The sequence below is a fragment of the Nannobrachium achirus genome, assembly GCF_963921795.1.
Source record: "Nannobrachium achirus genome assembly, chromosome: 2".
NCBI lineage: Eukaryota > Metazoa > Chordata > Actinopteri > Myctophiformes > Myctophidae > Nannobrachium > Nannobrachium achirus.
Genome location: NC_137811.1, coordinates 50153635 through 50214582, shown reverse-complemented (window position 1 = coordinate 50214582; position 60948 = coordinate 50153635). Strand labels below are relative to the sequence as shown.

The window sequence follows — 60948 nt, the reverse complement described above, 5'->3', positions numbered from 1 at the left end:
CTGATTACGACAAGGAAGGAGACGAGGAAAGGTTGAATCTTGGTGACAAAGAGTGAGACAATGAGCCTGTGATGTCTTAAGCCCAGCAAACAACCAACATCAAAGTCTTGGTGAAGATATAAAGCTTCTAAAAGAGTTTTAACCTTTTTTTTTATTATTATTATATTTAAAGTCAATGACGAGCTTGAGTCTGGACAGTGTTTGTATTTTATCGCACTCAGACAATCATTTTTATTTTTTTAGTTTATTTTTTAAAGGTGAATTTTTACTTGGTTGAATATAACTCAAGAATACAGTTGCAGGCTCCTGTAATACTAACTCCTTGAATAAGTACTGCTTTGTCACAATAATGTTTGCTAGTTGCTGAGGCAAGGGAAAATATAATTCATTAGCATTTATTTCAAAGTTATCAATAATGTTTTGGATTAAAGACAAAGGGCACTTGAAAATATAACGTTACTGCTGATACTTTTTATATAGGTTGGGTATTAAATTGTTTTGCAATACTCACAAAACATTCATAATTTGTACAGAATATAGGCCATCGTGAAGTTTCATTGATCAATGAAACTTTGCCATATTTCACCTTTTCACATCTTTTGTTTCAACTCAGATTTCTCGCAGACGTTTGTTTAGTTCAATCTGTTGGTTAATTCCCATACCAAAAAGTCAAAAAGATGACTCTAAAAAAATGTCATGCTTACATCTAGGACCCTGTGGACTTGAGAATACCAATAAATACATTTTCACACACACACACACACACACACACACACACACACACACACACACACACACACACACACACAAATAGTTGGGTAATCCTTTCTTTTCAGTTAATATATTGACATGACGTTCTATCCAGACTTTGAGGCTGGCTTGTTTTTACAAGGTGTTTGTTGCGTATGTATGTATATATGTTGAAAACAAAAGTTTATTTTTTAACTGGGGACTTTTGAATGATCTGCTGTTAAATGCTGTGTTGACTGTGTGGGTCCTTCTGAGGTCAGTCTGAGGTCAAGTCAGTGCTTTCATTGAGTCTTTTATTGTTTAGAACGTGTGCGTGCAACTGCATAAGAATTTGTGTGTTCCATTGACCCCCTTTGAGATTTTCTGTTATGACTCAGTGATTTACTAAAAATGGTAGGCTAATGACTTTCTAGCTTTAAAGAACCTGGCCTAAAAACAAATGAGCGAGGATGGAAGAGGTACCCGACAAAATCCTCAATGCCCATTTAACTGAGTGTAAAATGTAAACCTTATTGTTCATTTATACACAGTTCAACGCTTAGGATTTTGCTGTGGCGAGGGGAATGGGGATACACTTTAAGGGCATTGGCAATAAGCTATACAGTATGTTGCAGCTATCTGTACATAAACTTTTACTTTTTTCTTTTTTTTTTTTTACTTTTTTTTTCACTTTTTTTTTTCATTGTTCTATTTCAAACCTGTGCAGCCTTAAAACGGCCACATCAGACTGAAAAGAGAAAACAAAGGAGAAAGCTATCTTTTAAAGATTTTATTTTATTATTTTTCCCTTGTCTTTGATTTTACTTTTTAAAAATGAAATGTGTGTAAATAGAGTTGTAAATATGGTGCTCTTTCTCTGTATCTAGAACAGCGGAGTGAACCTTTTGGTGCATAGCTGTACAGTAATATAGCCTTATTAGTAATATGGTTGTCTCTGAGATAAAAAAAAAATAAAACTGAGAAAAACAACATGAATTTATTCATAACGTCAAGTCTCTTGACTGTTGTCTTACTCAACTGTATCCAGGTGAATGACAAGTGCATGTGTTTCAATGTTTGACATTATCGCTCCATTGGCACTGAGATGGGATGAGATGAGAAAGAATCACCTACTGAAACAATGTTACTGGACCAAAACCGTGTACTGGCTTGAAATGGGGAAGGAGACGGTGAGAAAAGAAACAAAAGATGAGTTTGAAATGACAGAATTATTCAGTGTATTATTCTGTAGTTGATTCCTGTTGTCAGACGTTAACATATAGCTATATGGTAATATCCCAAATAAAATGTTGTGGAAAACTGTCTGATAATCTTGTCTTCCCGAGTATTTTTTTTTGTCATGGTTTACTAAGAACAATGACTGATGCTTTCTGTGGAATAACCATTTGAGTAACACTTGGTATGCATTCCATGTCTATAATGCTTTACATCTGCGATCTGCTTATAACCCTGCATAATTATAGTCATAAGCACTCATAAGTGTTATATTACAATATAACACCATTTTTACAATATAACACACCATTTTATTATAATAGTTCCCATTTTGGGGGGGCATGGATCATAGTGGCAACAAAATAATCTGGCAGAATTGGCTGGGCATGTATGGTGAGTGAGAAGGAATCCAGGGGGAAAAAATATTTTGGTTCAAGAGTTATTGGCTAAAACATTAAGTGGGCTGTTGTAGCGACATCATGAGGCAGATGTGAAACATTTGCGGTGGAGGAAATTCTTTGGCCTACTGTGAGTGCAAATATGGCAGCTTTGGCCCTCCATCCTTTCATGATTTTGGATTTGTGTCATTTTGTGCAAAACAAGCCACTCCTGCAATTTGCTGCAAAATTTGGATGGAAATCATAGCCAATTGGAATAGAATATGATATATGATCTGACACGTCTTGATCACATGCCTACAGGGATAAGGTGTACCAAATTGTGTGGGGTTTGGACAATCTGTCGGAATAGTAACAAAAGATGTTAACCAAAAATCTGTTTGTGGCATTTTGTGCAAAATGGGCCCCTCCAGCAAACTCCAGCAAACTTAGATCTAACAGAAAAATCTAACAAAACCATATTGACTATAGAGATAATATGTACCAATTTGTGTGATGTTCACCAAAATCTGTACTAGTAATATCAACAACTGTGTTTTGCACAAATTGGCCTCCTGGTGGCGCTATAACAGGTGCATACAAAGTTTCATGCCGATCGGTTCAACAGTGCCAGAGATTAGCTGCTCACAGACTGACACATGCACTTACGGACCGACAGGGGTGAAATCATAGTCTTTGTACATGGCCTGGCGGAGACTGAACTGAAATATATGAATAACAACCGGAAATAAATATACAGAAATGTATTTTACGTTAATGGAGAAGAACTTTCAATCTGGATACATTGTTGAAGACAGATTGAGATGTGTGATTTGAACCAGTTGAACTGAACCTTGTCTGTTGAGACACGGTCGGCCAGCCATCCACAGTACAGTAGCTACTTTAAATATATGTCCACAGAACGTGTTGAAATGTAGTCAGTCGTGATTGACGAGCCACCCAACACCCGAGATGTTACACTCTATGCTCTACACACTGAACTCTTAAAGCGGTTCCACTCAAATTACTGGCAAGCATCCAGACCGAAGCCTGGAGTACATAATATATTTACATCTGAATCTTTCTCTGAACTCAACTTTCTCTTACAAAATAGTTTGGTTCCCAAATTAATGCAGAATAACTTAGATTTTGAATGGGTAAAACCCTGGCCAGAAATACATAAGATACAGTAGAGTGGCCTATTTAACTATTTTTGGCCTGGATATTGGGTGGGCAGATTTTACAGAACAAGGGCCGTGCCAAGTGTTCCAACAGATCTGAAAGCAGTCTTGAGAAGAAGCTCACCCTGCCAACAACTTGCACACCTATACTACTCCTGGCTCTACTGTATGTGCAATGCCCAAAGACAGGCAGTGTAGCAAAAATAAAGCGTGCACGCTGCGAACAGACCAGAAAGATCTTGGCAGGGAACCCTCAAAGTCGATTTATGGTGGCAGTAAACGAGTTAACAAAATCAATAACCAGGACCTTCCAGGACCCATGATCAATTCCCAAACGTTTCCAGTACTAGAAAAATGTTTCTAATTTCAAAATATTTCCAGGAATTTCATGACCGTGGGAACCCTGCATCCTTGCTGCCTTGAGTCAGCATTTGACAACATGCAAGGATGGGAAAAGTATGCAGTGAAATGTGACATGCTATTTGTAGTCAGCTGGTTTTGAGTTAAGACACATATTACCGCGTTATCTTAATGACACGTGCATGTTTAATGGCCTACATTCACACACTAATGCAAGGTGGTGCCAACCTGCTCATCAGGAGCAGTTATAGGACAACTTTGTTTTTTTTACAAGGGTTCATATTTTAGACTGTAATTAGAGAAAAGAAAAAGCTAGTGTTAAAATGTTTTCATTTGCTTCGTTCTATTGTTTTATCGCGTTTACTGTGCTAAAATGTGGGGCATGCGTACAAGTGGCTAAATATGTATTTTTAGACACAATAAGCCAGCAGTTTCTTTATTGCTATTTACAGTAACACTTCTAGCCCCCATAAGTCACATCCAACCTTGAAAGGTTGCGTTGTATCTTGGGAATGGGCTTATTCTGTGTAAAATGACATATTTAGCCACTTGTACGCACTCATCTTTTATATTCTTTAATTACAATCTAAAATATGAACCCTTGTTGTAAAAAACTAAAGTTGTCCTTTAAGGTAAGGGTTCGGTGTCTTGCTCGTGGACACTTTGCCAGGGGGAGATGGTGAACTGTGTGTGAACCTTCTAATTCTCAGATTAGCATTCTTCCTCCTGGTGCTATTGCCAGTGGCTCCCTACAGCTGCGCATCCACTGAGTTGCAATTAAACAGACAAGTCAAGTTTGTTTTCAGAAATGGTATTGGGGGCCCTCACATAGGTGTGCAGATGGTTGGATAAATTGCACCTGGTTATGGCTAAGAGCACCAGAGCCCTGTAATAAGAAAGTCAAAAAATAAGTATGTTCAGTTCATATACCGTATTAGATATACTGTAGAACAAGCAGAAACAGTTCACTGTCTTGAAGATAGATTTATTAGAGTAGAGAGATGCAATTCAGTCTGCATCCTCCAGTTTCATAATGCTTTATAACAGTTTCAATACACTTTGTAACATTGCAAACAAAGGAGGGTAGTCTGTGTGTAGCGGGGGAAAAAAGTCACTGTAGGCAACGTGTTTGAAGGCACAACGGAGTGTTCTAAGATTGCATGGTCTAAAGTCCTTAAACACAGTCAAGTTTCCCATTCCACACATGAAAAGCATTAACACACTCATTTTAATCCATCAGAGGATGGATTACCTTGTATCATAAATACAATGTAATTTTACCATCAGATATGTCTTAATCAGAGAATACCCTGTCTATGACATGCAAACATAAAATGCCAAAACACGTCTAATCTAATCATCTCGCCTGGTTTTGTCATGTTGTGATGGACCAGAGAATCTGGTTCGTCACAACACACATGATTCAGACCTCTGCATTTGTGTTTTCATGTTTCAATTCCTATTTAATACTGGCCTTAGGGTGACAATTTATGATACCAGAACACCTAATGCTTGATTTAGTCGTACAATGGAGTTGTCAAAAAAGCAGATCTACAAGCTCACAATGCGTAGTGCTGCATTCTGAGTTTGCAGATCAGCTATTTCCAGGGCACACCACCAGCGTGCAGCCAAGCATAAATTGGCCTTTAGAAACGGCAAATAGCCTACATTTTCCTGAACACCTCAATTTTGAAATCTGTTTGAATACTGTAAATAAACTGTGTTTTTGAGATACATACTGTATATGCATCTGTTGTTCTAGTACTGGATGAAATCCTACTCTAATTACTTCCTACTTCATTATGAATGGGTAGGCAGCTAAGGTAATTTATAATATACCTAAAAAGTGCTGTGTTCCTTATATTCTACCCTATGCATAATCCCACACATTCATTATTGATTAAACCCAACCCCAAAAGTGACTTCAGTGGTTGTAAATAACACACATAAACCATTTTGCCTAACAGTGTTGAATGTCAGGTCAATATTTGTGATAGCTAGCCCCATGTAAACCTTTTTTTGTTTGTTTTTTTGTTGCCATAACATTAAGCATTGCTGTATTGCTTTTCCAAACCCTTCACCAATAGCTTTTAAATATAAACACTTATACAGCACACCACCCACTTACAGTACATTTGTCTTATAAACCATGTAAAATGTATTTGGATGTATTCTTGAAACAGTAAGGGCAATACCATAGTATTGTGGTTTTCTATTGCTACCATTTTAGGTGTACCATTTGTCAGTTCATATTTTCACCCTGCAGAAAACATAGCGGGTTCTAAAAACTCAGCCACAGCAAACAACTGACACCTATTTGACAAGGCCAAGACTGACTCTTAAAGCCTGGTTTAACAGCCGTTCTCCTTTATAAATATATGCATGAATAAGCCTGAATAACGCCGTAAACAACAGTCTGAAGGGGTCTGCAGTGCTTCTCAGTGGTCAGACAGTCAGTATCTGGAGGGCTGTCCTCTCCTCTCGTCCTCAGTGGACAGCCTTGCTGAGCTCTGTGGCCTCCAGCATTTTCTGGAAAACATGGAAAAACAACACCAGATGAGCTTTTGCTATGAGAAGTTGCAGTGTCATAGCTGAGGCAGTTTGATGGCTGATGAGGTTGTAATGCACTGTATATTTCATGCTCCTTTGGTAAACTTGGACATCAGCCACTGATAACAGATAGATGTAAAATATAGCAGGTAGCTTAAGGAGGGAAGCATATGCTGCTTTTAAAACTGAATTGCTCTCATGGGATCAATAAAGGTCTATCTATAGTCACATAGGAAAATGTCTTATATATGTTACAGTTAGTTTGGGTAACTCAGTTAGATTGGGGTAAGAGCGCTCGTTTTGTATTTCAACACACCCCCCCTACCTGCCACCACCTGATGAATTCACTTTGATAGTCTCTTATCAACGCACCTGTGTATTCTGCATAATCGCCAAATGATGGTGACAACACAGCATTCACTGTGTCAGTGATGTCACTCGTATGCGTCTATGCTTACATTTCTTTCTGTTTACCTACCAGCCCAAGAGCTCAACCGTGTTTAGCCCTCTATGGTTTAGCCATTAGCTTACTATGCCTAACTCTAACCCTAACCCTAACCTTAACCTCAGTAAAACTATGCCTAACCCTAACCCTAACCTCCGTGGGGTGAGGCGCTATGCTGCCGACGCTACGTTGTCTCGTTGTCGTTGTTGTGGATCAAAGCGACCGCTTGTTTCCGTTCCGCTCCGCACCGCACAACGAGCGCTCCGGTTCTCGATTTCACTGAAAAAAAAACGTGACATATATATATAAACATATGTCACCACTAGATCGAGAAACAGTTAGATCGAGAACCGGAGCGCTCGTTGTGCGCCGCAGGGCGGAACAAGCGGTCGCTTTGATCCACAACAACAACAACAACGCAAAATCGGCAAGATAGCGCCTCACCCCACGGAGGTTAGGGTTATGGTTAAGGTTAGGTTTAGGCATAGTTTTACTGAGGTTAAGGTTAGGATTAGGGTTAGAGTTAGGCATATTAAGCTAATGGCTAAACACAGCTGAGCTAGCTAGTAGCTGATAAACAAAGAGAGAGGGGTCGCAAACGAGTGACGTCAGCGACTACACAAGTGAATGGCTGTTGTCGCCATCTCATGGTGAATACGCAGAATTACACAGGTGCGCTGATAAGAGACTATCAAAGTGAATTGATCCAGGTGGTGTTAGGGGTGTGTGGTGAACGACAAAACGAGTGCTCTTACCACGATCTAACTGAGTTACCCAAAATAACTGTAACATATATACACACACACACACACACACACACACACACACACACACACACACACACACACACACACACACACACACACACACACACACACACACACACACACACACACACACACACACACACACACACACACACACACACACACACACACACAGACACACACACTCTGATAACAATCTCTCAACTCCCCTGCTGTGAGACATAAACACAAAGAAAATGTGTCATGACGTTGAAGGATATGTGAGTTGACAAGAGAGGCAGGGGAAAAACCCATGCTATGCATGATTAATAATAGTCCATGTTTTTCATTTCTCAAAGCCGGCCCCTGAGGATATTATACTGTGTAGATGGCAAGCAAAGACCAGAAAGTTGTAAACAACAGTACACCGCCTGGTGATCTCCCTTTTATCATGGAGACGGCCTTCTCTCTCCTCATCCTAGCCTTTCTCCAACTCCTCTCTCTGCTTTAAATGACATTAGGTGCTCAGTCAGTACCAAGGGAAGCAGAGCTTTTAAAATAGCATTACATGTCAACAGGACACTCTGGTTCTTGTTGCAGGGGCCTGGAGACTCTCAGCCAGATTGAGTTTGTTATAGAGACCACATTCAAGCTCTGCGGGAGGAGAAGCAAGGTTTGTTTGGCTTACTGGGATGATCCACGGGCCTCGGGGTGACAGCCAGGTATTGTTTGTACCTCTTCCACTGACAGAACATATCTCCCCGTGGATCAAGGGTCACAGAACGGAACAGCAGAGCTCATCAGCATTTGACGTGTGCTGGAATTACTACACTGCCAGCCAAAACATGATCCAATATGGCACAGAGCTGATCGTCTCACAGCTGTCACACCTCCAGAGAATCGGATACCTTGGGACTCTTCTCTCGGGTCTAGATACCACTGAAAGGTCTGCGTCGTATAAGGAGGAAAGGAAATATGGTGGGGGGCGAAAACCTTGCAAGCATCTCTTGTTCTATGTTTGTCCTTTTCTGAAGGAAAAAAAAGACCTCTTCAACCTAAAGTTGGAGAGGGAAGACGTATCTTCAGTGAGGCCATCTGATCCTGCTCACCAAGTTTCATGAATGTCCGCCCATCCGTTCCCGAGTTTGAACTTGACCTTCGATCATTTCAATCCAAAATGAATCATCACTTTGAGCCAGCCTGTTGGTCATTCACACCAAGTTTCATCAAACTCCAAACATCATGTTATTTTGTTCACTGACACAGAGACAGGGGTGATTACACAATAGCACGCTTCATGTAAAGAGCTTTGCAACTCTGTTTCATGCATGACAGCGAGGTAAAACGCAGCTTTAAGGTGGATCTGAGAATACAAACGCTGTAGGCAGTTTCTGTGACCTAGTTTCACACCCAATATGGCCCACTGTAGTTGGTCACGAGGACTTCAGAGTAGCTTCTGATTGCTGCACAATAAATTAGATTCCAAGGCTTTACATCAAAGAAACTCTTTTCTTTCCCCTGGACAGTTATCCTGCCTGAGTTATATTTTAATCAATTAATTCCCTGTGCCTCGGGAGAGAGAGACCCAGAGCAAATTAATGTCCTGAGTGTAACGTTATTAAGGGTTCTGTCCCAGGGACTGATCAACAGCAGGGAGGTTTCTGCTGAGGTAGACAATGGCATTTCCTCAGGGGCAGCAGAGGGGTTAAATACATATGGTCTCCCTTTGGAATAGAAAAAGAGTGATTTAGGATGGTCTTTTCAATAGCAACCAAGAGGCAAAGTTTCTTCTTCTGCAGGAGGAGGATTCAAGCAGTACACATTAAAATATATTAAAATGTCTGGATAGTTAACAAATGGGGTGTCTGAACTGTATTTATACATGGTTCTTAGTAACTAACAGTAAGTCTACTTCAACAAGTAGAGGGGTGTCATGAGAGGAGGAAGTCAGCGGACAGAAAAAGAGCAGGAAGTAAAGAGAATGACAGAGACGGGTTGAGTGAGAAGGAGCAGAGCCAGTGAAGAACAGAGCAGGACAAAAGTCTGCTTTCACCAGAACTGGAACTTGGCGATAAGGAGACCAGCAGAATGACGTGCAGTAGTTAACAGGCATCTCCTAACGCCTATCCAATTCCTCTAACCCACATTCAAACGAATGTCCAGTCAAGAAAACCGCAAGCCCACGCTTAAAGGGGCATGAAACCCAAGGCTGATTTTGTAGTTGTTTTCCAGTTCAGGCTAAAAACTACAGAAGGGTAAAAACATGACAGGCTGCATGAGGCTTAAACCTTATAGTACACCCGTGATATAAGCAAAGCACAAGCAGCCAATACATTTTTTATTTAATTTGATTGCAGTGTGCTGCTCATGTGCAAGAATTGACAATACTGATTACAACTACAGTATCTATGCTTGCACATTGGTACAGCCATGGCTCTGGGTACACCTAAATCTAACACACCCATTATTAAGTTTATTAACTACAGCTGTATTGCAGTCTGCTATGTTTTTATGTAGTTTTTTACCTGTACAGGAAAACAAACTACAAAATCGGCCTAAGGTTGCATGCTCCTTTTGCAACCCAGTGATACCTCCTCCATCCTTGTCAAGCCTTAGGTATGTCGCAGTGCCCCCACCAGCAAATGCTTTCCCTTTAAGCATGCCCACTCCCCCCATCATACTGCCCCCAGGGCCTCATAAGTGAAACTAATGCCCCTGGTACTCCAGAAAGCTCTGGTGAACATGTCCAGCTAATTGCGTTGATATGTCACTATTGATCACAGCAGAGAGGAACCAGCACTGGGGCTTAGGGCTTTAACAGCTCATTGGAGCACACAAACGTAGACTCACACTATAGATGATGTTCACGCAAGCTCATAATGAACACATACTGTACAATACATGTTAACACTACACTCTTGGGGGTACAACATGCCTGCACACATAGATGTAAGTACTGTACTGTACATATTACACACATCCCCTAAAGCAACATCATTCTAGACTGTCTTTCAACCCTATGGGGTTTGAAGTCTATATCCTGTCCCCACTGTGATTGCGCTACACAGTACCACCATATTTACCACTACTACAAGCTAGACAATATACATCATCATTCCCTGTCAGAGTGTGCGTGTGTGTGTGTGTGTGTGTGGGTGTGTGTGTGTGTGTGTGCGTGTGTGTGTGTGTGTGCGTGCGTGTGTGCATGCGTGCGCGCACATGTGTGCGTGTGTTCATTTTATTTGACAAAGCCCAGCTGTAATGGCATGTCACAATCTTTGTTGTAGTCATGATGTTTTTGTGGGTGGGCAATACGTGCCTGCTGTACCAAACTGTGAAAGCAATCCATAGGTTATCAGGATGTGTGTGGGGCCATACGGTATATGGTGTGAAAGTGCATGTGTGTGTGTGTGTGTGTGTGTGTGTGTGTATGTACGCGCATTGTACTCGTATGTGCTTGTACAGTACAGTATTACAGTGATTCCCCCGGAACATTCGCCCGGGACCCAAACTAGTGAAAACAGCAGATCTACAAGCTCTCAACACGTCGCTTTGCGCCATGTTTTGAGCTTGCAGATCGGCTATTTTCACTACTTCTTTAAACATTTGTTTTCAAATTCATGGAATTTTAGATTTTTCATTTATTTATGAATGAAATTACTCCGAAAAATCATTGAATCTTTTTTTATTCATGAAAATCGACAAGAAAGTACAGTAGGAAACCCCAAATTAAGGGACCCATAAAAAATGTGTCCGCGACCCACACATGGGTCCCAACCCAGTGTTTGGGAACCAGTGCAGTATTACATATGTGTGTGTGTGTGTGTGTGTGTGTGTGTGTGTGTACTGTGTACCATTTCACCCTGTTCTATGCTCCAGTCATGACCTCCCCTCAGTGGTGCTGTGGAACAGCAGCATTTATCCCTGTCACAGCAATGAGTACCACTGCTGACACCGCATTATAGACTGATATAGGGATTGCTGGGAACACACACACACACACACACACACACACACACACACACACACACACACACACACACACACACACACACACACACACACACACACACACACACACACACACACACACACACACACACACACACACACACACACACACACACACACACACACAATATGCAATCTATAGTTGCAACTCTTTTGTTGTGTCATGCTTCAATATTCTTAACTATAGAAACCAAAACGACCTTTACCACAGTTGATATCATTGAGCTGAATATTTCATGTGACGGCAGCTGTATCTATCCGTATGCCTGAGGGGGTTTTCCCCGATGACCATTGGCCTGGCTCCCAGTCTTCCGTGGCGGAGGATCGGGACAGTCCCACTGCCTAATAAGCTGGCGGTGAACTGTGGCCTGATGCCATTGAGGTGTGTGACTGATCTGGTCAGATGCAGAGAGGCCGGGCCAGAGGCAGCTAGGTGACTGTACAGCGGCCAGCAGAGTCAGCTGACCGTCTGATCAAAAGACCCAGATCTGAGATCTCCTTACAGGTTGCTCTTTAAGTGATGGTAAACCCACATGATGGATGTCCGTCTAAGTTTGCTGCACTGATGGGATTTATCACCACTCGAACCCCAGCATCCCTATGCCGAGGGAAACATCAGCCAGAAATAGCAGATTTACAAGCACACAACGCAAAGGTATGCGGTGTGTAGAAGGGAAAAGGCGATCAAGTGTGCTTGATATGGGCAAGATTCCGATCATGTTCACCTGCGTCACATTTTATCCTAATCAAAACACATCTTGTTGAATGTCAAGATCCTCAAGTAGTTCCCGTCCACTGGTTTCTTTGTAGCAGCATACTGTAGCCATAACCAAATGGCTCATAGGTTACTGGTTTCTTATGTGTACTGTATGTACAGTATATACTGATTTCTAGCAGCATACTGCAGAGCAGAGCTGGTCATAGGTTACCAGTTTTCTTATCTGTATGCATGAGGCATTATAGTGAGATGCATCATCAATCAGCAAACTGCTGCATGAGACAGAGGGAAATGCATCATATGTGGAGCGTGCTCAACAGCCCAAACTCTACATGTATGGCCGATCTGTTCAATCAATCTTATCCCCTATAGGTTTACAGTCATGGACTGTCTCCGCCTATTTGGTTGCCAATATATCTACTTAAATACCTTTTGTGGTTGTCTTACTGATTGCACATTATGTACAGAACGTGAATATGGATACTTCAGATACTTCAGCTGCATACTAGTTCAGTCACTGAATCTCTCAACACTTGGACCTGTCCTGGACCCTGGACTCATTAGATTCACAACCTTTTTTAATTTCCAAGACCCACAGTTTGATTTGTTTTAGGGCACAGACATTATGGAGATCAATATAAAGTCGGGGATTCTGTAATGTATCGATGTCAAGCATTATTACTGATGTCCTGGATGTTTGGAATTACAGTATGAATGGATGTTGGTTATCATGATGGTGAGCTTTGGTGACATATTACAGAATAAGGATTAGGTCAAAGGGGTTCACACTTTCAGCTTAGAGGAATTAGTTCACATTTACAGCACACGCGCTGCGTTTGCATGGTTAGATCATTACACAATCTGTATTAATGAGTCTATTTTAATCCATTTAACTGAGCCACTCAGATGTGAAACATACAGTCATGGGAAAAACTACAGCAAACTGGAGTGACTGAACATTTTAGTATTGTAAATCTACAACCCAATGTTATCCAAACATTTGTGCACACACTATACTGAGAGTTCAGCCAGCCGCTTACCGTCCATGGAGGTGTCTCTGCACACAACCAAGAGATCACAGAACAAAACACGTCAACTCTTATTCTATTGATAATATACTGTATACACCAAGATTTCACCATGACTACACCCAATGTAAGATTGATTACACTGTGTAAAATGTTAATTCACCCATGTTTATCAACTCTTTTTTATTGTATTCCCAGAATACAGAATGGAAGTATGAAAGTCAAAATTGACCAATCAATGTTTTTACTGTTGAGAGTATACCAATGTAACCCATATGGTTACATCTGTATACTCTCAAAGTTAAATGAACATTGAGGACTACTTTACAGTGTATATATGTCAATAGGCTGATATGTAGTTTTCCTAAACAGGTTTTGTACTGTTAGGAGACCTGCACAAAGTGTGAACCCCCAAACTACGGTGGTTAAAAACTGCACCTGTCCTCATATTGTACAGCTATTGTGCATTAGTATTACAGGATTTTCCAAACAACGCCTCTTAAGGGTCAGCAGCATAAAATAGCAGCAGAAGCAGCTGCCAGTGAGTGAGTACAGTGTTTAAAATATTAATAATAAAATCAAGATAATTGGAAATGGCTAGATCTGTATGCCCTCATCAGGACCGTGGTTTATAGGGAGGCAAGCAGCACAGATGACATGAAAGACATGTCATGATAACTAAAATCCAAACAGCGAACGCAGAAGCACTCTGCCCTGTCATTAACAATCAAACAAATGGTGGTAGAGCACAGAGAGCTAATGCTTTACAGTAGAGCCATATCAATACTATTAACATAGGAGGACACACCATTCTTCTTCAGCAAAGTGCTCTGGGACATACATCACATTAAGGGTCTGCGCTGAATACAGAATGGAAAGCTATTAAGCAGATATGTTGCTGTGGATACGTGCATCAACTCTCTACGTTGTCCTCGTTGTCACATAGACAGAGGTTTTTATGAAAAGATCACTGTGTGTGTGTGTGTGTATGGGTGTGAGATGCACAGTAATACATCTCTGACAAAACAGTGGACCCCCATTAACCAAATGCAACACACGAGCAGAGAACAGTGTTCTCTGTTTGCTCGTTAGCAAAACAGCACTCCTGAGGTTGTGGGCTGTGTGGCTGTGGAGAAGCATGCTGTTGGGTCATTAAGCAATCAGGACTGGATAACAATATTGATGAGACAGGCAGATACACATGTACAAAGACACACACACGCATGCATGCGTGCGTGCATGCGTACTACAGACATGGATGGGTATGCAAGCACGCATTGTTCCATAACCACAGACAAACGCGCACACACATGCACTGCACTGCAATAATACCGATGAGCCTTCCATGGACTGCATCAGTGCAATCCGCAGTGCAGCTCACGTCCATTCCACTGAGCCATGAGTGATGCTGCCGCCTTGCTAATGGTGTTAGTCATGTCCTACTGTTGTCCATCATTAACAACACTATCGCTCCACCGCACTGACATGCATACGTCTTCTTAATGCGCTTTATTCACGCGAGGGTCGTGCGGGTTCTCGAGCCATCACTGCTTCTCATTATGAATCCTATTGTTTTAAATGATTTAACAGTTTGTGTGCCCCTGTGTCAATACGTATGTATATGGCTGTAATATGATATACCATATGTCTGTAAGGTGTTGTCATGCAGTGTTTGGAAAGCATCCCCATATTAATGTCAAATAAAAAGCAAATGAATTCCTCTCAGTCTCTAAAGTCTATAAAAAAAATAAAAAAAAACAATTATACATTGTAAATCTACAAAAGGTGAGGAAATGTATCAATTCTAAGATGCAAGCCTTTTACCTTTTTCTTCAGCGCCTCCAGGGATTCAAATTCCAGGCGGGCCAAGTTGGTCTGGATGTGTTTGGGAACATCAGGGATCACGAAGCACAGGATAAACTTGAAGGCCAGCAGCCCATGCTGAAATCACAGAGGCAAATGATTGAGAAGGACTATCACAATGTAGATATGCCTTTCTCAAACTATGGCTTATGGACCCTGCATGAGTTGCAGTCCAATGCATTCCCAAATGACAAGAGTAGGATATATATTAATGCTTTGGATGCGAGCACTACTGATAATGGATCTTCACATGGATATTAACCACTCAAACCCTATTTCATACTTCGTCCGACTTTGTCACACGGCAAAAATGGAAGTTGAACAGTACAAGCTCATCAAGTGAACATTGAAAATGTTCCCTTATAATGAAGGTTGAAATTGGTTAATGTGTTTTAATGATACTAAGAATACATCTCCTCAATGTAGGTCTTGTCTGAGAGTTCAAGAACCCCTGTTCCAAAAGGGCCGCTGAGAAACAGAAAACAACATAACTCAATTATGTTGTTCTTTTTTTGTAATGTCCTTTGTAGGACATTACAAACATACATAGGGGACAAAACGAGAGTGGAATAACAGAGTTGAACAGGAGCGCTTCTCCATTCATACGTACCCTTGAAAATGAGAACAACAAGTATAGCAGTCGGGGCATTTACATGCACCAACAACATTCCATAATCAATCAAACCATAAGCAATCATATGCAATGACCCTGCCATGATCCTATCCCACAATAGTAGGGGGAAATAAGGGCAAAAAATGGCCAAACCATTACGCGTTGGATACAAGCACCAAATTTGGTACACATGTCCCTTGGGTCATCCTAAAACATCCTAGAAGGGGTGCCCAAAAAAATCTTAAACAGGAAGTGAGATATGGACAAAATTCAAAATGGCCGCCTAAACTGTTGACCGTTGACCCAAAAGACACCAAAATAATCTCCAAAAAGCATGACATTTGGTACACATGTCCCTTTGGTCATCCTAAAACATCCTAGAAGGGGTGCCCAAAAAAATCTTAAACAGGAAGTGAGTTATGGACAAAATTCAAAATGGCCGTCTAAACTGTTGACCGTTGACTCAAAAGACATCAAAAGAATCTCCAAAAAGTATAAGATTTGGCACACATGTCCCTTGGGTCATCCTAAGACATCCTAGAAGGGGTGCCCAAAGAAATCTGAAACAGGAAGTGAGTTACTGACAAAATTGAAAATGGCCGCCTACAGTATTGGTGATTTACTCAAAAGACAACTAAAGAATCTCATAAAAGCATACAATTTGGCATACATGTCCCTTGGGTTATCCTAAGACATCCTAGAAGGGGTGCCCAAAATAATCTGAAACAGGAAGTGAGTTATTGACTAAATAAAAAAATGACCGCATACAGTGTTGACAGATGAAGCAAAGACACCTAAAGAATCTCATAAAAGCATGCAATGTGGTACAAATGTCCCTTGGGTGATCTCTACACATCCTACAAGGGTTGCCCAAAAAGGGACAACATAAAAGCCTATAAAAGTTGGTACATATTGAGTACTTCTTATTATCCTAGAAGGGGTTATTTATTTGTATGGTTAATCCTTTTGAAGCGTTCACCCAGAAATGAAACAGTTTTACTGTGCTTGAAATATAAACCTGTGTTCTGTATGACAAGACAACTGACATTGAAAATGTCAATGATAAGGAGGGACCTGTTAGCTCAAAATTGTCTCTCAATGGAAATCATTCCTACAGGTTGCACTGCTACAACATTCAAATCGAGCAGTTTATCAATCTGGCATTTGGTCCAGAAACCTGCAACCTCTACCATCTCCTGACAAATATGGATGCGTTGCTGATTCATGGACACCTATGGACGCTCTTGCTAGCTAGAGGCTGCCAAAGATGTAGGGTTCGATCATGTTTTGAAGGCATGGAGGATTGAAGGTGCCATACTTTTGGCTGCTTTGAAGGACAGCATCAGTGTACACAGAAAGTAGACTTGAAAATACACCAGGTTTATGCAGACTGTGCAGTTGTCAACTGTTTAAACAGCCAAATTTCTTCAATATGGTCCCTTCCCAAACAAATAAATAACCCCTTCTGGGATATAATAAGGAACACTTAATGTACAGTACATGCCAAATAATTTCCCTTTATGTTTTCTTTTGTGTCAACTACTTTAGGTGCATGGTCATGGTCAGACAAAAACTCATTTCCTGGTTAAAACTTATTTGGGCACCCCTTGTAGGATGCGTTAAGATCACTCAAGACTCAAGGGACATTTGTACCACATTTCATGCCTTTATGACATTCATTAAGGTGTCTTTGCTTCATCTGTCAGTAGGTGGCCATTTTAAATTAGTCAATAACTCACTTCCTGTTTCAGATTATTTTGGAAAACCCTACTAGTATGTGTTAGGATGACACAAGGGACATTTGTGCCCAGTTTTTTGCTTTTATGAGATTCTTAAGTTCTCTTTTGAGTAAATCGCCAATACTGTAGGTGGCCATTTTCAGTTTTGTCAGTAACTCACTTCCTGTTTCAGATTTCTTTGGGCACCCCTTCTAGGTTGTCTTAGGATGACCCAAGGGACACATATGCCAAAGTGTATGCCTCTATGAGATTCTATAGGTTTTTGAGGCAATAGCCAACACTGTAGGCGGCCATTTTCAATATTGTCATTAATTCACTTCCTGTTTAAGATTTCTTTGGGCACTCCTTCTAGGATGTTTTAGGATAACCCAAGGGACATGTGTACCAAATGTCATGCTTTTTGGAGATTCTTTTGGTGTCTTTTGAGTCAACGGTCAACAGTTTCGGCGGCCATTTTGAATTTTGTCCATAACTCACTTCCTGTTTAAGATTTTTTTGGGCACTCCTTCTAGGATGTTTTAGGATGACCCAAGGGACATGTGTACCAAATGTCATGCTTTTTGGAGATTATTTTGGTGTCTTTTGAGTCAACGGTCAACAGTTTAGACGGCCATTTTGAATTTTGTCCATAAATCACTTCCTGTTTAAGATTTTTTTGGGCACCCCTTCTAGGATGTTTTAGGATGACCCAAGGGACATGTGTACCAAATTTGGTGCTTGTATCCAACGCGTAATGGTTCAACCCTTATTTCCCCCTACTACAAGCTGTTCATTCTAAACATGCCACATACTGTAGAAGGATACTTGGATACTTGGAATATACAGTTATTTACCATTAGAAGGATTTATATCCCATTTGCCACTGTAAATGGGATTTGAAAAGCAATGTGTAAAGCTACGTATGTAAATCTGTTTCCATGGTAATAGAATATACTATGCATTCAATCATGTACAGAGGGATGTGAGTAGAACATGAAGACCCTGAATACACCATTAACCATTGTCAACTGCATTTCTTAACGTTCTCACTGAGGAAATAATCTGTTGGTCCTCTCTTCTCAAGGGCATGTGCTTATGAGAAACACTTGACTCACATAGAACTGAACCAGCTAGGTGAGAACCACCTGATTCACATAGAACTGAACCGGCTAGCTGAGAAACGCCCGACTCACGACAGAACTGAACCAGCTTGGTCACTGTGAGAAACATCTGATTCATAAAGAACTGACACAGCTAGCTTGCTGTTTTTTCATGAAACCTGAGGATCAGATGCATATTCACTCACACTTAAGTCGAGTAAAGATGCACGCAATGTGCCCCCCCCCCCCCCCCCCGCACCCCCACACACACACACTAGGCCATCTGGTGGAGCGCCTTGCCATCAGCTCCTTTGATTTAACAGAATTTTCTCATCAGAGTAATGCATTCATGTATACTGAGTGTAACAAATGGCGAGGAGTGAGAGTTGATCAGAGGACATAGATTATTCCAGAGAAATGTGCTCCATGTTTAGCTAAGTGGCTCAGGCTAGAAGGATGATCACAGGCTCTAGGTCACATCCTGGCAATGATTAGAGAAAGGTTTAAAAACTAAATTATTCTATTCTGTTCAACAGAATATTTGACTGAGGAAGGTAGGTGCTATTATAGTTATTTTGGGGTAGAGCAAAATTCCATCCTATTGACGGAATTGGACGGACAAGATTTCTGGCCAAAGAACTACAGACTAAGAGAAATGTTGTCGTTCTAGTGAGCAAAGCAGTTCTACTGCAAACCAAGCCAAACAAGCAAATAAATCCCTGGCCTCAGTAGCTTGTTGTCACATTGATTGAAATGGAACAATAAAATCTCTAGCTCTTAGCTGATTGCTAATACTATATGAAACAAATGTATATTTCTCTGTATTCAGCAGCACAGAGTTGGCATGAAGCTGAGAGATGCCAACACCTTTAAGTCAGCAAGGAGAATGTCATGTGTATTGCTGAAAAGTAACGGGAGCTATCTCTTGCTTCTTGAGGACAACCACTAAGTGGTCCATAAACTCCAGGCTAAAAGTATACTTCATCAAACATACAAAATAGGTTTCACACCATGATAGCATGAAACTCCCAGTTCTGCACTTTAATTGTGTTGTGCTACACAGAGTATAATGATGGCACTTGGAATATCCTTCCCATCTACAGTATACAACATCTATCAAAAACGCTCCTACTTTAGACACTAAATTGGTAATAGGACTCTTGCCAATGCCCAGTTCCAGGCTCGACTACTGCAACTTTCTCCTTGCTGGTCTGCCTACATACTCTCTTAAACCTCTACAACTGATCCAAAACGCTGCTGCATGTCTGGTCCTCAACCTCCTAAAATGTTCCCGGCTCTCACTCCTCTGGCTCTCACTCCTTTGGCGCTCGGTTGCTGCCTGCATCTAATTCAAAAGACCGGTGATGATCTACAAGTCTAAGGTGAACTACCTGCAAGGTTGATATATTGATAGATCAATACATTAGGTTAGGTATGTTATTTCAAGATATATGCTAGGTTTGATAACTACCTAGTACCTAGTACCCACTACCTAGTTACTGTACTTAAGTTTGTAGCACATAATGTAGGCTACTAATTAATATCCGTCTAACTATTCTAACACTTGCCCTGTTGTTTTTGGTTGACTAATGTTCACGCCACTCGCACTGCACTGTGTAAGCTGCTCTGAATATGAGCATCTGTGCCTAAACTATACATTTTAGTAGTAGCATGTATCTGATGTTCTAGTGCGGATCGATTTATTGCCCTCGCCACATCTAGAATATGACCTGGAGAGATGGGATCAGATGGGTCTTTCAGAGCAACTTATGGAATGCATGGTGACAAGATTGGCACAAATCAGAGCGTTCTGGTGCCACGTCTGTCCCAGCTGCTCAGTATTCAGTGCTCAATGCTGTTGCCATGGCACGACTTCACCACTAATTGGAAAATTAGCAATTCAATCCACCTCCAATCCAACTCAAGACGAACTACTACTACTTCCTGCCATTTCGTCTGCAAAGCTGCATAAACTGAATTTCTAAATTCAGTTTTCTTCAAACCCATGTACTGTGATACATATAATAATTAGTAGCCTTTAATGTATTTCTTGGCCTCTGCTCCTGGTGGAACTCATCAGACGTGCATAACTTTCAGGACGGAGGCGCACAAGAAGATCAAAATAGGTCTTGTGAGACACCAAAAGATTTGATGAATATGTGAAAAGTGCCAGGTTAATTGACATAAGGGTTAGGGTTAGCTAAAGACTCAGCTAACATATGATAAATGTATTTTTAATTGATTATGAATCAAGGTTGAGTGCTTCCATTACTGAGGAAATCTTAACCAGACTTTTACAGCATCTAACCTCAATACAAGAACAATAACGAGGACCCATTGTCAGGGCATAGCCCCTATATCCTACTAACAGTCCCATACAATGCCCACCCATTCAATGTTTAGTGAGGTGAAAAGACTACAATATCTTGGGCCAATGATGTCAGGTGAGGCAAGGTAGTGCAATCCAGTGCAATGCTGGAGCAGGTTGGGCTAGGCTAGGCTATTGGCAAGGCCAGGTCTGCTTCTTTGCTGTTGCCACTGGCTAAAGGCTAATCTGATTATCTGCAAACCTGTGTAATGAGATTGGTGGACTGCTGAAAATAACCTTAGAGAAAATGACAAAGTGGGGGACATCTGCTTATTTGTCTGTGATGAGGTTGTAAATATAGCTAGTTCTGTACCAGCTCAAAGCCCAGACTTAATTAAGTGCATTGGGCATTCAATCATTCACGCTAATTACATTTTAATTAAAAACTCACATGAAGTTACTGGAATGGTAATACACAGAACACTGTTGCTGTTAAGAGTCTTTTTGTGTGAAGCCAGAACAATATTCACATGAAAAACAATTAGTGTTGCATCTTGATAAATAGATAATCAGAGGTATTCTGGAATGAATTATGATAAGTCCTACTTTGAATGGGTTTTTCCAAGGAATTTCAAGTGCTATTTCTAGCATTCTTCTGAGTGGTTCCAATGAAACCAATTATCAAAGGTTTCAGATTAGCCAGCCGTCTAATGTCTGTACATCTGAAGAGCTTCAGACTGCCAATGATTCTGGGACAAGATTTGAAACCCTACACAGTATGCCTTTCTTACTGTGAAATTTAAATTGCCATGTTTGAAGCCATCATGATGTGGCCTTGTGCTGCTCTTTAGACAGGGTAGATGTCTGATAAAGTACAGACCTGTGACTGTGTGAGAGAAAGGGGAGGGGGGGGGGGGGGGGGGGAGTGGGACTGAGTTACTAGGGCCCAAGGCGGAGGGGCCTTAATTATTTTATACATTAGCCATAGAAAAATAGCAGATCTACTTTGCAAGCTCACAGCGCTCCGAGCTTGTAGATGCTATTTTTGAAAAGTCGCAAAAATGTGTGCAAATCTTTGATTATGTATATCTTTTAACATTTGTAACTCAAATTTTGCTTCTGGGGGGAGGGGGGGGGGGGGGGGGCTGGAACTAAATATTTTGAGATGGGGGTCCGTGGCCAAATACATATCATTTTGGGGGTCCTTCACATGAAAAGCCACCACTAACATTGAAACATACCGTACATAGGTTTTTCCAAAAAAAACAACCTTGAAATATTTTTGAAATATTCAAAGACAAATGTTCATGATTTTAAAAAAAAATAGCAGATCTACAAGCTCGCAGCACGGCACTCGGTGCCGCGCTGTGAGCTTGAATATCTGCTATTTTTCAATAGTTAAAGCACAAAATGCAAGTGAATCCTTGCTCTGTTTCTGTAGCAGCCTAGCCGGTTGCCAGGCTACTGCTCAGTGATGCATGTGAGCCCTATACAGTAATTACCCAGGTATCATAGCACCATAGCTGGAACACCACAAAGACCCCCACACACCCTCACGGCCATGAGAGATAAGGAGGGGATGAATGATCTCTTTAATCCTCCATTTCTTGATTCGTCTTTCTTCCTTACAGCCACCCCACCCACCCAACACATTGACTGAAGGAGAACCAAGGTTCATTTCTATATTGTGTTTTACACAACTGTTTGATAGAAGTGAGAGCCAGGGCTTCAGTGGTGCCCTTTGTGTGAGTGAGCACCCAGTGAGTGAATGAGATATTAAAGGAGTAGTTCACCCCCAAAATGACTTTTTTACTATTGATTAGTCACGCCATGGAGACTTGAGTTCAATGATATTTTTTTGTAGTTGTCGCATTCCTAACACAAAAAATATATATATTGTAGTACATTTGCCCCCTTTGATTCTGGATGGGGACCCAAATGCATGGCCCGGGATGGGGACCCAAATGCATGGCACTGGATGGGGAAACAATGGGGGTTAATTTACTCAAATTACTGTTTTAGGAATGCGAAAAATACAAAAGAAAAAGTCATTTTGTGTGTGTGTGTGTGTGTGTGTGTGTGTGTGTGTGTGTGTGTGTATTGACCATTATTTGACTATTTTTGGACAACATTGGTATCCATAATTTAAACCGCAGATCATGATCACGATCCCAATTTGTGTCCCTATTTTGGGTATGTCCTTATAAGCGAACATTTCTAAAAGTTCTCTAAAGTATTCAAAAACAGCTGATTGATTAGAATTGATTCACAGAAAAGTTGGAATTGGTCATAAGATCAGTAGTCGCCATCTTACGTTGTGTGCATTATTATGTGTTGTCATTTTAAAAGTTCTGGGCGGTGGGAAAAGAACATTATTTTAGGACTCTCCAAAATCGGGATCGGAACCAAAGATCTGGCGTTGGGTCAGCCTCTAATGTTGGACCTCTTTAGTATGCTGAACCTGGCCCTCATGGGTTTTGTTCCCCCCATCTTTTTTAATGAGCTGCCTGTTCCGTTCTAATGGAAAGACGGCGTCAGAAAGATAAATGGAGAACGACAACGAGAGAAGAGAGGTAAAGTAGCACAGAAAGACATGCATGGAGAATATGAGAGAGTGGAGAGAAGGGAGGAAAGGATGACAGAGAGAAATAGAGAAAGGAACGGAGGAGGAGAGACAGAAAGAGAGTTCTTTGCTGGTGAGAGAAAGGAATGTGCTGGATGGAAAGTACGTGCTTAGATGTACAATCAGCACGCACACATGCGTGCACGCGCATACACGGAAAAAAGGTTCTCTCTTCTCTCTCTCTCAATCTATCCCCCCTCTCCAACGCTCTCCATCCTTTTATTCCTGGCTAGCCCCCCCACCCTTATTTCATTAGACCAGGAGTCTTCAACGTTTTCAAGCCAAGGACCCCTTAGTCGAGAGAGAGATGAAGCACACAACCCACAGATATTATAGTTTCGTCGTTTGACAGCACAATCATCTGTCTATTTTGGGATCCAGATATTTAAACACTTGAACCGTCAATACTTAATAAACTTGACCTATCATCTGTATTTAGTGTGCTCTTTTTTCCCCCTCTACACCAAACCTCTTTGCCGAAAATAGCAGATCTACAGATCTACGCCAGCGCTGCGAGGGGTTGTGAGCTTGTAGATCTGCTATTTTTTGCCAAAGTTCTCAGAATAAGGACGTTAGGGTTCAAGTGGTTAATACAAAAGAGGAGAAAAAAAGTTTCTATCACACAAACATTTGGAGGACCCCCTGTAGTAACTATGAGGACCCCCTAGGGGTCCCGGACCCCCTGTTGAAGACTGCATAAGTCAGATGACACGTTTCCACATTTCACTCTCTTCCAATCTCTCACCTTTGATCCCCTCTAACCTCTCCTATTATCAAGGGTTCACACTATAAAATACATACATACATACATGTGCAGCACATTTCACTATGCCAAGTATTGTTGACCAACTACACTACGAAAGCCCTGAGTGTTCAATATGAGCTAGTTACTGGCTGGCTTTCACTGGTAGAGTCCAGTGTTATCATCAAATACAGCAGAGTTACAGTATACCTCATTTATACTTTTGTGTACATCGTCGTGCAGCAAAAACAGCAGGTCTACAAGCTCTGTAGATCTACTATTTTCCAGCATGTGACACCGTCGTACAACAAAGTACAAACCAGGCTGAACTGTAGCAGTGCACTGTTACAGATCGAGACTGAACTAGCTGCTAAGTTAAGTTCTCCCCCTCAGGAGCTTGTTAAGGCAGCAGAAAAAAAGAAAATGTATTCTCTGTGATGTGAACACGTTCTACTCTGCATCATTTTTAACTCAACTTTATCTACCCCAATGTTGCCATTTCTTTAATTGCATTGTTACTTTGAACTATTTATGCTCAAACATAGGCATCTATGTGTGTGTGTGTGTGTGTGTGTGTGTGTGTGTGTGTGTGTGTGTATGTATGTGTGTCTCTGTGTGTGTGTGTGTGGGGGGGGGGGGGGATGTGTGGGATGGCATCTGTGTTAATACTTTGTGTTTTCAGAGAAGAACACAGAGGAATGAGAAGCGCGTTATTGATTAGCCTAATTAGCAACGAAGTGGAAGGGAATCGGGGCAATGCGGAATTTAACACACGCACGCACACACAATGCAAACATGAACAAACTAGGGATGGGACGACATGAAGATATCATATCATGATTATTGTGACAAAAGAAATCGCGATTTATGATATTAACGCGATAATCAACATCTATCATCCTGGTGCCGAACATTTGCAGAAAAATAGCAGATCTACAAGCTCAGAGCGCGTCGCAACGAGACAAAAACATTTGATAGAGTGGCAAAGACATTTGATAGAGCGTATGTATATTCTGAGTACCTTTTACTAATTATAGAGGGTTTAAGTGGTACCGGATATGCAGCTTGGCAAATAAAAGGTGAATTGATCCCAGTGCATGACGGAGGACGATATCACGATAATTTTTTTATCACGATAAACGATGATATCGCTTATTGTCTCATCCTTAGAACAAACACAAAAGCACACAGAGACATGCAAACACCTCAAGCATCAATCACTAGCATCCTTACCTCGTGTTAACATACGCACGCAGAGTCGCAGACAATGTCACACACACACACACACACACACACACACACACACACACACACACACACACACACACACACACACACACACACACACACACACACACACACACACACACACACACACACACACACACACACACACCTCCTGGAGGCATTGCATTGAGTTAATCCATATTTCATCTGAGCTGTCATTATCCCTGTAATACAGATTTCTCAACCAATATTGCACAATGTACCGTATATACAGTACGGTGTATGTACAAATGTGTCTATGCACATGCCATGTCTTATTGCACTCTCTATAAATCCCCTACGCCCATTGTTGCAATAGGACTCCTCATGGGTCTTTATTATCTTATTATTATATATTTATTATTGTACAGTAGTTATTTTGTTATGTACAGTTTTGTGTACCTCGCCATGAGAAATAGACCCTCTAGATGTCTGTTCTGAAAATGTTTTGTTTTTATGGTAGAGTCCTTAATGATGTTTTAAATGTTTTTAATGTTGTTTACCGGTATGTTTTTACTTTTCTTTTCTGCTTTATTGTTAATCATGTGTACTTTTTCTGTTAAACGCTTCATTTTTGCACTGTAAAGCACTTTGAGATGCATGTCATGTCATGAAAGGCGCTATACAAATAAAGTTTATTTTTATTATTATTATTATTATTCCTTACCTCAGCAATAACCAATCTAACCCAAACACATACATGCATAACATTGACCATATAAATGCCTAACATGAACACTAACATGTCACATACATGCCTAACATTAAACCCTAACACTAACAGATACATGCCCAGTGTCCACACCTAACCCTTACTCTAACACTGTAAAACTGCATGGGGACACAAACTGGGTCTACACAATGTGACATGTAACCCTAAGTGACACAATCAAACATTTTCCCAAAATGTGAACACAGGCACACAAGCAGGCAGCCATACTTTGAGGAGACCTCATTTTGACTCTTTGGCTCCATCTGGTGTCTAAAAGCTATTTAGCACTCTGACAGGTGACAGATATGTGAGGCCCTGAGCAGGACTGGGTTCAGATATCGCTGTGTGAGTATGCATGTGTTGGTGCCCGTGTGAGTGTGTGTGTGTGTGTGTGTGTGTGTGTGTGTGTGTGTGTGTGTGTGTGTGTGTGTGTGTGTGTGTGTGTGTGTGTGTGTGTGAGTGTGTGTGTGTGTGAGTGTTGCTGTGTGCGTGCATGCGTGCGTGTGTGTGTGTTGTTGCAGTACCTCAATGGCCACCACCCAGAGTATGAGCTGCGTCTCCGACTCAGGGAAGTAGGATTTGACTTTTGGAGACATGCCAATTAGAGCACAGTTGGTCACCACTGCTATCACACTCATGGCCTCAAAAGCAAGCTGGAAGAGAAGAGGACAGCAGAACGTATCTGTGGGTAACATGCTAGGACAGAGACTACCACTGTTTATAGTCCAAAAATAGAAAAAGGGATAGCGAATGTCCAAAAAAGGCAAAGAAAGCGCTTGCACATAACATGGCCTTCTTAACTGGCCTTAGCAGTAATCTATCATGAAAAGTCATACCTAGATTACCTACCCACACTATATTTCTTCTAGGGAAGTGAAAAGTAGGCAAGCATATCATTGCTGTTGGGCAGAAACCTTGCATCTCTCTCCATATTTCAAATGTTGGTTTCTTTCATAAATGAATGCCCTAGTAGAGTGTTGCACAAAAGTAGTAAAAATAGCAGATCTACAAGTTCACAGACACAGAGCTTGTAGACTATTTTCACAATTAAATGTTTTTAAAATAATAATAAAAAAAGGAACGGTTTTAGACATACAAGGTTTCCACCCAACTGAAGACTGAACTGGACTACATTAAAAACGCTTGTGTCTGTACTTTACAGAGATATATTCAATATACTATTTAATACAGAAAACATCCATCACCTACAATTTACTGTATTGCTGTTCTGAAAGACAAATGTGCTACCAAATATTGGGGTTTAGTTTTTATTCACCATAACATTCTATGTTTAAAAGATTCATTCTTTTTAACACTAAAAGCATAAAAATCCTTTGATCCACACTGACCCCAAGTGACATTTAGACATTATTAAACATAATAGATAAGATAAAACATCCACATGCATCGAACTTTCCTATACATGTCAGAAAAGTATAAAAACAAGACAAAAAATCCATATCCAAATATACAACCATAACGAAATTACCTTCCAATTCCAAACATAATACCATGCAAAAATAATTCACTGCGAGAATTGTGTACTAAAGGGATTATAAACAGAGATTCAAACCAGGACAGTTCAGCAAGGTGCATTTCTCTGCTCACCTGCCAGACGCCTATGTTAGCAGCAGGGTCAGAGAAGGGCCGTTTGTACACGCGGCACATCTTGAAGGCATCAGAGTAGACCTCTGTGACGTTGTTCAGCACCACCAGAACCGCAGCCAGAGGGTAGACACAGGAGAACAAGCTGACGTAACCAAACAGCAGGAACAGCTCCAGGTAGTCATCAAATGTCCCCTAAACAGAGAAGCACATATAATACATACAGGTTAAACGACACACATACAGTACATTACTGTATGCTAAACACACTGACATGTAAGATGGAGTCCAAAGTCTGCCTGCAAATGATTTTGATAATCCATAATAAACCAGCAATATGTGTCCTGCTCAATGAATCAAACGTTTATCTTGATAATGTCCACTTGGTCAACATTGTTCTGCATGCTTGCGTCACCTTCTATTTGCACATCAGTTCATGCTTGACTCAAACCTCACTGTTATGCACATACAGATACATTACACCCACATCTACAAATATTTGTATGGGTTCACAACACTGCATATAGACACAGACACATATAGGGTGATAAGGCAATACCCAGGGCTTAGGGCAAAATGATTAGGCCCAAAATATGGACAGAGAGTGAAGGTGAGAGTGAGAGTGAGGTTGGAGGGAGCCCATTTCACCCAGAAAATCATCATCTGTTTTACGTTCGGAGACAAAATAACCAAATTTTATGTTCCTCAACCTAAAGACGCTGATTTGTGTGTTGTTAATAATTGTGTGTGTGTGTGTGTGTGTGTGTGTGTGTGTGCGTGCGTGCGTGTATGTATATATATATATATATATATATATATATATACTGTATATTCTGAAATAATTTTATGTTTAATATACCTAAGCAGAGTCCTACATGAGACATCTGTGCTACTGTAGATAGAGGCGTATTCCAGATAAAGGTAATTAATATAGAGAAGAACCTTACTAATTATGTCATTATCCATTCAAGTGTTCTGCTGTCGCTGTGCTGCCTTCCATCTCCTTGACACTAGAGAGCTCTCATATCAGGAGACTTCTATTACATTTTGTCCAGGTCTACATCGGCGCCTTATTGTCTCTGGCCCACATCATCCTCCTGACTATAATTCAATGATACGTTGTAGCCATGCCCTCACAGAGACTTCAGTAACAAGACACCTTTTCTTGTAGATAAAGTGAGAGTATGTCCAGAGGCAATGGCTAATATGTTAAAATGTACCAAGATAGATGATGGAGAGGTACAGGCTAATGTTTCTCCCTACTGTCTTTACTCTTTAGTAACTCAGAGGGGAAAAGAAAAAAGACAACATCTTATGTTTGTTGCTAATTTGATAGCAAGTGAAACAAACTATAGTAAATAAAACACATTTGGGTAAAGTTACACCTATTCTGGAACTGTACATTTTCCATGTCTTCCCTGCAAGCCAAATGACGTTATGGTAACGTCCTCCGGTGACTCCGGTGAAGTTCAGAACTAGGCCAGATCACAGCACATTTGGGGATGATCTTGACGTCATTACCAGGAAGTCATGGAGTGATATTGTTTGTAATGTTTGTTGAAATATGAGGATAAGGTTATATATATTCTGGGACATATCTGACTATTTATATTTATTTGGCCTTGATCGGACCCTCTCTGATTAATCCAGGACGTCCGTTTTCGTGGGCAGGATTTATGTTGGTTGAGATCAAGTGATCTGACTAGTCATGGTTTGAATTGATCTGGATTGGTCCAGGTCCTGACCGCTTGCTGGGTTAAGAATGTAAATGTTTTCAGTTGATTGAACTGTAAATGAAAATAACGTTGACCCACCAGGTAGCTGCTCATGTCAGCCTCCAGTCTGATCTGCTCAGCCAGAGGAAGCTCCTGGTCCCCCATGAGCCTCCTCTTCTGGGCTTTCCGGATCATCTTCTTGTTGCGTCTCCTCTGGAGCCAGTATGGGAGGAAGGCCTCCATGATCTGGTTCAGGATCTGACTGGTAATCAACAGGGTGGCCAAGCTCTGTACACAAACACACAAATAACAATGAAACCAAGAAAAGAACAAAGAAAGGAATGGAGAAGGAAGGAATGATAGAAAGAGGGAAATCTGGAAGGAGTGCTGCCCTACAGTACCTGTCGGAGAAGAGGCATATCTTGCATCACAAAAGCTATCCAGAACAATGATGCAAAGCAGTTGAAGAAGTTGAACTGAGGAGAGAGGACAATTGAAATGTTACTACAAAAACATGCAGTTGGGTGCAGACTGAAAATGCTCTGCAAATCACTGAGTCAAATCCTACGTATAAACACTCACCACCAAGACTTTAAGCACCAAGTGGTTTTGATAGGAAGACTCCAACCTGTGATTTTCTAAATGAAAGAAAAAGGATTTTGCAGTCACTAAGGCAAATTACAGTTTCACACCAGCCCAGTGACAAATCACTTTTCTCAGCCTATCAAATCTATGTTTGATCAGGGCATCTAAAGCTAAATGTAAAATATGCAGAGCCCAGGAATAACAAAGCTAAATAGCCATCTAAACCCATCTGCCCATTTATCAATGTCCATCTTTTAACCACTCACCCCATTCCGTGAGGTATTCAGCAGCGTATCTATAGATCAGGTTCATTACTTCTATCACCACGCCATAGATAATACTGGGGATGAACGACAAGACTGCCGTCCAGAAGTTGGGGTCCTCGTCATATATAGTGAGCGCCCAACCCTCCATGTCGAAGTAGATCTCCATGATGTAGAGCGACAGGTACAGGCAGAGGAGGACGAAAGGTACAGACACCAGATATATGCGGAGCTGCCGCTTGGTAGTGGGGTAGATGGGCTCCTCACGGCCCGTCACAGGGTTGAAGCCCAGGACACCGTGGAAGCCAGGCCGAGGTTCTTCAAAGGCCTTCTTCCTGCTCAGCGTTCCCCAGCCATAGGAGAGTGTGGCACTGCACCGCTTCCATAGCTAGCAGGTTAAAACAACAAGCAATCAATCATTAGACGATCAATCATATTTGCATGTGTCTGTATTCATTTTAAATCATGAAATGGCCACGTCATGAATACAATGAAATAAATAAAACAATCTAATTTAGATACACTATAGCTCATAAACTACGGGCTGCAGGCCTAGTTCAGTTCAATGAAATAATATTTTCACTTGTTTTCCTACCTCCAGGATAACAGTGCACCAGACCAAGTTGAAGACTGCAAAAATCACGTATTTATCATAGTCCTCCATGTCAAACAAATAGTAAGGCAACCCAACCAAAGCCATGGGCACCAGGGCCAAGGTAAAATACTCCAGGAAACCGAAGTACAGGGCCAGGCCCTCGCCATAATAATGTCGAATGTCATCTGCAGATATGGGATGAAATAGAGACAATGAAAGGAGAGAATGAAAAGAGCAAAGAACTCAAATTCCACTAAAGTTCATCAAAAGACGCAACACTATTTTAAACTAAAGTTACAAAAGACACGGTAGCAGTAATAAGACCCCTCCTCTATATATACTATATATCATACTGTATGGAGTGTTTACCCAGGCAGTATATTCTGTAAATCAGGGGTCTTCAACAGGGGGTCCAGGACCCCTCGGGGGTCCTCAGAGTTACTACAGAGGGGCTGCCAAATTTTTGCAATAGGATCATTCTTCCTATTCCTAATTTAACAACTTGAACCCTTGTATTCCTATTCTGAGGATAACTTAAGCCAAAAATAGCAGATCTACAAGCTCTGCGAGGCGCTGAGAGCTTGTAGATCGGCTATTTTCGGCAAATAGGCTTAAAAGAGCAGACCAAGTGCAGAGTGAAAGGTGAAGTTCACTAAAAACACAAATCCAACATAGACTGATGACAGTGCTGTCAAACAAGTATATGAATCTATCTATGAAATCGATGACAATCTGCATCACGCATTTAATGTTATTGTGTACACTGTGCATTACTGTAAAGTCAAATAAAAAGACAAGCTAGTGAGTGATGGGAACCTACCAAGTGGCTGCCAGGACAGCTTAACCTTTTGGTACCAGCTGGTAGAAAGTCTCTTCAGTTCCTCTTTCTCATGGAGAGGGAAAGTCTGGACCAGGATTCCCCTGGACACGAGTCTGCGAACTAAAGAGGCAATAAGGAAAATGTTATTTCATTTCCAATGTTACCACTGTCAAGTGCTGGTTTTATGGGTTTATTTGGCAAATGCTAAAGTAGTTGTACTTAAGTAGTTGTACTTAAGGCTGTTTGTTTTGGACGTTTTTTTGCGGCAGTCGTGGGTGGGTGCTTTACTGGTGGATGATTTTTCTATATTATTTAGTCATTTGTCTCTTTTCCAACATAAAGACGTGTATAGAATGACTGGGAACCCACTAACAATACTCTACAATGTGAGTTATCTACAACAGTAATTACTATTGTCTAGTATGGACTGGCTAAATATTTGTTGAAAACACTATTATTTCATCTGTCATTTCTTGAGTGCATCACTTCTTTTTAACAATTACATTATGCTTTCACAAGATTTGACAAACACTCTGAATACAAGCATTCTATCTGCACTGCAAGTTCATTGCTTTCTTATCTTGCTTTGGGACTAATTCATTACATTTGCATATTTATTGTCTCCATATTGCAACCAGTGATGAGTATGCTGTGATGCTATGATTGTGTGTGTGTGTGTGTGTGTGTGTGTGTGTGTGTGTGTGTGTGTGTGTGTGTGTGTGTGTGTGTGTGTGTGTGTGTGTGTGTGCGCGTGCGCGCGTGCGCGCGCGCACACAAACAAAACAAGGCCTACGTGTATGACAGACACATGGAGTGAGCGAGAGAGAGAGAGAGAGAGAGAGAGAGAGAGAGAGAGAGAGAGAGAGTGAGAGTAAGAGCAACGTATAATACTTGATATCACAAGATGAGAGTGAATAGCAAAGAGAACATTATACCGGAGGTGGAGATATAGCCACACTTTTTATAACTTAAATTACATGAATATCAGGACATACTAATCTCCTGAAAGTCCTGGCACAATAGATAGAATTCCCTACTAGCTACAAAAAACATCAATATCCAGACTGGGGGCACAGAAAAGGCAAAGTATGAATAATACATAATGGTGTTATTATTGACTGATTAGTCCACTGATTGATTTGCAGTTGCTTGAATGTGACCGATAATTAGTGAGCTGTCCCTTGATGTTACCGATATTAATCTGTAATATCAGGATTGCTTGTCATGAATACATTCAGCACAATAAAGGAGAGGGAAATATTGCAAAAATGATCTACTGTATACACCTCAGCAAGAGCGAGAAAGAATTAGTAACACAATGATGACAAACAGAAAATGGCATTCAGATAGTCTCTCAAGCCAGCTTATCTTTTTATTTTGTGCAGAAGCTCTTCAGACCAGAAACTATTTAGAGTTAGACCAATCACAATAATGTGAATGTGGCAAAAGCAGAGTTGAAAATACAGTAGCACTCTGGGATTCATACACTACTGTGACTCACCGATGGATTTTCCTGGGTAGAGTTTGGCCTGTGCGTATCCTGGTACATGGGTCTCGTCCTTGGCTCTCAGTTGGTCCAGCTCATGTTTTACGATGTACTGACACTCAGCCATGCTGAGGAAGCCATCTCCGTCCCCTGGACAAAGACAAGACGGTATTTAAAAGTAAACATTTCCAGAATGCTCAGAACAAGGGTGTGGTGGAGTGGACAGTGTAGAATTATAAGAGTTAAAATGTGAAACTAGAACTTATTGAAACAACGCATTAAGCGTTCTCCCTGCTTTCTTTCACTCAGAGCAAAATGTTGAGTTTTGATGATGAAAGCATATACTGTATAATGTGGTGATGCAACCAACTTCAAAATCTAGTAACAATACTGGCTTTGATGTGAGGCATTTTCTTGAATGTACCTTGAAAGTGTTTGAAATTGTGTTTGTTGACGCAGGTGAAACTCCTCATGGAGCCATCATGGAACTCTTTGAAGAGTCCCACATCCTCAGCCCCAGACAGCAGTCTTTGCCAGCTTCCCCCCACCAGGAATATATTGGGGTTCTCCTTCTCCGAACCCAAGTCTCCAGGGCTCAACTGCTCCACCAGCAGTTCAGAACCTGAGAGGAGAGATCAGAATACCTTCACTCAGCTGCTGAGTATGTTATCCAGTTCTTACTCCACCGTAAGATTACCTCATGCTATCTACCCTTGATTGATTCTAATTCGTAACACTAACCACAGTCTTACTCACAAGATTAACAGTAATTAAATTAACTAAGGAACCGTAACACTGCCCAACTTCTTCTATTGCAAGCTGATGGCCAAATTCTGCATCTGCCTGAGAGGAAATAACTCTCAATACCAGTAGATGGCATAGTCTCTATCACAGCATATCTAACAGAGCTAAGCTCTAAAGCAGAGATGACAAAGCCATTTCTCATTATAAGAAAACATTTTTGAAAAAAATCATGAAGATTTGTGCAAATCTTTATATACATATATTTGTTAAAGTAAACTCAAAAACTTTGCTTCTGGCAGTCCATGGCCCAAAGCATTTTCAGATGGGGGTCCGCAGCCAAATACATATCAATTTGGGGGTCCTTGGCACGAAAACATGAGAACCAGTGCTTTAAGAGACAGATTCGTCTCCATACCTCCATCATGTTGTTTGTCCTTTATCCGGCTAAGTAGCCATGCGATGGCTTCCTCCTTGGTGTCCGAGGCCAGCTCCAACACAACCAGAGGAGTGAATTTAGGGCCATTACTGCCATCTCTGGGTTCTTCCAGCATCTTCCTCCCTCCCAGGGAACCTGGTTGAGAAGTGACAGAGAAGATGAATGACTATTTGTGTCTTTTCTTGTCATACATTGTAGTATTGACTAGACAGTTTCTGCTCCTTGGAGATGATGGAAGAAGAAAGCGTTGAATTACAGAAATACTGTTTATTAGAAATACTGTTCCTACGAACCAGTGTGGGCTCGCTCGTGACTATATTCTGCAGCGTGCTAACTATCATGTGAAGCTCAACCAATACTCCAGCTAACACCACTCCCAGATTTTTCACACCTCAATTGCACCTCAAAATTGATAAATAAATAATGAAGATAACATAGTCTTCTCGCCTTTCAGGCGAGCCCACAATTATGAATGTCTTACTAAATGAAAAGGAAATGAGACAAGTTTTGATGGATTTTGGTGATGGATACAATGGTGCATCTTACAACGTTGTGTCCATGAATTAAAAACCAAGTACTTCCAACGTAAAAATTACCATAAAATGACTTATTTTGGATGTCCCTTTTAGGCAGGGTGTTTAACTGTATTTGTACTGTACAATGAAATGTTTGTCCTTGTTGTGTCATACAGTACATCATAGAAGCCTACTGTGCCCGTGAATTATCTGCAGTAATGTCTTATTTAATCCTATCCCATATCATCACTTTATTTATGCGGAGCTCATGCATGCAAAATATCAAGGTAAGAACATATTGCTACCAAGGAGGTACCAATCAATGTTAGTGGTGGCCTTCAGCCTAGTGTGGACAACACTTTGAGAGGACATGTACAGAACATGTACAGACATTTGTCCAAGAAAATTGGACAAACCGCTCCATTCCCATTGAAATACATTGGCAGAATCCGCCCTCATAGGTAGAATAAAAGTGTGTCTGACCGTGCCCTAAAGGGAAATACTATGTATGAACCTAGAATAAACTCCTGGGGCGAGTGGTTAAAAGCAAACATCCTGTAAGAACATTGCATAAGCTGTCAATGCTGCATTTACAATAGCACCTTTATCCAAAGCCCTTTACAATGTGCACCATATTCTCACACACAATGGTAGAGGAAACCATGAAAGGACAAGAAGGCAACAACCTGTGCATAGGGAAAGCAGTTATGGGGTTCAGTGTCTTGCTCAAGGACACTTCTACACTTCAGTAACCCAGGGTGTCTATAGTCAACTCCTATCAGAGACAGCAGTAGTTCATTCAAAGCAGTGGTGTGGTCCGGGGACCACCAGTGGTCCTTGAGGGGGTTCCAGGTGGTCCCCAGATAAATGATGAAGTGTTGGCAACCAAATGTACCCTTATAGATCTTTAACTCTTGATTTACAAGAAGTCTACACAATTAGAGAATGTAGAATTGTTATTTTGATTGACTGTTAGTGTTATCTCTCCTATGGTACCAACATCAATACAGCATGGAATTGTGGACAAAATATTATCCAACAACAACAAAATATTCAAAATTTTGGTCATCAAATGGTGGTCCGTGGCTCAAATACTGAATAAATAATGGACCTTGATATGAAAAGGGTTGAAAACCACTGATTTAAAGAGAATATACTGTACGGTCTACTTATTAGGTTTGCCTGCATTCATGTTGCCCCAATAGAGTTGGTAGAATAATTAGAATAGGTCATATGCTGCTTTGACAGTAACAGTCAGGCAGCAGCTGAAGCAGATTAAAGAGATGGAGGTGGAGCTTGCTTGTGTTCAAGGCAGGGTTAGGATTTTTTCGAGGAAATTACCTGGGTAACGTGAGGAAATTCGGTAGAAATGTGAAGGAAGTTCAAGGAACTTAATAATATAATATACAATATCCAATATAAAAATACAAAACCAGACATACACAAATCGCTGTAACTATCATGAGTTCTCAAAACAGAACACTGACTCACTCACCCAAGATCCTCTATTTGTGGAAGGGGATTCCGTTGGGGAATAGAGAGTGTCCCCCGCTGATCTGAGGATAATAATAAATTATAATATGATGTTTGGACTGGATAGTAGTTTGGACTTCAGTTCTCTTCCACGTCACTATAACCAGCGCAAGTTGTCACACCCACTAACGTACTGTACAGTGTTAACTTACAGTAATGCTTGAGTACATAAAAGGCTAAAATCATCATTACAAGGAGACAATGTCAAAATCACCCAAAACTCAAGTTCTTTTGCCACCGAAACAGACCACCGTCCGCTTCACCTAAAACATGCTTTGACAGAACAAGCGTATAATTCGTTTATTTACCACAAAAGCTTTTCCTCCAGACGGGGGGCAATGTTTAGATTTTTGACAGCAAAGGCAAGCTCCTTCCGGAATGTGTTTGTTTCAAGTCTCGGACACGTGTGTGGGGTGCGCTTGTTTTGTCTGCCAGGGTGAGAGTTTGAAGCACGGCGTCTCCACGTTGCTCAGCGGGGGAAACGTCGCCGCCTAGCGGAATGGTCGCTAGTGTGAAAACCAAACGCACTCCTCCGAGCGAAGTCTCGTGTCTCCTTTTAAAGTGACGTCGTACAGTCCGGCACAGTATACCCAGTTGCGCTACGGTGTCGCACAGCGAAAGCAGCAGATCTGTAAGCTCACAAGGCGCCGCGGCACGGGAGGACGGTGCCTTGTGTGAGCTTGCAGATCTGCTGCTTTCGGTTTGCGCAACAACTTGCAAGAAGTCACCAGCAGATGACGTCGTGATTCTGGGAGAAGAATGGCTGAGCAAACTGTGGCAGCACAGAGAGGGTGAGTGAATTTTACTTCATTAAAGTTCATTTTGAACACAATGTCTTTCTTTTGTCGTCATTCAGTGAAGTATACGGATTGACCCGATAGAAAACAGTCGACTTGGTATTAATTTAAGACCAGACTGCTGTATGTGTTGTTTTTCATTCTCATCCATAAAGTTGTTGTTGTTGTAGTTGTCACTTGTCAGTCATAACAACATGAGCCATTGACTCACTCTCTGGCATCCTTCCTGTTTGGAATGGATTCATGCTGCACTAGTAATCATCTCAGTTTTAAAATAAATGGATGAATTATAATGTATAATAATTATATAGATATACTGTGTCTGTGTGTGTGCGTGTGTGTGTGTGTGCGTGTGTGTGCGTGTGCGTGTGTGTTGTGTGTGTGTGTGTGTGTGTGTGTGTTATGTATGTATATATGTAATATATACATAAATACATAATTAAAGTTTACTGAAACTTTCAGGGCAAACTCTGCTTCAGTTACACATGTTTAATGTGTATATAGTATGTATCACAGCATGTACAGCTGAAGAAGAGGCCTGTATATCCTTGGATCATGTCTGAAGGTAGCCTGGTAAACAACCCGGGTTCACATTATCATTCTTCTCCTGCAGACCGGTCTGGCCCCAACCAAGCCAATCAGTGCATCTGTCAAACACAGGGCCCTGAGCGCAGATGCTCATTGGTTCTTCCACTTTTTGGTTTCTGCAAAACGCCCACCCAGCTCTTTGGGCCAGACCGATCTGCACTGCAGAAGATGTCATGATAGTCTTAATTCACATGACCAGGTTGGTTTACCAGGTTTACCAGGCTAGTGTGAGTGGTGGCACATGGTGGCAGTGCATAGACATATAAAGGTGTTGGTAAAAGAGGACTGTCAAGCTGGAACTGTGGAAAGCACTCTGCCCTCTGCAGTGGGGAAGATGGAGTCCCGCATCTGATTGGCCTACCAAGCATCCATCCTTCAGAATTCCGGAAGCTTGCCAGTCCACTTCTACCAACGCCGTCAGTACCATTTGACACCGGAGGAGGCGTCTACCTTTATATGTCTATGGTGGCAGTGAACCAGTATTGGGCCACTCATACAGTAGTGGTTAGAGCAGTGATTTCCAAACTGTTCAGGACAGGTCGAGAGTCCCGAAAGAGAGATGAGACGTTTGCCTGGGACGCAAACTAGTAAAAATAGCAGATCTACAAGCACACACCGCGTTGCGAGCTTGTGGATCAGCTATTTTCACAACTTCTTAAATATTTTTTTATATTTATGGAATTTCTTAGATTTATTAGCTTTTGTTTTTAAAATGTATAAAATGATGTATTATTATTATTTTTAATCTTTGGAAATATATATATTTTTGAATATAGGAAAATTGTAAGGAAAGATTGTAGGAAAATTGAAGATTGTAGGAAAATAAAATGGGATTTTTACTTGAGTCGTGACCCATAAAAAAGAGCACACGCCTTTCGTGCGGATGGTCGTGGGTTCGAACCCTGCCTTGGGTTGACATCAGCAAGGCCATGTGGTCACAACAGGTTCCTAATCAAATGGGTTCCGATCTGAGCCAAGTACAGTATGTCCTGGACGGTGGACTCCAGACGTAAAAACAGATGATGATGATAGTATGACAAATATTCTGTACCGTTTTCTGTACCCTCGTTATGCCCCATTCCCCCACAAAGTGATCCCTCCATACCACAGACCTTGACTGTGATGGACGGTCAGGGCTCCATACTAACCTTTGAGTTGCTTGCACTGCTGGTGCTGCTAAACTGTTTCATATAGATTGACCAGCCTATTTATAGCAATGTAGGTGTACCACCGCACCCACACATACCACACGTATACACAGACATGCTAAATGCATGGTGCACTGGTGCGACCACATTCTTGTTGCACCAGACAGATTTGTGGGTGCACAAAATGGTTGTTCTCTGGAGCACTGTACATTCACATTGTGGTTGAGTGATACACACAGTTTGTTTGCAGAGAAAACATCCTATATGTCTAGATTGTTTTCAGATGAAAATCATATAAACTCATTTTACATGAGAACTATATGGACACTGTAGTAAGTATGTTATTAGGATTTGTGTACTGTACACACAGTATGATCCCTCTTTTGTATAAAATTGTAGAATAATTATTGAAAATCACAGTAACACTTGCTATGCATCCCATGTCTATAATGCTTTATAACATACTTATAATGTAATTATTATAACGTTTTATGATTATAATTATTATAAGCACTCATAATGCTACCAATCTCTCCCTATTAACATTTTTTTACTCATTCATTTTGTTTTTGCTTCAGAGTAATCCAGCGAATACTGATGTTTCTTGGTGTTCATAGTCTATTCAGCAGTATTTTGGAGTACCTGGACACAACATTAAGGTAATCATGATGACCCTTAAACATATTCTACAATGCAAGCTAAAACCATCTTTTACTGTACTGTACAAGTACAACAGCTGGACAGGTATGGCACAAATAAGATATACATTTTACTCCATGTTTATTCTATTACAGTAACTCTGAAGGAAACATGCATTATGTTGCAGTCACAGATCAGAGAACTGAAGAAAATATGCAAATACAATATCAATAGATAATTCTCGGCACAAGTTACAAGTGTGCAAACACACTGGGCTTAAACAGTAACAGCACATAATCATGCTACATACTGTATAGTAGGGCATTCACCAAATATTCGAATATCAAAGTCACTATTCGACGTTGTTCACCGAAGTCGAATATTCTCTTTTTTTCTTTTTTCTTTTTTTTTTCTCTTTAAAAATATATAGCCTAGTTTATAAAGCTTGGCTAGATAGGAAGTCATAAGAATGAGTTGTCAATGCCCCTGGTGGATGAATTTGTTAATGCTCTATACCAGGGGTTCTCAAACCTTTTTAGGCCGTGACCCCCAAAATAAACATACAGGTATTTGAACTGGGGACCCCATCCCCGACAAGCACTTGGAATTGTAGGTATTACATTTAATGTGACTCGATTCCGCAGATAAATATTGTGAAAATAGCAGATCTACATGCTCACAACGTTTGAGCATGTAGATCGGCTATTTTCACAATGTTCGCCTCTTGCTTACTTAATATTTGACAGTTTGGCCAGTCCTGTAGAATATTCAACTATTCGAATACTTTGAGGTTGAATAATTCGAATACCAAAAATCACTATTCGTGAATGCCCTACTGTTTAGAGCTAGTGTGCAAACAGCACTAGGAAAAGGGAACATGTATCATAGATGTGCAAACAGTGTGAACTTAAAAGGGAGACTAGCTGATTTGTGCTATATAGCTTATGGCATGTCTGTCTCTGCTGGTCTTTTTGGGATCCACGCAAAATAGACGCTACTGTACATACTGTAGCAAATACCAATGCAACAACATCATGTAAAATTAAAATCATCTGTTATAGGAATGTCGGGAGCAGAGTCATTTAAATACAATTGTTACTGAATGTGCCCTGGCATCTCTCTCTCTCTTACAGTGGCATGTTGTTCAATACAAATAGACATATGGACTACTCCAGCTGGGAATATCTATTAAAAATGTAATCTAATGTTCTTTGCTGGCTGTGGAATAGGCTCTACCCAAAGCCCTGTACATTTACTGATTCGTGGTAATTACAAGCAATATTGGATAGGCTTACTACAAATAGAATGCCCAAACCTACATAATAACATTGTATTGAATTGCATGCACACACATGATCCTTTTTACCACTCATTTGACCCATGTCTCCTGCCTGGGCCAGCCTCCCCCAGCACAAACTATATAAATAACTTTGCAGCAAATGAGTTTTGGGATTCGTTGACCCAATAAATAATGCTAAATTAAATTGGTGGCCTGGAATTCAGCCACTGAGTCAAAGCTTTGCCCGCCCTCTGGCATCCATTTCTATTTGGCTTCATGCTACAGTAACCGTTCATCTGCTAATTGCCATAGAGATTCTGCAGTGAAATTACAATTGACCAGGTTGGGCAGTTTTCTGTACAGTAAGCACAATGCAGCTGAAGCATAGGACTGTACATCCATACATACAGTATACTGTCTCTCAGCAGTGCTTTAGGCCACTCATATGACCATTTTATGAGTTCTACTTTACTTGTATTCCCTCTTCATTTATCTTTTCCCATTCCCCACAAAGGGACCCTTCAGGCAAATTGCTACACGACTGTATGTACTGTATGTCCTATCGTCACTGTCGGGCAGAAACCTTGTACCTCTGTATCTAAACCTTTCATGTACATTAATGCCTTACTTCATCATACAAGAGTGTCGCACAAAAGTAGTGATTTACAGATCTACTGCGAGTCGCAATGCAACACAATGTGAGTTTGTAGATTGGCTATTTTCACTATATTTATTTTCTGTTGAATAGCAATTAAAAAAATCATGGTTTTGGACATGCAAGGTTTACACCCGACAGCAACAATATCCTAGTTATCTATTCGACACTAAATGTACCCTTCCGGACATACGCGTCTATTTGTTTCCATTTGTACACTCTCAGAGTGAAATTAACGCTGTGGATTTTTACAGGGTAGGATACTGTAAAGTTAATGATGCTTTTTCTTTTTTATTTGCAGGTGGTGGTGGATCCCTAACTGGCTGCCGTCATGGTGCCCCACCTCTCAGAATCAACTTCTGTGTGCAGAGGAGAGAATGCTACGAGGTATTCATTTTTTCTTTGATTTCTTCATTTAATATTGTTAATTTAGACTTTAGGAAGCATCAGGACTATTAGAATTAATCTATGGCCCACATTTGTCATTTTCTCTCTTCTTTTTCACTGCAGGTATTGAGACCCAATTCTCCAAACAGTACATCCCCATCTCCCATGGCAACCGCCTGTGGACGCTTGCCTTCACGAACAACAGTACTAAAGACAGAACCCCTGTGGTCTTGCTCCACGGGTTCGGTGGTGGTGTAGGACTTTGGGCCCAAAACCTCAAGGCTCTCTCCCAGCATAATCCCGTTTACGCCGTGGATCTGCTGGGCTTTGGCCAGAGCAGCAGGCCAGCGTTCTCCACAGACCCTCAAGTCGCAGAGGACGAGTTTGTGGATTCGGTTGAGCAGTGGAGGACCAAAGTCGGCCTGGAGGCTATGATACTGCTTGGTCACAACCTGGGAGGATACCTGGCAGCATCGTACTCTATTAAATACCCAGACAGGTAGGGGAGCCTTTATGACTCAGGAGACCTATCCTTTCCTTTTTGTTTCAGCAATGGAATGTTTTTTCTCCCCTTCATGTACTGGTACAGTTGTCATGAGTACGACCCTTCCCAAGCCGCAGGGAGCCCCTTAAAAAACCCTGAACAGAAGTACTGCCGCTCAATCTTCTATTTATTTATAAACATGTTTTAAAAAAACAATGCACCAAATGATAACAACACGTGGTGGAGCGCTCGGTGCGATACGTGTACAAAGCACTATTTTGGGCCGCAGACTTACATTCATGGTGCAGTAGGCTGAGTTCCTCCATTCATTTGCGTTGAGCCAAACGGGGGAGACAGCGATAAAAAACAGCGCCCGAAAGTACATTACGTCCTCTATCCACGCACCGCGATCTAAACACATGTAATACACTCATTGTGAAGCCTTGATTTCGTCTTTCGTCTGATCGAAAAAGACTCAGAGAAACGGTGGGCTAACGGATCCTGCATGCATACAGAGAGACGCAACGGCTGCTATGAATTCTTCAGGCTGTGAGATGCACATGACGTCATGACGTCGCTGAGACTTTAACCCTTCAGAGGGATTCTTAAAGAGACAGAGGACGATCGGCGACTGTTTTTAAAAAAATATATCATTAATTTCATTTTTAATGACCTAGTACGGAAAAAGACGGGCGGCTAATTGAGCCGACCGGACAAGTACGGGCAAGTACTTGCAAAGTGTTGTTTAAAGGTACAAAAATGTTCTGCTATTTGTTAACTTTATTTTTTCCCTTTTACACAAATCTTCTCTTATCGCGGCCAAATACATTTAATTTTGGGGGTCCTTGGCATGAAAACGTTTGAGAACTACTGATTTTAGAAGGCATTTGCAGAATCTGCCTCAGGTCTTAAAGGGTTAAGGACAAAAGTTGAAAATCCTTGGAAATTTGGGGTTTGAATTTTTGTCCTTTCAGTGCAAAGATGAGTGTAGCAAAAAAAAAAAAGAAACAACCATTTTACAGACGTAAAGTAGTCACCTCGGTGTGCCAGGAGAACGTGCCAGCGTCTGATAACGGCAGTGTCCTCCATGCCTCTCTCCTCCCACTGGGCTGTATCTCTCCCGAACCATCTCCTCTCGCTGTGTCCCTAAACTCAAAGCTTCCAGCAGGCACCCAGTTCTCCTCAAGGGATGTCTGATAAAATGTCCTCAATACCTTATCTCTTTCCTTCATCAGTAACGCTTAAAACATCCTCTCTTCCTGTCCTCTTATTGTTATCTCAGTGTTCCAAATGGCCTTGAAGTTATTACACAAGATGCTCTTGATCAGGGACATGCTCTTGCCCATATCCTGTATGTTCATGTTTTTTAGCCTAAGGTGCTGGCATGGGTTTTACACATGGCTTGCTGTGTGCCACAGGAGAGCACAATAGCGTTATAGAGTCATGTCTAATTGCCTAAATGCTGGACTGCTTGGTATTAGTTATTATTATTAGTAGTAATTATTTTGGTATTTAAAGTTGTTGTGCCACATAGGCCTATTTCCTCCTAGACAATGATCATTGGATATTACTGTATATAACCTGATTTTATTTCTAGAAAAAAAATGTACATTAAATGTTAAAGCTGTATTTCTGTGGACTGTGGACACATCCAATATCGCTTTAAAAATACTGGCTTTGACTTTGTCACCACCTACCAATACTATCACCCTCCCTAAAAAACGCTTCACAACAATAATGCTGTTGTAACTAAGACGTTCACAGCAATTACATGTGGATTACATAGAAGAAGGAAGAAGAAAATGGAAACTCAAAATCTAAATCATGGCACTGTGTCTGTAAACCAGACTGCTGCTTGTCGAGAGACCTGAATCAATCTAACAAAATGTAGTTTGACAGAGTGATAACAGACCCAAGAAAAGTAGCTGAAGTTACTGAACACATTTTGAATGATAAAACTTAAAAGAGTGATTCTTGCTGAAATTATGTTGACCTTTAGGGCTTTTACATTGTACAACGATGTAAGAAGTGCCTATTTGAAAAAGATCCAGGATAAGAATCCTGTTTTGGATGTTAATGTAGATAGATAGATAGATAGATAGATACCTTTATTATCCCAAGGGGGAAATTCAGTTGTGTGTTGTGTTGTGTTCAGTTGGCTGTTCAGTAAGTAAGTTGTTCTATAAGGACAATTCCTAGAGATGGTATGGCAGGTGCGTTGTAAATCACAGCCAGGACAATTAATGTGTTAAAATGTGTTATTTTATTTGTGGGCGTCTTGGTGTATGTGAATTACAGTATGTGTTGTTGGCCCATGTTGGCTGGGCTTCTTGTGGTGAAATAAATCAATCAATACATCATTTTAAACATAGTTAAATCAAACATACATGATCTGATTCAGATCATTTGAAACAGTCATTATATTTCAGGCCAACCTACTGTAGTAAATATATACTGTATATTTAACTTAATACAAGATATTATATAAAAATAATCATTCAATCATAAGTGTGAATGATTATCATATCCATATCCTCATCCTCACCTTGACTTTAACATGCCAAACCCTGAATAACACTTTACACTTGGGTCTATAATACATCATAATCGCATTTAAAACACTTTATTATTATGCACTTATAAGGTTTCTTACCACTCAATATAAATGTTTATAATTATGCATACTGTAACAAGGTTTATAAAGTGCTGGTCATAATGCGTGCATTATAAGCTCAACGGAACAGCACATTATAATGATTTATGATGATATGACATTATAGAATCATCTTTTATGTAAACTGTTACCAACCATTTTAACCATATACCTTAAAGTAGCCATCTGTGACCTAATGCATTGCATATACACAAATGTATGTCTTGTCCACTCAGCTTTGGCTGTTTGCGCAATGCATTGTGGATATGGTTCAGGAGAAGCTACAGTACAGTAAATTCTGTCTTGATTTCTCCATTTGCTGCTGTAGAGTGAAGCACATCATTCTGGTGGAGCCCTGGGGTTTCGCTGAGTGTCCAGATACACCAGAGCAGGACCGGCCCATCCCAGTGTGGATCACAGCCCTGGGAGTCATACTCAGACCCTTGAACCCCCTAGCTGGGCTTAGACTGGTTGGACCACTGGGTAAGGCCACTAAACCTCAGCTAAAGTTAATACAGTCCAGCAACGTTTACAACAGTGTCTCGGGAGTGTGTTGGTTAATGGGAAAGTGATGGTTGACTTTAGGTTAAATTCACTTGTAGCCAGATGAAACCCTCAACATTATATTTTCGTCATATAATGTATGAAGATTATTGTTTCTGATTCAATTATCAATGGATCCTTGCAAGCCTAGCAAGAAGCTATTTTGTATAGTACTTTATGTACCACCAAGTGTTGACATACTGTATTGCCAATATGTAAATTGCCGTCGTAGGTGTTTGTGTATCTTCAAACAGAAAAACACTCATTAGTATAATATGTAAAATATATTTGTAGAAATCATAAGGCCATGATCAGAAGGACACTGCAGTAACTGCTTCTAATGATGTGATCCTACAGGCCCCACTCTGGTGCAGACACTGAGACCAGACTTCAAGAGAAAGTTCTCCTCCATGTTCAGTGACAACACTGTCTCAGAGTACATCTATCACCTGAACGGACAAACACCCAGGTCTGAGCAACAGTCCACTTCCACAAGTTCCACCTCTCTGTTCTAAAGCCATCTCTGTGTTCTCGTCATAGTATCTTAGTATCTATCGACCTTTTTGTATTGCTTCTGTGTATCTGTCTCAGTCAGTGAATTCCACGAACAAATGATTTTTTTCCCCCCATGACTTGTGTGGAAAACAAGCCTAGGATGCTTGTTATAACTATGGAGAACATGAATGATCAGGCAGAAACCTTGTATCTACATATTTCATATATTTCTATTATTATTTTAATAAATGAATGTCCCATTGTATAATTCATTGTATGACAGTGTCACTCAAAAGTAGATAAAATATCAAATCTACAAGCTCACCAACATGTTTGAGCTAATGATCTTATGTGCATGTGCTACATGTATTTGAACTCATTTCTCAACATCTTTGTCTATAATTTCGTGCGCAAAATATGGACACCAGTCTGGAAGTGGTTAAGTCTGTCCATGGGTTTTATTAATATTTAACCAATGAAACGCATTAACAAGAGCTTGTGAGTAAATAAAAACTACTGATCTACCGGATCAGATTCCTTTTCCCATTTCCTGAAAAGTGACGGTTTTGGACATAAAAGGTTTCCTCCCGACGGTGACGATATCTTGTTTTCTTCTCTCCCAGTGGTGAAACAGCTTTTAAGAACATGTCCATCCCTTACGGGGGGGCCAAGAGACCCATGCTGCAGAGGATTGGACTGATTCATTCTGACATCCCCATTACAGTTGTGTATGGCTCACGCTCCAGCATAGATGGAAACTCAGGCTACACCATCAAGGAAATGAGGCCAAACTCTCATGTGGAAATCATAGTAAGTTCAGGAGTTCAGACAAGCTCATTTGGGGCACTTTGTAGGACATCTTGCTGACATTCACACCTCTCTGCAATGTTATGGCCTTTTTACCTTTTCTGCCTTTCATTTACCTCACTGCTATGCAGAAATGTATAGAGTGACTTTCAGCATCACTGTGTTCTTGTTATCCTAGTACAGTAATATAGACACAAAATAAAATGTTAAACAAACGTGTTGTATTTGCATTTCTAGTGCCCCTCACAGGAGCATTTTACTGAATGGTTTCCTGGTTGCTAAAGGGGGACACACACCGGACGCAGTATTGACGCATGTGACGCAAGTTCGCAGTATTGACGCATGTGAAGTGCCGCAGACCCTGTGCGCGTCTGACGGCGCCGGTGTGGGTTAGTTCATTGAAAATAATGGGGCCGTATGTTTTGACTCTCCGCGTCCACGCCGCCTCCGCGTCCGGTGTGTGTTTCCCTTAACTTGCCTCCATCCATACTGCGTTGCAGGCACGTGCACACATAGACATCAAAGGAGGCTACCTTTTTACCTGTCTGTAGAAATAGTGCCCCCTTTCCATTACTGTAGCCCACGGCAGCATTCAAGAGAACTGCCTTTTCCGAACTCTCATGAACTTAAATGCATCATTTTATCTTGATAGAATTGCCCGCTATGTGTAGAAATCCATGCCGTACACCGCATCTCCAATAAAGATTTGATTATACTTATTTGATGGCAGTACTTTTCATAGATTTCAGCCCCTGCCCCTCTAACATTCTCTGCATGGTCCCTGCTGTGTTGCACCCTCTATGCAGATGATCCGTGGAGCTGGCCATTATGTGTATGCAGACCACCCAGAAGACTTCAACCACAGAGTGGTACAGGTGTGTGATCAGATGGACTGAAACACAGAGGGCAGAAAGGGTAGCACCTGCACTGCACTAACTGACTGACTGACGTGGGACCAGGACGCCCAACCTGACAAATTAGGAGTACTGGGTCCGTATGCAGCAGCAGTACATAAATATTAAAGTTCTGACAGTCTTAAATAGAGGCCAGGGCCGCACAATTGTGGCCAACGTTATAATCCCGATTACTTTGTGCTTATTGGTACCATGAGCCATATCAAATGGTATGTAATGTATTAATCTAATGACCCTGCTGGATGGGGAGATGGGTGGTAAAATGTTCTGGTTATATTGAACGGTCTATAGGTGAGGAGACGAGGGCAAGGTACAACAACAGGTGTCACGGTTTCATAACTGAAAAATAAAAGACACACTCAAAATAGCAGATCTACAAGCTCACAGCACCTGTAAATCCTGACACAATGTGAGCTTGTAGATCCGGCAATCCTTGGTTATAGTTCATTTCTGTAAGGATTGTTGATCAATACAGGATACAAATACAAAGAGAAGAGCAGGCAAGGTAGTTTTCAGATTTACGGATGCAGTAGCAGCTACACTGTATACTGTACACAAAAACCTAAACCTACAGACTATGGCACATAATGTCAGAATGTGGCTCATAAAATCTCGTAATTAATTGTATAATTGTAGGATATAAAAATTGGACAGATGACTAGAAGTACTCTTACTTACTGTGGATCACATGTCTTATTTTCACCATCAGAATTATTTCTTGATGTGAAATGGGGCTTCATTTGAACACATTGACTCTGACCATGTGTCCATGATAAGCAATCCAGTTTCTCCAAGTGATCTGATACAGAGATGCTATCAAGTTACATGTTGAAGCCTTTCTTTTGAAACATAATCCTTGCTAATGAATAATATTACTGAATGCATAAAGCTTTCTGTGTGCAATATGCTTACTAATCATGCATTACATAGCCTATACTTCCTGTACAGTCCTGTGGATTGTGGTTTTGCCCTGTGATTATGATAGAGATTGAAAACACACTGTACAATATGACAATGTGCAACTACTTTTTCGAATAATTGAGAAGCGTGTTTTTAAGATATTTTTTATTTATTTTTTATATATCAACAAACCACTTATGCTTTATTTTATTCTTCATCGCACAACAGTGTTGTGCAAAAATAGCCTATTTACAAGCTCACAATGCATTGTATAGATCTGGTTCCCAGATTGGTATGATGGTCAGTATCATTGCGTGTGTGCGTGTGTGCTTTTGCCTATAATGACATGCCCAAAATGGGTATCGATTGTTTTATAAAATGATCGGTTAGCGATTTGTTTTTTATATTTTATTAAATCAAATAGTTTGATTAACTGTTGCACCCCTAGTCAGCAGCACTAATTGACTAATACTAATCCATACCAATATCACCATATTATCTTCCATCTTTGGGTTGAATATACTTCCTAGTAACCCATGGGGCCAGATTTGCTGCCTGAAAGCAATAAATATGGGATCCACATCTAATTCTAGCTTCCCTAAGCATTAATCGGCACCTGCAGTGAAACAGATTTTTAAGCACAATTTTGTAGTCCTTAGGGAACTCTGTTATGCACAAATTTGGTATTTCATGGACACATTTTTTATGGTATCATTCAGATCCAGAAACCATGCGGCACTATCCCATTGTGTCAGCACTCAAACGCAGCAATAGATTTGTGTGTTGAGCAATAATGATGCCTACCATATATTATTTTCCCCTGTTGGCTGACTGTCTGTAGCTTCCCCTTCGGTTTATGTATTGAAACTTGCTTTTGTCATTTCAATATCCCTCAGTAAGCAAAATATCAAATAGAATAGATTTCATAGATGCGGAATAAACTTGAAGGTCTAGCGTTTGAAAGCATGTCTTGATACCATTTGCCAATGTTTGCAAATTGGCAGTCTTTCAAAATATCCATTTTGTCTTGGAGTAGTTGCATTATTCCTATTCCTTATTTACGTATGTACACAGAATAAGTTGTTTCAGTATGAAGTCTACTATGAAAGTGTGAATAAACGGGCTCCGTTTTATATGTACAGTATGGTTCAAGTCTAACTAACTACCTTTATCCATATCTATATTTAAATTGATTTCTGTTTCAAAACTCAGCATGAACTCTTAAATAGTATGAATGAATCCAACGGGTAAAAATACTGTGAAATGAATCTCATGCCACTCTACCTCTTCAGTTCCACTCTGAACAATATATTTTGCAGTACTACTGTTCTATCTATATTATAGACATCCATCTATAGCTGTAGCATCTACCATGTAGTCTCGGAGACCTGGTTGCGAAAAAAAAGTGCATAGTATTCCAAGCAGTGTTTGAGCTAATATTTTAACAGTAAGTCATGTATGTTAATTTTTTTTTTTTTTGTTATTGAGTTTACTTAGTTAATTGGCTGAGTTGACATTTTTTTGTGTTTTTAAAGAGTTGACACATGAAAAAGCCTGACCAAAAGTATATTTAATTTTTAGCGTTGTCAAATATATTCTAAATTTGAGTTTTAGCAATCCTGTTAATGTGATATCAATTCATTCCAGATATTGTGAGTGCCAGAAGTTTTTATATTTCTATAGCACTGCAGTTTTTAAGAGACATGTAAATAAAATATTTTGTGTATTCTGAGTGTGGTCCATGTCCATGTTCTTTTGTCTAATATGATATGAATAATATTGCTCTCTTCTGTTTGCATGCTATGTTTAGACAGCGATGCAACACTATATCATTCTGCTTCTCTCCTTTACTTTTCAAAGGTGACAGATTAGTCAATATTTCCCCCCCAGCCCCCCTTATCATTTCAGCCCTGTCAACTGTCTGGCAGTGAGAGAAATGGTTGCCATTTATCAGGGTTTAGCTAAAAGACCTTGCAGTACCCCCTCGTAGCCACTAGGGAGCACTCATATGTAGATTAGAAGACTTCAGAGGCATGGCTCACAGACTGAGATGCACTGTAAGCAGGCTGTATGAGGATAAATGAGTGATGTAAACGTCTATATATTGGTTGCACGGTGCTTTACACAAATACCACATGGAGATTGCACTTTGCCTATTGCAGAGGGGTTTATCACGACAGGTAGGGAAGGAGGCACTAGTAGTGAACAAGGCTATGTGGCTCTGGCAGGAGGAAGGAACAAATGGAAAGGATGTCGGTAGGATGTGGTTTTCCTCCATCTCTGAAATAGGAAGCTCTCCCACAACATTAACACAGATATTGATCGCAAAGACATCCTATCTTTTTTATTATTGTTATTCTGTTACACGTTGATCAATACGGGGAAATATGCAAGCTCATGTGAAAGTATTTCTGAGTCATATGGAGCTGCTGGGTGCCGTTTCATCCATCCAGCTGTTTGGGGAATGATGTAGGTGGTTTTAATGAACCTTCCTCTCAAAGGGGCAGTGGCTGTTGATTAATCTCAGAAACACTGGGCGGGTTTCATTTATGATGAAGAGGAATTTTGTCAGAGGAGATTATCCGATACATTTCTTGTCCATAATGGCAGACCTTTGCAGGCACAATTCATATGTACAGTATTAGGCTTTCGTGTTTGATTTATTGTCCTCCTGTGAAGAATGCAGTGTCTACATGAATATCACATCTTACATGGTAAAAGAACTGGACATGTACTGTACATGTATAATCGTGTTGTCTTTTTAACTCATATGCTGCCATTTAACAATACCTTCGTACTCTTTAACTGCCATTCGTCTCCATAGACTTCCATGTAATTCATAGTGCACGGATCATGCACACCCATGCCTAGATAATGCACCACGTGTGTCCACATTGCTCACAGCTTTCAAACAAAAAAATCCGAATGGAAATCCGTTCAGGCATTCATGAGATAGCAGCCATTATGTTTTACACTGTTGTGAGCTTGGAGGTCTGCTACCTGAGTTGTATGGGGGTTGTATGGGGGTTAAACAAGCAATTTCGCGATCGCTATCATGCCTACTAACGTTTTTGTGGTCCAAAAAAAAAATTTTTGAAAAAAAAAAAAAAAAAAAAAAAGATTTTTTTATTTTTATTTTTTTTTATTTACGGGATTCACGGGCGTGGCAGGGTGGTACAACGGGATTTTTAAGGGATTCACGTTTTTGGCAGTTAATGAGTTAAGTAGTGAATGGGTGGATTTGGTTGTGATCATTATCCCATTTAGAACGGGTACACATTATTGTGTATTATTATTTTATGCTTTAACTATTGAAAAATAGCAGATATACAAGCTCGCAGCGTGCTTGTAGATCTGCTATTTTTGAAAAGTCGTGAAAATTAGAATTTTGACCCGATTCTATAAGTGTCTTTTGAATCCTTCTAAGGTTTTTTGAAAAACCTATGTTTCTATGTCAGCAATCTGGCCAGCCATCGTCAAAGAAAAGGTCCTTTTCACTTCAACTGGAGCTCAGTTAGTCTGTTCTTGAGAGACTACTATGTCAGTGGTTCTCAAACCTTTTCATGTTCCAGGGACCACCCCCAGGAGCAAAATTTGAGTTACAAACGTTTGCTTTGAAAATACATATATTCAAAGATTTGCACACATTTTCACGACTTTTTCAAAAATAGCAGATCTACAAGCTCACAGCGCGGCACTCGGTGCCGCGCTGTGAGCTTGTATATCTGCTATTTTTCACTGGTTAAAGCATTCAATAATTCTAGGCCCGTCAGTCTCTATCTTTGGATAGAAATCACTGCTAGAGTGTTTGTTCGGTAACAGCGTTCTCACCATCTCTCCCGCTCTTTAGTAAACATACAGTCAATTGTCATCCAATCAGGAGAGAACCTTTTATTAGCTTGAATTTTAGTGTTTTCAGTTCCAAATGTCTTCTCTTTTTTAGTTTTTGTTTCATCACTTAAAATGTCACTTATTGTGTATATTGGTAATCTCTTGATTTGATGATGTAGGTATTGTGACCTGAAAATTTGTTTTTCTGAACACTATATATAGTAGGGCATTCACCAAAAATTTGAATATTCGCTTTTTTTTTTTGTCAATGCCCCTGGTGGATGAATTTGTTAATGCTCTATACCAGGGGTTCTCAAACCTTTTTTAGGCCGTGATACCCAAAATAAACATATTTAAACTGGGGACCCCCACCCTGACAAGCACTTGGAAAATAGCAGATCATGTAGAGGCTCACAACGCCTCGCAACGCGAGGCGTTGTGAGCATGTAGATCGGCTATTTTCACAATGTTCGCCTCTTGCTTACTTAATATTTGACAGTTTGGCCAGTCCTGTCGAATATTCGACTATTGGAATACTTTGAGGTCGAATAATTCGAATACTAAAAATCACTATTCGTGAATGCCCTATAGCAATGATTGCCATGGGAATATGACTTGGAGCGCCTTTAACTGGAGCAAAACTCTGGCAAAAAATGGCAGTGAAAATAAAAGCCAAGTTGCCAACTGTGTGATTGTCCACAGGGCTTGTATAACAATGTAATGATGATTACAGCCGCTTTTGCTTATTTATTTACTTCCTGTGATGACTGTGCAGAATGCACACCTTCACCTTGGAGAAAATTAAATAAATAAATACAATATGTGGTCAAGAATGAATGAGGCCAGTTATTCACTTGGGTAAAGTGTGTCCCACCACAGCAGGAAACAGAATGTTCCATTAGAATCTACATTTTAGATTACTCAAGTGTTTATCTATTGTGCCGTGTCATCCCACAACTCCCCCCTAAGAAAAGAACTTGTCATACAGAATTGTGCGCAGAACTGTTTTACAGTCTGCCTTGCCTTATTAACTGTAACACTGCTACACCGACCTACTAGACAATATAGATAGTACAACCTCCTACCTATAGTCAATTGTGCCCAATCTGACTTTGTCCATGGTTCTGAAGCCAGAGGTGGAAGCAGCACCCTGAGTTGTTATTTCAGACAACGTAGCAATACCACAATGTAGAAATCCTCTGTTACAAGTAAAGTCTTGCATTTGAAATTTTACTTGGCACCAAAAGGAAACTTACACCCAAAAAATTACTTATTTTCTGTCAATTACACAACCCACGAAGTCTTGAATTCATGGATTATTATTATTATTATTATTATTATTCAATCCTGAGCCAATAATTTGATGACTAGCGGAAAGATGCTAATGTCTCTGGTAGGAGACTCAAAGGAGCCTATGAGTCTCCTGCCGGAGCCTCCAACGGTCATCAAATTATTGGCTGAGGAAAATGTTTAAATAAAAAAATCTCCAGGAATTCAAGGCTTCATGGGTGGTGTAATAAGTATTATTATTATTTTTTTGGGAAATAGCAGATCTACAAGCTTACTCGTAACTAGTAACTAACGCTGCATGTCAAAACATTGTAGTGAAGTATTAAAAAATATTGAAAAATGAACATACACACGTAAAGAAAAAGTTGTACTACAGTACTTGAATAAATGTACTTAGTTACTTTCCACCCACCACTGGTTCTGAATTCAGAGAAACGGTGAATGGGATTTTCCTCTGGCAATAGATAGCCAATGCATCTTGTCAAGTCAATGCCCTTCCAGCCAGTTGAATACTTTTCAGTGCACCCAGTCAAGCATTGGCTAGTAGCTAGTTGATGCTGAATGTGCTCTAATAATCTTACAACACAGAACATTCAACTCTATTAGTTTTTACCCCTTCATCTCAGTAGGCCTATGTACTGTATGGGTGTAATCTCAGTATGTGTAGGCATAATCTCAGTAAATGTAATCTCAGTACAGTATGTGTAGGCGTGATCTCAGTAAATGTAATCTCAGTATGTGCAGGCGTAATCTCAGTATATGTATAGGTGTAATCTCAGTAAAAGTATTCTCAGTATAGGTGTAATCTAATTATATATTATTATTATTATAATATACAGATATAATCCCAGTATGTATAGGTAGGTGTAATCTCAGTGCAGTAATATGTACAGTATATAACACACTTGCTTGAGTAGCGACCTTTTCTTTGTAGTAGTAGCCGGTAATTTGTTAATTGCCGTGAATTTGTTGTCAAATATGTCCAGTACTGATACGGGTGTGAGCAGGGGTGTCGCACCAAATTCTGGGCCCTGGCCCCTGGGTACAAGGATTCACTGCAGGCTCCGCATGAATGTATTTCATTAGACTGGGAACGCATTATTTTGTGCTTTAACTATTAAAGTAGATCTATTGAAGCAGATTTACAAGCTCACAGCGCGGCACAGAGTGCCACGCTGCGAGCTTGTAGATCTGTAGAAGTTTTTTGAAAAGCCTATGTTTCTATGTCATTGGTGCTCAAACCTTTTCATGTTCCAGGGACCCCTCCGAAGCAAAATTTAAGTTACAAATGTTCGCTTAAATATTCAAAGATTTGCACACATTTTCATGACTTTTCAAAAAATAGCACTTTTCACAAATCGAGCTTGTAGATCTGCTATTTTTCAATAGCTAAAGTATAAAATAATTAAGGCCCCTCCACCTTGGGCCCTGGTAACTCAGTCCCACTTCCCCCCCCTTGTAACACCCCTGGATGTGAGGAGGAGGAGGAGGCAAAGAGAGGGGGATGAAGGAAGAGTAGAAGACAGAGGGATGAAGGAGGAGTAGAAGACAGAGGCAGAGGAGAGAGACCTTTACTCTGGAGCGCACACTGGGCCAGACCAGGCTCGCCTTGCCTGCGTTGCTAGGAAACCAGCAAGGCGCCTGATCTAATTTATTAAATTCTGCCTCTCGTCTCGCCTCTCCTATATCTCCCTGTTTCTCTTCCTGTCTCGCTCTCGCTCGCTCTCTTTCGACCCCCCCCCCCACCTCCCTGCATACCTCCCTCCCTCCCTCCCTCCCGCTTTCCCTATCCGTCGTTATCTTTCCCACCCTCCAAGGCTCTTATCTCGCCTCTCTTTCTCTTACATTCTCTCTTTCATTCTGCCTTTCTGTCTGTGTGTGAGTTCTATCCCTCCCTCCCTCCACCTCTCCCTTCTTCTCTCCCTCGCTCTCTCTCCCCCTCCCTCCCCATCCCTCCCTCCCTCCCTCTCTGTCTCGCTCTCCCTCCCTCTCTCTTCCTCCCTCCCTCTCTCTCACTCTGACAGTGCATCCTCTAAGGGTGTGCGGCAGTGCCACCCCCATATCTCTCACACCGAGCTTTGACTACCACCCTCAGGCAGGCCAGACTTTCTGTGACACACCAGAAGTACAGAAAAGACAAGGCATTCACTCACAAACAGACACATGCATCACATTACACATGCATCACATTACCATTCAGACAGTCTAGATATAATATGTCCGGTTACTTTCATTGTCTGGATATCCACAAGAAAGTTTGATTGAACAGAAACCTATGGAACATGAAGTTAAGTATGCAGGATCAGGATTCTCTAAGATTCTCTCTTTTTAACAACAATGAAGTAGACATGCCTTAAAGCATGCTAAGAGTTGATGATGGATGGATCGATGGGTTCACAAGTTTGACACAGCTGCGGAATCTGTACAACTGGTGCATCTACACCCTGTCCACTGTCCAGTCAATGTGGTTCAAAAACGGCAAAAGGGATAGTTTTTCCCCACTTTTTCTGCTAGTTAGATAGCTATAGTGTCATTAGTCAAACTGTGACTGCAGAATTTTGCTGACACACTCGCATCAGCAATGCAACATCCACAGTGTTGCTTGCAACTTACAATTCTTGGGAATATTCATTAGCGCCCGTGTGAAACGTGGAGAAAACACTATGGCCCTAGAGGCCTTCCTGCTCCTTTCACACAACCTGGCTGAGGTGGTATGAATCAACCACCAGCCATCTGTACTAGAAGTAGAACCCTGCTATCTGGCATTTCAGTGTGGTTTTAAGTATTGCAAACACGTGGGGCATGTGTGATTTATTTTGCCAGGCAAGTAATTCACATTCATTCACATACTGTATTAAAATGCTGTCGTGCGAATGGTTCTATGAGAATGAATAGCTAAATCAGCAGTAGTTTAACATATTATCTTTTGTTCATTGTGCGGTTCAAAATGGCTGTCACACAGCAGCGCTCATTGTGGGTCAGGACAGGTCAGGAGCAATGAAAAGCTGTGTGATGAGGGAGAACACTTAAAGCAGAACACAGAGTCATTTGACTCGATGCACGCACACATCCACACACACACACACACACACACACACACACACACACACACACACACACACACACACACAGATACACAGATGCTTTTTTTTTTCTTTTTGTTGGCTCTCTCTCCCGCTCTCAGCACGCATTTGTCTGTCACATGTCTTTATTTCTTTAAGAATGGGAATGTGTTTTAGTGTCATGCCTCTCGTCTTTGTCATGAAAACACACACACACACACACACACACACACACACACACACACACACACACAAACACATACATTCATCATTACCACCTTTCCACAGCTCCACCGAAGGATTACATTTGTAGGCTACATTATAATTCAAGTCTACAATCCGGAGCTGAGAAAGGATAATGAAGACATAACAGTGAAGTCAGCCAGCGTCATCGTGGCACTGCATTCATTCTGTTGCCAGTAAGAGAAGAGAGCGCTGCATCTTGGGAGACGTGGCTCTTGCCTCTTCATCAAGGCTGCAGTCAGTCATGATGAGCTCAAATGAGATCAGTAGCTTTGCCCAACATGTGTAAACGTCAGTCATCATTGTGTCAGCCACCATGACTCTGCAAACTGTCCAAGACAAGTGTTTGGGTTCCAACGTCTAGGCCAGAGTATAGGGGTGGGCGATATGGAAAAATACAATATCACGATATTCTTCCAAGCTGTATCACGATACACAATCTTATCACAATTTTTTTTTTTTTTTTCATGTTGGTTTTTATGGTTATTTTTCAAGTTACTTAACAGTACAACCACCTACAAGAGGTAACAAAAACTAAAAGAAAAAGGAGTAACATCATTTAGACCAGTGGTCCTCAAATGTCCAGGGACTCTCTGGGTTCCTTTTGGGAGGTCTTACCGTCTAAATTGACCCTTACAAGTATGTAACTCTGACAGTATACAAATGAAACCAATGAACCCTTACGGGTCAAAAAATCTCTGAATTAACAAGGATTTTCTATAAGGCTTCCTCATTGTATCACAATATATACGATATCTCTGAAAAGGAATATTATGGAGACATTGTATGGTCAAGTGCTTTTTCATGTCATGGACTCCCAAATGACCATGTGTTTGGTCACCAACCCCTATCTGAAGATATGTGCCCGGGAGCCCCATGCAAGAGCTTGTAGAGCTGCTATTTTCAAATAGCCAATCTAAACAGGGTTAAAGTGGTTGTTAAACTGATTATGATGCTATATTAACCCATCCTCAGACCCCCAGGTTCTCACTTGAAGAACCACTAGAGCAGGCTATACAGTAGCCAGGCAAATCGTTAAACCTCACATAAAAAAGTGTTGTAGTGGGTGTGGCTCCTCATAAAAAGGCATGAACATTTGTAACAGATTGATGGCACACTTTGGGGAACGGTTGTTCATCACTTTTCACAATGATGGAGTGGGGTGTGGCAGTGGGTGTGGCTTCTCGTTAAAAAAAGGCATATTACTTCGGAAAGGACTCACTTTTCACAACATGTAAACTTTGTTTGCCTATCAGCAGAAATAAGAGGCCCGAAATGTGCATATTATAGAGCTATTCAACATGTGGAAATGAGTTATCTTGACACTTCATAGCAATATCAATTTCCATATTTTTAGCTACAGTATACAAAAGTTGGATTTATCAAATATTTTTTGAGAAAAACAACCATTCAGTTGCTTCTTCGCTTTCATTTTTCACCATATTTTTTCGTATTCTTCCAAAACACAATCCTGGGCTTGTTTGATCCATGCTAACATGGATGTCAGGGGAGCGTCACACCACAGCTGAACAACGCCTAGTTTCTCTCATTGTAATTCTCCTCCGACGCCACCGGTACTGCCAAGTTCACAGAGAGCTGTCAACCAGATTAATGAATTAGTTTACTGCTGGTACACACACACACACACACACACACACACACACACACACACACACACACACAACACTCCCTTTCTCGTGTCTCAAGCCCTGACTTTGTGGCAGACCACATGCAGTTCTGTTGAAAGAACTAATAATAATAAACATTTAAATTCATAGGCAGCAGTTTGTTGCCTCTTCATCGACCGACCGAGAGAAGCAACAGGACAGTTGGATGATCTACACTGTCACTTTGTATTATGTCTCATCCATTTCATGCAGATGTGTTGCCATTATATTTATCTTGGGTGCTGTGAGAAAATAGTCACATTTCAGCCACTTTAAGCCAAGCTTAAAGGGGCTGACACGTAGATGGACGCGAGCGTCATTGGCGCTTAATATCTGTCAGGGCCTTAGGAGTGACCATGCTATACAAAGAAACCTGTTGCATCTTGTAAAAGGGAATTGCACAGTACACAGTAAGTGTGTCGAGGTGTGTACCAGGAGAGGACCCAAGTGCAGGACCACACAGGCAGGCCTATCCAAGTCCAAATATGATTTATCAAACAGATAAACACAAACTCAGTGTATACGCAGACAGGAACACACAGTAACACTAACTACAAACTGGCAAGGGAACAAACACAGAGGGTATAAATAGACAAAGACTAACTAGACACTAACCTCACATCACCAGCCTTTCCACCGTGGAGGAAAGCCTGGTATTCGTTTTAAACTGGTCGTTCTAAAAAATAAAAACGTTCCGGTGGTTGGTTCCGGTTGGCGTCGCATTGTTTTTGTTGCCCACATAATGCGAATCAATTAGTTTAGTCTCGCATTAGTCGCGCCACGAGTTAGAATAAAAGAAGGACATGCCAAACGATTATTATACCAAAAGAAAGGAAATGATTATACCAAACTAAACACATTTTATACTAGTAGAATCGTTTTGGAGACCTTGCCCTAAGGGGTGAGGTCGCGCCATCTGTCTTGGCCATGAATCGAGATCAGGGATCTCCATATGTGGGCATACAATGGGCCTACAAGGGACAAGGACAGAATGTGATGTCACAAGTGATGTCACAACGATGTGATGTCACAACAGGTCAGCACAGCAGCTATAGACATCGAGGCGTTACGGAGTTTTCATAGTTAACTGCGACATGCGGTCGCAATCATCGAGCATTATTCCAGTATAGCATGAATCAACCAACCATGGACCTCCTTAGACTAACCACGGATGAAACAACCACGGAGCAGACAATCAGAGACTAATCTGAGATTTACTCTATCAAAAAACTGACGTGCTGACTTGTAATGCAGGCGTTGGGAACCCTCCGTCGTCAGAATTGACGATGTAAAACAACGGATTTGACCATGGGAGACTCACATTATAGACTAGTAGCCTTGCCGCGGCCCCCAAAAAGTTTGTAGTGTACCTGTATACTTGTTTTCAAAACGCCCAGTCTTGATTACATCTTATTCCCAAAACCTTGTTTTTATTGAGTTGCATTTGTAATGATTGCGGATTTTGGCACCTTTAATGAATGTCCAGTTAACATTTTTCTGATAATCAGATTACTGTAATCTGTTATAGCTCAGGGAGAGCTGCCTGAGAGTGGCTATAGCAGATGTCAGGCTTGATGGGGCGGTGGTGGTGCCCACTGCAAATACTCATTTTCTCCCCTCTGCACCAACTCAATAATGGTCAGCTAGTTTGATATGAAAGATTGTAATCATCGTTGTGATGTCTGGGGACAGGCAGGGTTAGCGAGGAGAGGCTTGTGGTGCCCAGTGCTGCAAATTACAAGACTCTTCTTGGAGAATAGCCAATACATTTATCTAGTGATGGCTATTCTGTAGGCTTGTGTATGATGGTGTGGATGATTAACAATGTTTTTATTGTCTTTTTTTTAAGAGATTGGTCACAGACTTGTGTCTAAACATGAATCGTAACGTTTATACAGTACTGTATATTGTACTGTGAAAGTGTCTTTACTGTGTGTGTGTGT

At 40.8% G+C, this 60948-nt stretch overlaps 2 protein-coding genes across 3 annotated transcripts; one reads left to right on the top strand and one right to left on the bottom strand.

Moving 5' to 3' along the window:
• Nucleotides 1-4991: 4991 nt before the first annotated feature.
• Nucleotides 4992-36990, bottom strand: ano10a (anoctamin 10a). Of its 2 annotated transcripts, XM_080744693.1 has the most exons (15): nt 36932-36990; nt 36586-36646; nt 34555-34710; nt 33820-34017; nt 33411-33545; nt 31910-32029; nt 31090-31274; nt 30498-30882; nt 30229-30284; nt 30048-30122; nt 29746-29934; nt 27935-28126; nt 26851-26979; nt 15206-15322; nt 4992-6412 (listed from the first exon to the last, which is right to left on the bottom strand). In XM_080744693.1, exons 3-15 carry the CDS (start codon nt 34688-34690, stop codon nt 6371-6373), a joined length of 1959 nt encoding a protein of 652 aa, XP_080600819.1. In that variant the 5' UTR covers nt 34691-34710; nt 36586-36646; nt 36932-36990; the 3' UTR covers nt 4992-6370. The 2 variants fall into 2 exon arrangements, with proteins under 2 accessions (XP_080600819.1, XP_080600818.1); XM_080744692.1 differs by lacking the exon at nt 36932-36990 and having other exon boundaries at nt 36586-36712.
• Nucleotides 36991-37383: 393 nt separating this feature from the next.
• abhd5a (abhydrolase domain containing 5, lysophosphatidic acid acyltransferase a) lies at nt 37384-50586 on the top strand. The gene is made up of 8 exons (XM_080746278.1): nt 37384-37414; nt 39735-39815; nt 42031-42116; nt 42240-42615; nt 45582-45736; nt 46154-46265; nt 46915-47101; nt 47905-50586. The coding sequence occupies exons 2-8, from the start codon at nt 39754-39756 to the stop codon at nt 47992-47994; spliced, it is 1068 nt and encodes a 355-aa protein (XP_080602404.1). The 5' UTR covers nt 37384-37414; nt 39735-39753; the 3' UTR covers nt 47995-50586.
• Nucleotides 50587-60948: the final 10362 nt, after the last annotated feature.

Excerpts from the sequence above, each read along its gene's own strand:
- abhd5a (XM_080746278.1), top strand. The coding sequence starts at position 39,754 with ATGTTTCTTGGTGTTCATAGTCTATTCAGCAGTATTTTGGAGTACCTG. Across the intron at positions 42,117-42,239 it reads AGAGGAGAGAATGCTACGAG|GTATTGAGACCCAATTCTCC; the intron begins GTATTCATTTTT and ends TTTTCACTGCAG. Across the intron at positions 46,266-46,914 it reads CTGAACGGACAAACACCCAG|TGGTGAAACAGCTTTTAAGA; the intron begins GTCTGAGCAACA and ends CTTCTCTCCCAG.
- ano10a (XM_080744693.1), bottom strand. The coding sequence starts at position 34,690 with ATGCTGGAAGAACCCAGAGATGGCAGTAATGGCCCTAAATTCACTCCT. Across the intron at positions 30,883-31,089 it reads GGTGCACTGTTATCCTGGAG|CTATGGAAGCGGTGCAGTGC; the intron begins GTAGGAAAACAA and ends TTAACCTGCTAG. Across the intron at positions 29,935-30,047 it reads ATATGCCTCTTCTCCGACAG|AGCTTGGCCACCCTGTTGAT; the intron begins GTACTGTAGGGC and ends GTTTGTGTACAG.